The 72,089-nt window shown below is 37.3% G+C and overlaps 3 protein-coding genes across 7 annotated transcripts in view; 1 reads left to right on the forward strand and 2 right to left on the reverse strand.

The window, feature by feature from the left end:
- IQUB (IQ motif and ubiquitin domain containing) overlaps nt 1-18,362 on the reverse strand; it is a 54,181-nt gene extending 35,819 nt beyond the window's left edge. For 2 of the 4 annotated variants that reach the window (XM_046670104.1, XM_046670101.1), the window contains exons 1-7: nt 18,289-18,320; nt 16,660-16,740; nt 13,483-13,916; nt 11,057-11,191; nt 7,527-7,688; nt 7,268-7,440; nt 6,902-7,057 (exon numbers count right to left, since the gene is read on the reverse strand). In XM_046670104.1, the coding sequence (XP_046526060.1) occupies nt 6,902-7,057; nt 7,268-7,440; nt 7,527-7,688; nt 11,057-11,191; nt 13,483-13,912 (1,056 nt within the window). In that variant the 5' untranslated portion in view covers nt 13,913-13,916; nt 16,660-16,740; nt 18,289-18,320. Of the gene's footprint in view, nt 1-6,901; nt 7,058-7,267; nt 7,441-7,526; nt 7,689-11,056; nt 11,192-13,482; nt 13,917-16,659; nt 16,741-18,117; nt 18,125-18,288 lie in introns of those variants that run through there. The other 2 variants (XM_046670102.1, XM_046670103.1) reach the window with 2 other exon arrangements.
- A 5,843-nt stretch (nt 18,363-24,205) lies between these two features.
- Nucleotides 24,206-39,360, reverse strand: NDUFA5 (NADH:ubiquinone oxidoreductase subunit A5). The gene is made up of 5 exons (XM_046670656.1): nt 39,251-39,360; nt 38,908-38,952; nt 34,692-34,808; nt 27,950-28,015; nt 24,206-25,148 (listed from the first exon to the last, which is right to left on the reverse strand). Exons 1-5 carry the CDS (start codon nt 39,269-39,271, stop codon nt 25,047-25,049), a joined length of 351 nt encoding a protein of 116 aa, XP_046526612.1. The 5' UTR covers nt 39,272-39,360; the 3' UTR covers nt 24,206-25,046.
- A 26,452-nt stretch (nt 39,361-65,812) lies between these two features.
- Nucleotides 65,813-72,089, forward strand: part of ASB15 (ankyrin repeat and SOCS box containing 15) — a 30,957-nt gene continuing 24,680 nt past the window's right edge. For both annotated transcript variants that reach the window (XM_046670785.1, XM_046670786.1), the window contains exons 1-2: nt 65,813-65,921; nt 70,839-70,911. The gene's annotated coding sequence lies outside the window, so the exon portion shown is untranslated. The remainder of the gene's footprint in view (nt 65,922-70,838; nt 70,912-72,089) is intronic.

The raw sequence follows: 72,089 nt of genomic DNA on the forward strand, positions 1-72,089 counted from the left end.
TCCAGATAAAGTCCTAAACACATAAAAACTATAAAAAAAAGTTATATTTATGACTGCGGGGTATATAGCCTTCTATAACAATGTGTAAAATGCAAAAATCAAAAAGTGGAATGTTAATAAATTTGACTACAATGAAAGATACCATAAACAAGGTGAAAGTATAAAAGATAGGTTGAGAGAAAATATCAAAATATATGCAACATCTATTAGATAAAAAATTTAAAAAATAATAAGTACTACTGTTGAAGTCAGAGTGGAATGGAATCTTATAAATGGTTTATGGGTGTATAATTCAGTATAATTTTTCTGAAAAATACTTTTGTAATATCTTAAGACTTAAAAAAGTCATCATTTTTGTCCTAGTAATTTAATTTCTAATATCTTCTCTAAATATTTTATTTATTGTATTCTTCTTCCTCGAAGAATTTTTTAAGTGCACACAACTTATATTCTAATAAGATTTTGATAAAAACATGGCTATAGGTCCAACAAAAGAGGGTGGTTAAATTATGGTCTTACACTGTGGAATAATATACAGCCATTAAAATATTTCTAATAAACAAGAAATGGTAGATAAATGCTTGAGATATAATGTTAAGTATCCAAAAAATTTCTTTAAAGTTCTATGTACGATTATCTCTCAACAGAAAGTAAGAAAAAGAAAAAACCGAGTGAGGAACTTTCTACAAAATATTTTTTATGATCAATGCCGTTTGGAAAAATAGAAGTAAAATATCATATTGACTATATTTAGGGTTAGTTATTAAAGAAGTTTTTGTTTAAAATTTATGCTGTATTGGACAATTCTGAGTTGCCAGTAAGAATTTAATAAAGGAATTTTAGTATTTTTAATATTAGTCAAACTTTGGCCCTAATAATTAGATGTTCTCTCTCCTGAGTCTCAAAAAGAAATGAAAGAGCGATGAGCATTCTCTTCTGATTTATCGGCCTTCAGCACTGGGTGGACAATCAGAGATGGGGGAACCTACCTCAAATTCTCATAGTGCTACTCAAACTGTGGTCCACGATTCTACGGCTGGCCCACAGACTGCTGCTGACCTTGTTACCAGGATACTACTGTCCTCAAGAACCCTGCACCAGAATATAAATCAAACACACTGTTTAATTTCGCTAAGTTTTTTTCTCACAGCAAGACATTTTCAGAGAAAAAAGCATTGCATTGACTTACATTCTGGCACAAATGTCTTACCTAGTCATGTAATTGTACTTGAGCTACACTAGCGTAAAATGTTTGAGTCCTGGACCCCATCAAAGGCTGCTTCTGTTCAAATGATGCCCTGAGCTAGGGACCCAGCAAGGCTGAGTCACAATCCAGGAGGACCACTAACACCAAATCTGAAGCAGGCAGGAAGACTCAGCGGTGGAGAATGGGGATAGCTAGTCAGTACTACTTTCTTCACAAAACCTAATAAGTCAACTTCTTTTCCACTTTCAAATGCCTAATATTAAAAGTATGCAATTCAATTGATCAATTCAGAGCACTAAGAAGAAACTAACTATTCTTTAAACTTATTAACCTAGTCCAGAAACTACTGGATAAAGAATTCAAGATACATAATTTGATACACAGTGTGCTCTCCATTGTGTCTTATACATGTGGAAAATGACTGAAAGGAAATATGCCAATATGATAATGTATGAGAGTACTACGTTTTTTTCTTGGTGAGGAAGATTTGTCCTGAACTAACATCTGTTGCCAATCTTGCTCCATTTTGCATGTGGGCTGCCAACTCAACATGGCTGACGAGTGGTATAGGTCTATGCCCTGGATCCGAACCTGCGTACCCAGGCAGCCAAAGAGGGACATGTGGAATTTTAACCACTATGCCACAGGGCCAGCCCCTAGAGTATTACTTCTTATCAAAATTCTGTTTCAACTTCATCCTTAATAAAAGCCAGGCAAATTGTCCTGGTTGGTCTCCCTCCTTGCAGTTAATGGGTCCTGTAGAAGGGGGTGTAACTTCTTTGCTTCCTCACGGAGGTAGGTTCCTCAATACACATTCAGGTCAAACTCAGTGCCCTTGAGAGTGAACTTGCAAGTGGCGAAAAGTATGGTAGTTCTTATGCTAGTGATCTGGTGACACATGAGCTGGGGCATGGAAGGAAGCCTCTGTGTTCTCAGGCCTCCCAGCTCTCCCAATGGCACTGCCAGGGAGCGCTCACTCCAGCCTCCCTTCACCAGAACCCTAAAGCTGGCAGCAGCTGCAGTGTCTAACACTCTTCAAAGACCACACAGCAAATGGACAAGGCAGACCTCAAATTAAGAGCACCCACCTTGCCTATAGGTGGCCTACAGGCCCAATTCTATGCAAGTTCAGACGTCAGCCAAGCTCCTTTAGGAAAATATACAAGAAGATAACAGTGATTGGACCATATATATAAATAATTACAGATTGCAAATATTTCAGGAACTTGTGTTTGTGCGTGCACATGTGTGTGCGCATATGCATTTCTGATAAGGATCCAAGAGGGGGTTAATATTTTAAAATATACTTAAAGCATATTTTATGTATATTTAAAATATATTTTCTTTCAATCATGAAAATTCTGTCATGTAAAATAAGTCACTAAAGATTCTAGATGGGCCTGGGGGCAGGTCTTACAGAATGGAGGAATGAAGGACTCAGCAAATGCTCTCTCCAAAAAGAAATGATAAAACTGGACAAAATTATTTTAAAAAAATAATCATTTCAGGACTCTGGAAATTGACCAAGGCATACATCAAATAAAGAAGTGTTTATTGATGAAAAATTACTAAACCTCAAGTAGGAACAGAGGAAGCCTGTGACATTTCAACTTACAGCTGCTCTCATCTTCTCTTTCCCCCAGGTTCACCTATATCCACTTTCAGGGGGCTGAAGTGATTTGGAGCAAAGCAAGGAAAAAGTCCATACCCCTGAGCAATGTCACAAACAGTAGTAATCTCAATGACAAAAAGAGAAGGTCAGCAGCTCAGATAGCCTGAGGTTGTGTTCTGGAGCAAGGAACAGACTGGCAGACTAGCCAGAAATTAATCAGGAAGATCAGGAAAATGAGATAGCCACAGTGGTAAGACAACTTGTGAAATATCCCTGGTAGTTTGAAAGCTGAGCACATGTACAAGGATGTATACATACTCAACAGAGAGTGGAGAAGGCCCTGCCTATCTATATGTCCCAGGCTGAATGTGAGGCCTTGTACAGAAGAAATGAAAGAAAAAAGTCCAGCAGAAAGTAAAAATCAGGACAAACATAAACTGAACTTGCATGAAATTCTAATGTATCTTCCAGTCCACACATGAGTCGGTTGGCAAAGAGTGGAAGCTTTACTAGCTCAAAGAATTTTGACCTCTGAACCATTAAGCTATGCTAAACTAGGGGCAATGCTTAGGAGGCCAGACTTACAGAAGAAAACAACAACAACAAATGAGCAGAGACATCGGTGGCTGCATACTGTGATATATGCAGACTCTAAAGCAGGGTTTCTCAGCAACAGCACTATTGATATTTTGAACCAGATAATTCTTTGTCGTGGTGGGGGTGCAGGTTCGTATGCATTATAGCACGTTTGGAAGCATCTCCATCCTCTACCCACTAGATGACAGTAGCACACCCCTCCTCAAGTCAAAATGTCTCCAGACAATGCAAATGTTCCCTGGGGGGCAAAATCACTCCCAGTTGAGAACCACTACTCTAATTAATTAATCCAGGCAAGTCACTAAACAAATAAACAAACATAAAACAGATATAACACTGATCCTTGGAGTGAACAGGGACAGAATAAAGAGTTGTTACAAGGGACAGGATAAAGAGATGATACAATATATTACCTAAGATATCCAGTTTTCAACAACAACAAATTATAAGCCATGCGAAGAAAGAAGACAGTATGACCAATTTAGGATAAAAATAAACAGTCAATAGAAACTGCCTCTGAGGGGTCTCAGATGTTGGACTTACTCAATGAAGACTTCAAAGAAGCTTTTATAAACATGTTCAAAGAACTAAAGGAAACAGTGCGTAAGAGTTAAAAGAAAGTAAGATGACAAGGATTCATCTAATAGAGAATATCAATAAAGAGAAATTATTAAAAAAAGAAAGAAATGGAAATTTGGGGGTTTAATAGTACGAAAACTGGAATGAAAATTCACTAGACAGGCTCAGCAGCAGATCTGAACTGGCAAAAGAAAGAATAATGAACATGATGATAGATCATAAGAAATTATCCATTCTGAAGAAGAGAAAAAAGGAAGGTAAATGAACAGAAACTCAGAGACCTTCAGGACACCATCAAGCAAACAAACATATCGCAAGAAATATTAAACAGAGTTCTTCAGATTGAAAGCAAATGACACGAGATGTTAATTTTAATCCAAATGAAGAAATAGACAGCACCAGAAAAGGTAATTATTTAGGTAAATATAAAAGACTGTATAAATATATTTTCCTCTTTCTATGCTTATTTAAAAGAAAATTGCGTAAAACAATAATTATAAAAGGAATTGTAGGGTTTAGAACATACAAAGAAAGTAGAAATTTGTATGACAGTGATAGCACAAAAGAGAAGGGATGAAATTGGAGTTCTATTGGAGCAAGGTTTCAATATTCACTTAGTATTAATTCCACTTAGTATTAGTGGATTCCACTTAGTATTAATGTGAAGTATATTGTTATAAATTGAGAAGTATATTGTAATCCCCAGATTACACTTAGAGCAACCACTTAAGAAATAACTAAAAAATAATTTTAAAAAACAATAAAGCAATAATAAAAAAGACAACCCAATTAAAAATGTGCAAAGGATCTGAATATACATTTCTCCTAAGACAATATATACAAGTTGCTGATAAGCACATGAAAAGATATTCAATGTCTTTAGCCATCAGGGTATGCAAATAAAGACCACAATGACATACCACTTCACACTCATTAGGATGACTATAATCAAAAAGGCAGACAATAACAAGTGTTGATGAGGATGTGCAAAAACGAGAATCCTCATACTCTGATGGTGGGACATAAAATAGTACAGCTGCTTTGGAAAACAGTCTGGCAGTTCCCCAAAAAGGTTAAACATAGACTTATTATATGATCCAGCTATTACACTCCTGGGCACATACCCGAGAGAAATGAAAACATATGTCCACACAAAAATTTGTACACACATGTTTCCATCAGCCTTATTCTTAATAGCCAATGAGTGGAAATAGCCCAAATGTCCACCAACCAACAAATGGACAAACAAAATGTGGTATATACATTGGCCTATATACAATAAGTATATATAATTGGGTATATACAATGGAATATTATTCTTCAATAAAAGGAATGAAGTACTGATATATGTTACAACATGGATGAGCCTTGAAAACAATATGATAAGTAAGAGAAGCCAGTCACAAAAGACTACATATTGTATGATTCCATCTATATGAAATATCTAGAATAGGCAAATCAATAGATGCAGAAAGTAGATTAGTAGTTGCCTAGGCAGGAAGGATTGGAGGGGAAAGGGAGTGATTGCTATTGGGTGCAAGATTTCTTTCTGGGATTATGAGAATGTGTTCTCCCACAAAATTGATTGTGGTAATGGTTACATGACTGTTTATATAGTAAAAATCATTGAATTGTACACTTTAAGAAAAAAGTATACATTGTACTGAAAACACAGGTTTTAAATTGAAAAAACAACAAAATAATTCAAATGGTACACTAGAAAATATCTAACATAAAAAAATGTAGTAAAGGAAGAACAGAGGGACAAGAGAGACAATATATAGAAAGCAAATAGCAAAATGGCTGATATAATTCAACGTTATAAATAATTATATTAAACATAAATGTATTAAACATTACAATCAAAAGGCAAAGATTCTCAGACTGGATCAAAAGATAAGATCCATCTACAAGATGCCATCTACAAGAGCTATACTCCAGATTCAAAGATTCCAATAGGTTGAAAATAAAAGGTTGAAAAAAGACTATGCAAACAACAACATAAAAGAGTTGGAATGGCTATGTTAACATCAGAGAAAATAGACTTTAACATCCTTTTGGTTTTAATTAGTTTGGAAAGCTCCCTAGATGACTAAACTGTCACAAGGATTAAGGGCACAGATTGAGGTAGTGGGGCCAAGGGACAGAGAGGACAAAGCTAATAATGGCCAAAGGTAACATACAAAGCCCCTGGGATTTCCTAAGGGAAAGGGAAGGATTGGGAGCATTTAGGATTCTGGTTCCTTATACTGGGGGGAGATTGGAGACAAAGACTGCTTATACTACCAATGAAACAAGACTCACACTGACAAAGATTCTCTCCTTGACCAAACTCTAATCAGGCTCCTCTGAGGTGTTTTTTCATTAGGCCTCGACTTTTGGGCTTCTGTGTTCATCTCTGTATTATCCAATTTTAGCAAGAATCCTGCTAAGTCAGTTGAACCAGAATCCCAACACTTGATATCTGATCACCCTCGATATTTGATCGAGTTCCTCATCTTTCACTATCCCCCCGATGATGCCTAGTCACTCTGGCCTGCCTTCAGCAAAAATCCTGTTAGGTTGTTTTAACCAGAACCGCCGTTACTCCTGATGTTTTCTGAGTAATTTTCCATCTACTGATCCTCACCCTGCTCCTTGGCTATTAACTCCCACTCTTCCTTGTTGTGTTCCGAGTTGAGCCCAATCCCTCTCCGTTACTATAAGACTCCCTTGTAGCAGCTCGTTTTGAATAAAGTCCGCCTTACCACCTTTAACAAGTGTTATGAACAATTGTTTCTTTCACAACACTCATATGAATTCTTTTACAACCTAGTACGGCTTAAGGAAACATGCACAGACACACATAGAACAATTGGCTCATATATTTAATTTTTAGTATTCACCCATAATAAAAGTTATCTTACCGCCTTTAATCTTTGAGCATGGTATTCTTCTGCTGAAAAATACTTTCCTGGTGTCACCAGTTTATCAGTCATATTTGATACATACACACCAATTTTAGTCATCTGTGTAGATGTGGTATTTGCAGTTTGTTGGAGCTTTTTTCTCTGAAAAACTGTCTAAAATAAGAAACAAAAATCTAAATAAATGTCCAATATAGACACATATAAGTGAGTAAAGAGTGTATTTTCCTACATATTTAAGTTAATTTTCTTAAGCTAATTAATTTAATTGTCATATAATTCCTTGGAAGATTAATTGTACAGAAGTATATAGTACAACATTTGTTGATTCTGTGGCTGCAAAAAGCTACACAGAAAAATTATTACCTGAGTATCCCTACAAAATACACTGTGTTTTCCAGCAATCTTTCTAGGTACAGTTTGTGTTCCAGCATTGTGATATTCTATTCCTGTTATTTTATGCCTGAATCCACCAAGAAATGGTTTGTGAAAGTCAGATTTTATAATCTCAACGGCTACCTCTTGAAACTTATCAACGCCTGAGAAGATAAAACCAAGATTGAATTAAAGCTCAACTACAAAGGGACTCTAAAATACTTTATCTGAAAGACATCAAATAACCAACCTGTTTGTACTGTGACAGTTATGATTTGAGAGACATCATGTAATCCATCTATTCTTTTGATTGGATATTGATCTGGATGTGTAGAAAAGATTTCCACTTGTACAATATCCTGTGCCTTAACTCCATATTGTAGTAGAGTCTCATTATTTTTAAGAATCATTCCTAAAAGTGAGATGAAATTATAAGTGTTATGACAAAGAAATGAATATATGTACTCATTTTAAGGGGATGGAAAACATTAAAGGTACCTATATGAACACATATTGTTTAATTACCAAATAGAGTATGATGGTGTCCACCTCTAGCTGTTTTGTTAGTACAGAAAACTCCACAGTGGGAAAAGTTGAGGTGGTACTCCTGAGCAAGAATTCAGCATTATAAGCAAAGGAAAGGTACAATTCTCAACTCACTAGAAATACAAATATGTGTTAACCATGCAACTCTACAAACATTTAAAAATAAAAAATCATCTTCTATAATATGAGCAAAATCATATTCTAAACATTGACTCTCTAGAAAATAACAATGTGTTATATGTAAGAACAAGGCATATCCATATCAAGGAAACTGATTATTTAATACCCAACTTCTGTCCAGTGCAGAAAAGTATAAACTCAGAATTCCAAAGAATCTCTCCCTTTTTGTTTCTATACTCAAAAATTCATATAAATTAATTCATGCCAAGACAGAGTTTAGCCTCAGTTTTGTGCTGGAAAAAGTGTACATCACTTTATTTTTATGTTGTATTGATTCAACTTCAACCCTCCCTCTCATTGGTATATTCTATAAATTGACTGTAATTTTCTCTATTTTAAGGTGGACAAAAATATGTATAATGTTATTCAGTGCTGTTTTGTGTCACAGAAACTTTATTGATAGAATCTGTATCAATCTCCGAATCTATGGTGTTCCTAAATTACAATCAGAAATCTCAACATAGCAAAGCTTTTGTTATACTCATTCTTGGAAATGTATCAGATACCATTAGTCTATTTTAGCTATGTCGAAGAAAGCACATTCAAAGATCTTTGCGTTTCAATTTTTCTTCTCTTTCTTTTTTATTTTTTTTTGAGAAGGATTGGCCCTGAGCTAACATCTGTTGCCAATCCTCTCTTTCTGCTTGATGAAGATTGTCACTGAGCTAACATCTGTGCCAATCTTCCTCTATTTTATGTGGTATGCTGCCACAGCATGGCTTGACCAGTGGTGCTAGGTCCGTGCTCAGGATCTGAACCTGTGAACCCCAGTTTGCCAAATTGGAGCACATGAATTTAATGCCAGAACCTATAAATGTTACCTTATATGGCAAAAGTTTGACTGTGGATTTTATTAAATTAAGGATTTTGAGATGGAGAGATTATCTGGGCGGGCCCTAAATGTATTCACAAGTACCCTTACAACAGGAAGGAAGAGGGAGATTTGATTACAGAGGAGAAGATGATATAACAGAAGCAGAGATCTGAAGATGCAGTGTTGCTGGCTTTGAAGTTGGAGGAAGGGACTATGAGTCAATGAATGCAAGGAATGCAACTCTAGAAGCTGGAAAAGACAAGGAAGGAGATTCTCCCCAGAACTTCTAGGGATAGAATAGCCCTGCTTAACCCTTGACTTTATCTGAGTGAAACTGATTTAGGATTTCTGGCCTCCAGAACTGTAAGAGAAACAATGTGTTGATTTACACTAAGTTTATGGTTAATTGTTACATCAGCCATATGAACCTAATACAGATTCCCAGAGCCCTCACCATTCCTCTACTTGTTTCTATAGTAGGCTTAGTCCCACCAAACTTCGACTCTAGTTCTAGTACTAGAAGAAAGCACCTACCTTAAAGGGTATTGACATAGAATCAAGCTCTTTGATTATTCCTACTGACATAAGTCTGTTACCCAGTAGTGATGCCTGGTACTTACACATAAAGAAAGGTCATGAAGTGCAAAGAACAGAGAGATTCTTGGGTACCAGCTACTCCAGTCTCAAAGAGATCTCTCTTCTCTGGTTTTGAATTTCACCTTATAGTTAATGCCAAGCAGTTTCAAATTCCCTTTTTTGACTCATACCTATATTTAAGTTCAGATTCTGTCACTTATTACCTGTGAATTTGCACAAGTTCCCCAAAGTTTGGTTTCCTTCTCTCAAAAAAAAGTTAATAATAGTAATACCTACCTCAAAGGCTTGTTGTGTGGATTGTGATAATGTAGGCAGAACATTCTGTAGAATGAGTAGCACATAGTAAGTGCTCAATAAATTAACTGTGCTCATCATCATCATCATCATTACCAATAATTATTTAAAGTTTAGCTTTGTTTCCTCAATGAAGCTTTTTAAATTAGTTGTTTGAATACATGAGCATCTTACTATTAGAGCACATTCACTACAATAGCTTTCTAAAAATAATTTTGAAATTAAACTGGTTGTTTTTCTCTGATTTGGCAAGGAGGAGGAACTTGATAGGTATGGCTTACTCCTTTTTAACACTTACGATTTTCCCACAAAAAATGTTCTTATTTCCCTGGAAACTTTTTGTATCATCTTTGTAAGTTAATACCAAAACTTCTTATACTAAAATATTAGGATCTGTGCAGACATATTCTATAGAAACATTCATTTAGCTGTGTTATTCCAGTTAACTCTATCACAGTTACAGACTACATCCTCCATGACACACGGCTAATATAAAGAGGGCTGCACAATATTGCCCACAAAAGATAAATAAACTTGACTATCATGGGGATGTGAATTGACCTTAATACATAGAACACTGATAGATGAACCACCTTCAGTCCTCTTCGTATTCTATAGATGCTCATACATCATCTATTTTTTCAATCTCATTTCCTCCCATTTCCCATATATATAATCTATTTCCAGCCACTCTAAACTTCTTACCTCTTCCCAAAAGTCCCAGGTTTTCTCACCTCATTGGCGCTTAGCACAAGTATTATGACTTTTATTAAACGAAGCTTTCTAGAATCTCCCAGTTTCCTTTCTCCCTGTTCTCACAGCTTTTTGTACATATCTCCATTACAACATTTACACATTACGTGGTACAGTTCCACATAATGTAGGAATGTGTGCATGCATCTTCTTCCTTACTAGTCTGTAAATAACTTGAGAACAGGGATTTTTTTCATGTTTGGTTTTTTTTTTTCCTCTGAGGAAGTTTTGCCCTAAGCTAACATCCACTGCGAGTATTCCTCTTTTTGTATGTGAGTTGCCACCACAGCATGGCCACTGAGAGACGAGTGGTGCAGGTCCGTGCCCAGGACCCAAACCAAGGCCACCAAAGTGGAATGCACTGAACTTAACCATTAGGCCACTGGGGACAGCCCTGTTTCATGTTTTTTTATATCTTCAGTTCTTAGTAATGTATTCAGAACAAAGGATGTCCTCAATAAAAATGTGTTCAATGGACACATGTAAAACTACAATATAATGTTCAAATAGTAAATATCAAGATATTTAGTTTAACAAATCAAAAATCTTGATTATTTACATGTCACAACCAAAGAAGTCTCGATACCTGAGCTTACCTGAACACTGTATCTGCAGTACATCAGGTGGGACACTTAATAGGGATGAAAAATGATCTTTGAGGTATTTAAAAATGGTGTCAATTTTAAAAGGCATTATAATCTCCTGGCACACAGGAAGAAGTACAACTTTTACTGTAGATAAAAAGAGAAAAGAAAGGATCATAGTCAAAAGCAAGGGTCAGCAACCCAGTCCACAAGCAGATAGAGAATTATAGGACAACTTTTAATCACACAGAATACAGGTTGCTTCTGCCATGTTCCCCTACTGCACCTCCATGACAAGAGTTACTTTCATTTTCTATGAGAAGTGACCAACATTCAACTGCAACCTTTCACTTTGAAAATCAGTTCAGAATCTCAAGAATTAGCATCAACAGTCAACACTTGCTCCCCAAACTCCAGCTCAAAGTTCAGATCTCTCTTCCATTCCCTGCTCTGAGGATCAGTGCATGTTCGGGTTTACTCTTCACTCAGAATATTACAAGAATTAGGAAATAAAACTAGACTGCTCTTAAATATTCCCAATATCTGGTATATATTACTCAGATATAAACATAGGAAACATCTCAGAAAACCAAGCATTTTTGTGTGGTGAGTATTGGAAAGGGAGACCCTGAGACCTAGAGGGTGTCCCTGAACCTAGATATGTGCATGCTTTGATTACATATTGACATCACGCATCAGTAAATCAGTGCGTATCCATAAAGTTAAGAAAAACTAATAGAGAAATTTTCAAAGAAAATTTTCTTTGAGCCTGCAACTACAAAAGATACCTAATACTAAGTCCATGCTTCTTCCTATAATTGATTCATGTCTATAGTTGCCAAAATGCAAAACAGAAAATCACTGTTTATTACAAATATCATGAATAACTACCTAAAAATCTACTTTTCACAAAAATGGACATGATGTGGCTCACTCTCCACTATACAAAATAGGAAATCAAGACCCTTAAAACATTAAAAATAAAGAAAAACTGTTATTATAAAATGATTATTTGTTCACAAATTATATGAAGGAAATGTAGGATTTAAAAACTAATTATTAGGGGGTAAACTTTTTTCTTTTACAGCTACAGATTTTAAATTTTAATGGAGAAACTATACAAAGTAAGATGGATGTAGAGTGCACACTATAGGCCAAAAAAGTTTTGTATATTTCTACATGCCTGACATGACAGTTTTCATAAAGCTAAACGAGACATTTATCAATAATCCCATGATGAAATTTAACTAGGCACTGTTGATGCTAAGGTTCTTTGAGCTTATTAAAACATGTTTTCACAGTTCTCTGTCAACAAAGAGAACACTTTCACAGATGTTAAATTATCGAAGGCTACTTCAATTATTTTATGGATTCAAAATTCTATAATCAATACATTGTAAAATTTTCATAGGAGTGACTTCCTGAGCTTTGGGAAGGCGAGGTGCATTAAGGAATTTCTGAGCCTCAGGAAGTATAGGACCAAGACAACTATTTTTAATCACCATGTGTTTCTTATAAGCTACAGTAACAGGGAATCACAGAAATATCAAAAAATAGAGCCCAAATTTACAGTGAAATAGAACGATAACAGCTTCAGTTGGGTATAACTTGGCTTGATTATTTCTTTTCCTTCCTCCTTTTCATTCTTTACTTGTGTGGACACACCACACCAGGATAAACTACCCCGCTGGATTCAAAAGCTACAGTTTATGAGCCAAACTAAGCTGCTATTATTGTTAAATGGTGGCTCGTCTTCTGTACTCTACAGATGGAAAATCTCTCAAAACTGATGGACAAGGGGGAGAGGGAGCAGTCTGTTAACCACGCAAGTAGAATGGCTCTCTGTGTAACCACCTTATTGCTGCTCCCCCTCTGTTTTGTTACCAACAATGAAGTGATAACCCCTACATGCCGTCAACATTACGTCTTTAAAATTACCCAATAATGAAAGACAACAATGATCTTTCTGAAGCTAAATATAAGGTTACCACTAAGCAGAAATACGGAAATATGTAAAAGCAACAAGATATATGGAATGAGCACTGGATATGAAACTTGAAAATCTGGAGTCAAGTTCCCATTCCACTCTTGCTATGTACAATGAATTCCAAAGTGGCACGCAAAAGAATTACAATTATACTCAAGAATTTGTCCACCATTTTCCAAGGTCCCTAAACATTTTAAAAGCTACTTTATTTGGGAAAAACAGATAAATATCAATTTAAAATTTAACGATATTCATTTATTTAGGGAGAGTAGATATTGCAAAATAGAGACGCTTCATAATTAAGACATTCAAGTGGTGTCACTACAGAAGTTTGGGGGATAAGGGAAAGTAATAACGAATGTAAAATAAATCTTCAAATAAAAGCAAACAAGAAAAAGTACCCATTCTTCAAAACGAGGAAAAGAAATATCCTATCTTCCCTAGGTAATACCTGTTGCAAAAGAATCTTTCGCAGATTCTTTCAGAGATTCCTTTATAGCCTTTATTTTATCCAGAAATGTCAGGGAACCATCATTTATATATTGTTCGGCTGACTGCACTGCAGTATCAGAATGAGTTAGATAGGGCTCTTCATGATGACCCGGAGAAGACAAAACATATTCGGGTGACATAACCTCTTCCGAGGCCTGTGCATCAGCGATTGGTTCCAGGCTTAAGGCCCTCTGGTCAGTCTCCTCCTCAACATGTGGTCCATGGCTCCCACCAGACTGTTCTAATTCAGAGTCATTGTCTTCAGTTTGCTCTGACTCTGGAAGCTCTTCTGAGGAATCTGGAATATTGATAGACTCAAAAGCATCTTTACTTTCTTCTGACGCATCAACAACATTCTGAGCATTAAATTCTTCCTCCTGATCAGACATTTTCCTGAATTGAAAAAAATAAACACATTTACTACAAACAAAAATTTCTACACCAAATATCAAATTCATTACTGGTTACAGTTATCCTCATAATATACTACAATGTTGCTCATTATTTTTTTTAAATATTATCTTAGTAATGGCATCATGTAAAACATTGGTGAGTTTTTAATAAAAACACCACAGAAAGTAAAAATGTGTACCAAAAAGAGAACCCCAAAACACAACAAACTTGAGAAATCTTCTGTGAAAAATATTTTAAAATATATTGTCATCTTCTCCTTATTCAATGAACAATGCCTTGTGAAAGAAGGGCTTTTTGAATAACTTTTTTTCTAAATACAAAACTAACATTTATGCTTCTAGCATTACAACTGAGTAGAAGCTCCAAGGAAGTTTCTAGCTCTACAGCAACTATCTCCTGGATAGGACACACTCTTTGTAGTAGCTTTGCTCTCACAAATTGTGGCAGAGGTCTCCAGTGACCTCTGCCCCACAAAGCAAACAGATCAACAAACAAATGTGGGCTGATCTTGGAGCTGACCATGGCCTGAGCTACAGCAACTAAGAGCCTTGGCTTGGGAGCCAGCATGATAGCATCCAGGAGCATGGGCCAGGGCAGTCCAGAGCCAAGCTGCAGAGGCAGGAGCTGGATCAGAGCACTGAGGACCCAGGAGAGCAGGGAGCCCACCTATAGAAGCTGGCAGCCAGGAAGCAGAGATTGAGGAAGTGGCCTCAATGTTGATTTCTGCGGCAACAGCAGGGGGAAGATTAAAACTTGGAACAGTAGTGAGGTGGGAAAGATGTGTTTGGGACTTCCACTCTAAGTACAAATCCTTATGGAGAAAAAAAATTAACCTTAGTGAGTGAAGTTCTCTGGCTACTAGAAGACAAATTTCAAAAAAAAAGAGAAATATCTGGAATAAAAATATATACTTGTTGAATTCAATGAATACAGCATTAGAGTTGAAGAGAGAATTAGTAAACTGGAGGATAAATAAAAATATTTTATATAGAATGCTGCAAAGAGATAAGGATATGAAAAATATGAGAGATTAAGAGCCATGGAAAAGAGAAAGTCTAGCATATTTTTTGCTAAGCATATATGTCTGCTGTGAGCTAAGAATGGTTTTGTACTGTTAAAATAAAAAACAACAAAGAATATGCAACAGAGATTGTATGTAGCCTGTGAAGCCCTTTTCAGAAAAAATCTGCCAGTCTCTGATTTAGCATAAGTCAAACTGGAATCCCAGAAGAAAACAGAAAGATGGAAGAGAGGAAATATTTTAAAAGGTAATGGCTGAGAAGTTTTCAAAACTGATGAAAAACATGGAGCCAGAGATCCAGGAAGCACAACATAAATACACACCTAATGGATAAATAAAAAATAATTCATAGCCATATACATAGTAATTAAATTACAGAATAACAAAAACAAAGTCTGGAAAGCAAACAGTGACAAAGGACACATCACCTGTTTTGAATCATATTGATTTGCTGACATTAATACAAAGGAAAGAAAAGTAAAATTACTGCAGATTTCTTATCAGAAAAATAGCAGCCAAGGCAATAATGGACTAATTAAAAGAAGGCAACTATCAACCTAGAATTGTGCACCCAGCAAAATTATCTTTCAAGAAAGAAAACAGAAACATTTACAAATAAGTTACCACCAAGATAGCTGCTCTACAGGATACACTTGAAAAGGGAGGAAAATGGGCCCACTGGAAGACTACAGTGCATGAAGGAAAGGCGAACAAATCACAAACATATGGGTAAACCCAAACAAACAGTGTCAACACAAAATAATAGTAGAAAATTGAAATATTAGACAATAAGAACATGTAACTGGGAAGGGAAAGCTGAGAATAAATTGTTCTCAAATCCTTAGACTGTTTACAAAATTGAGGGATATGATATTCTTAACCCTAGACTTTGTTAAATATGCATAGTTAAATTTCAAGTACAACCAATAAAAGAACTGAAATAAAGTTTTAAAATTCCAAAACGATAAAGAGGAAAAAAAAGTAAAATGAGAAAAAACTGAACAAAAGCAATTTTTAAAAAGTTCGTGAAACCTCTTTAGGCTCTCATCTACAAAAAAATCTTCCTTTTTTTTTTTTTTTTTTTTTCCTTTTTTAATCCCATAAAAGAGCTTAATGGCCTGATTAGAAAAAGACTGTCCTAAAGCAGCCCTAACTCCTAGCAACATACTCATCTGCCCTTTTTGGAGAGTCTGAGGTAATGTTTTTGTTTCTATCTTGTAGGTCCCTGTCCACTCACAATGGCCAGGACGGCATCTTCTAAAACAGCGACAGTAACAAAATCAAGAACTTCTGCTATTCAAAAAACACAACTGGAAGGATAAAAAGACAAACCATAGACTGGGAGATAACTTCTTTGCAAAACTCATATTTGACAAAAGACCTGTATCCGGAATATAGAGAACTCTCAAAACTCAATAATAAGGAAAAAATGAGTAAAGGATTTAAATAGACATGTCACCAAAGAATATATACAGAAGGCAAACAAGCAGGGCCAGGGCTAGATGGAGGCAAAGGTGGCCCCTGTACTGCTCTACGCTTGGACTTGTGCCTGAGAATAAATGCCTCCTGAAATTCTGGACCTGGTTGCCTCAACTGCCTCATTCTAGTCCTGGCCCTGAAAACAAGCATGTGAAAAGATGCTCAATATCATTAGTCATTAGAGAATGCACCTTTAAATCACAATGAAACTCCACTACATACCTATCAGGATAGCGAATAAAATTTTTTTCGCCCAACAATATCAGGTGCTGGTGAGTACGAAGACAGTGGAGCACTTATACCCTGATGGTGGAAATGAAAATTGGTACAGCATTTGGGATAATTGTTTTCTTATAAAATTAAACATACACTTATGATATGACCCAACAATCTGTGTCCTTTACCCAAGTGGCATGAAAAACTACATTCATACAAAACCTGTACACAGAAGTTTATAAAGACTCTATTCTTAATCACTAAAGACTGGAAACAACACAAATGTTCCTTAGTTGAGGGATGGACACACATACTATTTTTACATTCATAAAATGGAGTATTACTCACCAATAAAAAGGAATAAACTATTGATACACACAACACCCGACGAATGTCAAATGAATTACGCTAAGTGAAGAAGCCAATTCTAAAGGCTACATACTGCATGATTCAATTAAGTGAAAAACCAAAGCTGCTGGTTCACAACCTTTCGAGTTCCCCGGGTGAAATCCGAAACAGCACCCTTACATGGAGGGCAAGGAGAGACCGAAGAAAGAGGCAAACCACTCCAGACTAGTAGGTGGCAGGTGTAATAAGCTAGGGGACTTATTATGAGGCTTGTCTTCCGTAGCTGCAAGACAGTAGATCTCCACACCGCCTGCCAGAATCTTGAGTTTATATAGAGGCCTTAACTGGGTGCACTATACAGTTCAGATGGTCTCAATAACACAGTACTCTCTCAAGGCTCTGTCCTTGAAACCGCTTCCAGTACAGGAACGGGGAGCAGAAGGCACCCATATTCCAAGGACAAGGGAGGCGGTAAGAGCCTCCCATTGCCCCATCCAGTTCGTGGGTCAAACAGCAGTCACATCCTTCGCATGACCTCCTCCAACAAAAGCACACACCAGTATGTACAATGTTACAGGTACAACTACATATTTGTACACGCACAGAATACCTCCAGAAAGTAACTTTTTCTTTTTATGTCCTATCTATCCAAACGTAAGTTTTAATCTTAAAAAATTGTTTAAGAAGAAAAAAGCAGTCTCTATTATGATCGCATACAAAATAGTCCCCTTTTCACTTACAATGCATAATTTCATTGATAAATCTAGAATGTTTTAGATATCTAGTGTAAGTAGTAAGGCAGGGATCCAGTTTTGCCTTCTACCAAATAGACTTGCTAAGTTTTTTAAGAGGCACAGCAAAGACCATCGGTGGAGGGAAGGAGTGAGAATACCAGCGAGGAAGGTCTGAAAGTCCTCTATTTACTAAAGACTGAAAATGGTGGTCACCAGGGATGGCTAAAAGTTTGCTAATGCCAGATCTGGGTTACACACAGAGATGGTCTTGCTTCTATTATCGTGATAAGCACCGGGAGTGGGAGGTCCTCGAGGTACAATTCCTAGCTTGATACTGCGGCTTCCAAATCCCACATCAGAGATAAGGAGCCAAAAAACGAACCAAGACAGATGCGATGCTTTGCACGGTTTTTAAAAGTGGAACATCCCCGAGCGGCCGAGCAGTCCCCAGAGCGCAGGGGGATCAGCGCCCCGCACATAGCCCTCGGAGTCTAGCGCCGTAGTCACCGGCTCAAGGCCGGTCTAAGGATCGGGCCAAAACCTGTCCTCCTACCTGACCAAGAAACGCAGCGACTGGGGTGGAAGCGGTTTCTCAGGCTCCTAGGAAGCAGCGTCCCTACTCGCCGGATTCTGTGTTGCCAGCCATATCCTAGCAACGGCCCTACGCCACCTCCACCTGCCAGGGCATTGCTGTCGCGAGAAGAGGCGGTGCGCGAGTCGGGAAGGAACGCGGCTGAGGGGAGGGGTGAGGGGACGAGACGAAGAAATTAGGCAGACGAGGGCGGGGCGAGGGGCGAGGGGCGAGGGGCGAGGGGCGAGGGGCGAGGGGCGGGGCAGATTGTACCTGCTTATTACCTAGATCTGTAAGCAAATCGGTCGCTAACCGCTTTCCAAGATCCCTTTTATAGTTGTAAGAGGGTACGGTTCTCCGAACCAGTGACAGCAATTTGTGCTTGTAGATATAAAAACTCAGGATTAGAGAAAATGTAAACATGAAGTAAGAGTGAAGACCTTGACAAAGGAGAACACAGTTGTGTAACAGTAGGTGCCTACTTGATTTTGTTAAATTTAGAACTTGGCTCTTGGCTTCCTGGCAGCCAAAGAGAAAAGGGAGACAGGAACTGTTTAATAACTTCTCTTTTAAATCAGCAGAAGCAAAGCTTTTGTTAATCACTGAATTATAAAGGTTTTTTTTTTCTATCACTAGAAATTCTTTAAATTGAGAAGATTTTTAAAGCAGCATATATTGGGGGAGAGAATCAATTATGTTCCTGTTGTAAATGTAGTGGCAAACTTCATGTAGCTTCATAGTAATAACTAACATTTATTATTATTTGTTAATGAGCACTTACATTTCTAACTTAATCCTTACAATGATTTTATTAAGGAAGAACGGTAGCCCCATTTTACTAGTGAGGAATAGAGGCTCAAAGAGGTTTAGTGGGGTAGCCAGGATTAAACCCAAGCAGTCTGAATCCAGGTCCTCGATTTTGAAACCACTATTCTATGCTACTGTTTAATTTAAAACCCTTTGATTTTTAAAAGTGATGTAAGATTAATAAAATTAAAACTTTTGTTATATATAATATGGGTCCATTCCTCCTTCATAATGTCCAATGTCTTCATTCCTTTATATCTTTCTGCTGAAACCGCATTTCCATCTCCCCAATAACTTCCTAATGTCCAACGCCATTCTTTCAGTCTTCATTCCACTTTAAAAGATATTTCTTACTAGAAATATAAAATGTTTAATCTTCTCAGATAAAATTGGCGTTAATAATGGTTTTAAATAAAAGCAAATGTATTTAAGTCACTTCATGAATCCACATATTCGCGAAGTGCAGAGAAAAGGCCGGGGGGGCGGTGGGGGGGGGAGGTGGGGGAGGCGGGTGGCCGGTGAGGGAATACAGATAGCCACTAGGGTTAGTCTTTCATGGGGAAGCCGGGCGATTGGAGGTGTGCAGGCACGTTCTTCCCAACGCTCCCCACTCCCATCCCCCAAATCATAAGGTATCTTAACTTTTACTAGTAATGAGAATTCCATTGGTTTTAAACACTCACCTTTCTGGGTTTCCTCTTTAAAATTTATCATTCACTGTTCTCTATGGTAAGGACAGTATGAAAAAGCTAGGTTTAGGTATGGAGGCAGGAGATAGAGGGAAGAAAACCTGGCGGTAGAGAACTTCAAGTACTTCACAGTGTTAAATGTGACTTGACACCCACTATACGTTCATATCTATTTATAGTTCGCTGTGGAGATGATATTGTACAACTTAATCTTACAATGTGAGCCTAACTTAACTGGTAGGCTTCCCAGGTAGTCTATGCAGGTTGGAAAGGTTAACAACACATCAAAATCTCTCTCTCTCTCACTCACACACCTACACACACAAATATATAGCTGTTTGGTTCTACAAAATAAATATAAATTCAAGCTGAAAACAACCAATAGGAAAAAGACTCTCAATTCTGAAAGTGAAAAAGTAATTTTAAAATAGCATTTTCCATTTTATTTTTCACAATAAATCTATGCATTTTCTCAGCATTTATTGACCCAAATAACTTATCTTTCTCATGAAACATCTACCTTTATTTATCTCAGCATTTATTTATACAATAAACATTTCTTTTAATGTGCTTTTATTTTTACAAACATGCCACCTAGTGGCTATCTGAAATCAAGCATTTCAAAATATTTCCCATTGTTACTTCAGGCTAAAACATATTTTGTTATAAATGAATTAGAAAAAAAGTCAGAAGAATAATGTAGAAAACCAAAGAGTTGACAGTTATGTTTTGGAAATTATCTAGATGGATTAAATTTGATTCATAATACCTCTGTGAGTTTGTTAAGAGACTAGAAATACAGATCCATATTCTTTTTTCTGAAACCTTAAGGGACAGATATGTTTGAAATTCCGGTTTTTTTCAGATTTTTGAAAGGCAATATGGACATATACTGTATATTCTGTAACCTTCAGTGGATGTAGAGAAGTAGTCCAGAATCAAATACATTAATACTTCTGTGGCAAAATATATCCATATTCACATGTGGGATAAAGACCACAAATAGCCTTATGTCAATTCAGGTCAGATTATGCTTCCAAATGAGTTATGAAAAAACTTTCTGTTTGCAAACACTTTTGGAGTTTGGAATTTAGATAGGGAATTACGGACCTGATTTACCCTGAGAAATAGACTCAACTATCTTGTTATATAAAAAACAGAGTAAAATGAAATATTACAAAATAGTAATATTTTATCTTTAGAAATGCATAAAAGGCTCACTTGAAAAAAAAAAGTTAAAGATCATGAGAAATCCCAAAAAAGAATCTCTGCAATGCTTTTCATTTAGAGTCATATACAGAAAGAAGCTAATCTGCTATAAATTACATTTAAGCACCCTCCAAATATTAGCTGCTAATATAAACCTAAAGATCATTTTGCAAATTCATTATTAGCAATGCAGGGCAGCTAAATTTGTGAGGTCCATAGCATACTTAAGAATACTTTTTACCCTTGGCTTTCTGTTTCCTTTTGGTTCCGATGTGTGATTTGCCAGGTTCCCTGTCCCCGGCCGCTATGTCTATGGAAGCATGTGTTGAGATGGCGCCATCCTCAGTCTGGACCCCTTGTGTTACTCTTTTGAGCACTGCCAACCCTCAATAGACATGTAATATGAATAAGAAACAAACTTCTGTTGCGTTAAGAATTTGGGATTTAGGGGTAGTCTATGCTAATTCACTACTTTCCATCACTAACTAGAGTTTTGGCTTATTACCTCTGAAGACTTCTAAATAAATCTCTAGTCTCTGTCAATAACACAAATCTTGTATCACACTCCCACTTTGACTTCTTGTGAATTCTATTTAAAATAAACCTCTTCATCCTCCTCTAAACCAGACTCCTATCTTCTCATTTACTTTTTTCCCAAAAAGTTAGTATTACTATTATTGTAGCATAGTCTGCAATTCCATTGCGTATTGAGTTTTAAAGGAAATTCTGCTCTCAGAAGCAAACTACTCATGGTACATTCAGCCGACTTGGTACCTTACCCTAGACCCCTGAAGACACCTGCATAGGTTTCTTCAGCTTCTGTTTATATAACCATAGAGGCTGGGAGGAAAAAGAAAACGTTGTTAGCATATATGTGGGAATCTTCTTATACAGAACATTGACTTTTCTTCCTTTGAGAGAGAAAACGTGAGGGCAGCATCTTCCTCCTGGTGATTAAAAGGCCTGATACAGATAACTGGGGAAGTGGCACACCAGCTCTGAAGTCTGCTCTGCAGTTGGAGAACATGTTAAGCAAGGTCCTGCAAGACCTCAAGATCATGGCTTCTAAGAACAGTGAAAGGGATCTCTTAGACTTCACAGGAGAGCTCCTGGATAAACAGAACATAGACTACCTGGATTACCATCTTGGCTGTCAGAAGGAATTAGAAGAGCTGGCCCAACAGGAAGGCATGTTTGCAAAGCCTGCTGAAGCATCAGGTAAAGAGACTTAACTTCTGAAGGCAACACAGCAAGTCCTCCCATTGTAGTGATCCCAAAGCCAGCCACTTAAGAATCCTGATCTTCTCCATTTGACAGAAAACTGCTTTCCTTTTTATCTAGTATCTTAATCCTCATTGCTGTGTGCACAAACAAATCTGCTTGGCATCATAACAACAAAAAAAGTTGAATTAGCTTCACTTTTCTAACTGCACTTTAGGATTAGAAAAGGAAATAAGACAAAGATACGGACCTTCCATCCCCCAATTCTGAGGGAAAGGTGGGGGTGGAATAATGGAGAATGAAAGGACACAATGAGACCTGAGGCTTGGTGGAACAAGATGGCTGCCACTGCGGGCATCATATTCTTTCTATTCAGATGAGACTACTTCTTCTGCCCAGGACAGTCAGGGTTTATACCTATTATCCTTATGAAATTATTACTACTTCCTTTCACTCTCAGAATCATTATAAGTTGAATGAAAAATTATATGGCTACTAGACATAAGCCATTTTCATCCCAAAGGAAAGAATACCCATATATTTGAATATTCTGCACTCAGTCCACAGATAGAAGGGGGGCATCAACTTTGTTGCCATTTTCTTCTTTGTTTGCAAAGCTCAAACTGATTAGCTTCTTTTGCTTTTGAAGTGTCTGGAATAGGTGATTAACCTGAATGAAACATATGAAGAGCCCAGGCAGAACTGAAATGAGCCCTTCTGTAAATTACTCAAATTAGTCTAGAAGCCACTCAGCAACACTGAAGAATCATCTGCAAAGTGATCAGGGAAGCTTAATCTGGAAATTTATAGGAAGCAACTGAACAACATTTGAAGAAGTAAAAACAATCAGCTGTATGGTTGTAGGGGCAGCTGGAAGAGCAGTTAGTAAACGTAAAAAGAATGATGGACCACACCACAATGCTTTCACACAGCTACCCCATTAACATTACCTGTCTGTGATCCATATGAGGATTTTTGCACAAAATGAAATCCAATTTACTACTTCTGTTCACATTTGTTCTTTGTAAGTAGTTTGACACAAAAAGTCAAGAAAGCAGGATCTAGCTTCTTTTGGTGCAGCCCATACAGTGTAGGCAGGAGTGATAGCACCCCAAGTATATTCAGAAAGAATAAAATTAGAGGCATGAGCTCTGAGGCAAGACTGTCTAGGTTCAAAATGTAGCTCCACATCTTACTGCCTATGTGGTCTTTGGTGTGTTATCACATCCTCACTTTGCCTCAGTTTCCCCAGCGTCAACATGCTGCACAATTTCAGAGGAACACTAATATCATTGGATTCTGGTTTCCTTATCTGGAAAATGAAATAATTTGCAGGATCTCACTCTTAAGAGTTGCAGTGCACATTTAATGAATGAAATTGGTCAGGTACTTAGAACAGTGACTGACAAATACTAACAACCGTTAGCTATTATCATTATTACCATGACTACTACTATTCTACAACTAGTATTTCTAATACAAACATCAATAAGGTCCCCTTTAATTAACAGCCACATGACTTCTTTTGGTGAAATATGTAAGACGCCGAAGAATCTGGGAGAAAGTGGGGCTGAAAGTATGACAAAGGCACATCAAGACATCTTTCTGTTTCTATGTGCCCAAAGGACCTGAAAACATGGTTAGTTAGAAAAATAGCTTGAAAGCATCTATGCAAACATGCTTTAGGATCATATATTTTGACCTCAATAAATTTAATGTATTATATATTAAAGCAAATGTTTAGAACTGAACTGGCAATGATAAATCATAAATTCAACTTCTTTTATAGAGAAGGAAACGGGCCATTCTGAGAGATTGACAACTTGTCTCCAATTAGTCTCTGAGTCTGTGATGGCACTAGAACCATGAGAATGAGAACCCCTAGACTTCTGACTCTCCCTCTAATGCTTTTCCCATTTCCCCCATAGAAGCTTTCTCTTTCAGTTTGACTGCTAAAAAGTAACTCAATCCACTTCAATTTAACATTTATTTAGCATTCAATTTACAGCTCTATAGGGGGAGAAATATATTGGAAAAGGAAAAATACAGCATTTTTTCTTATTCTGAAAATTCTGATTCTGCTTGGTTACAAGAGATAGCAAAACACACACACACATGCTCCCATACACAACACACAACACCAAAAGTGCTATCTTTGAAGATGAGAAGTATCAAACATGAATATTTAGAAATGATAGGCGGGCCAGCCCCATGGCCTAGTGGTTAAGTTCAGCCTGCTCCACTTCGGCGGCCTGGATTCAGTTGCTGGGCGTGGACCTACACCACTCATTGGTGGCCATGCTGTGGCAGCGACCCACATACAACATAGAGGAATACTGGCACAGATGTTAGCTCAGGGTGAGTGAATTCTAATTTGATGGTTTTTACTATTTCACTTCAAACAGTAACCTATAAATTTGTATAAACAAGAATAATAATTAAGTACCTTTTCTGCTTTTTTCAGAATAAAAAATTAAATTATGTGCTGAAGATACTACTAAAAATACTTCACCTTATGGCCTCTGTGCTGAAAATCAATAGCATTTTTTTCCGACTAACTTTCAAATCTTCCCACAACCTCTCTGTTTAAAAAAATATCATCTTTGAAATAATTGGAATGAATGCTTTATAAATCAAAGTGATTCGCAAGGCCCTATTACCATATTCATCAATTTGAACATGTCTCTTAAATATGTTCTGTATGAATTTTCTTGATGATATAAGATGTCAATAATATTGAAACATTCTTAATAGAATGGAACATTTAATTAATTACATCAGTTTCCCATCATCATACAAGGCATTTATTACGGGTTATATTGGCCATTTCCACTGGTTAGCAGGAGGCTCTTCCACTAAAGGCTCCCATGGTTTCCACTGGATCATTTTTCTCGCCAGGCTTAGTTCATTTTCAGCCTGTTAATAAAATTTTTTAAAAAGATCATTTGATTATATTGTTTAATAGATATTTATCATAGCTAAAAAGTGAAATATAACTATTACAGCTACTACTTTCATATTAATAGCTGATAATAGGCTGTTCCACTATCAAATGCTGAACATTATTAAATTACCTTAATTCTCATAGCTACACAATCATCATGAGTAAGAAAGGATGGCTTTTGATTTCTTCTATTTGATTAAAATTTGCTACTAGAGTGTTCAAAAGTTTAGGTGATGAATTTTCAATCATAATTGTCTGTTTCACCATTAGACTATAAATTCATGCCTCTTAATCTATGCCAATGACTTTCAAATTTTATTTTATCATGGCCCTTAGTAAAAAGAATACATTTTACTAAAGGATTCACAGTACACATATATAAGCAAAACAAAGCTAAAAATATCATTATCTTTACTAGCTGTAAAACACTCTATTTTCTATTCTACTTTTTAAAAAATGCTAGTCACAACCGATCTAACTGATTTCATGACCCATAATCACTTGAGACCTATAAATTTGTAAAACAGTGATCTACAGAATGTAAGAGAATACAATGGTGCACAAAAAATATTTACTATTGAATTACTTTCCTTAATCAGATTATGTAATCTTTAATTTTTCCTTTCAAACACAATTTATAACATATTTAGCAAATATATTTTAGGTATCTTTTTATTTCACACTTTTTCTACAACAAAAGGACCTATGACAACTCTGGCTAACTTAGAAGAACACTGTTGAACACTTAGCAGGACATCAGAGAAAAAATTCAAACAGATTAAGTGCTTAGACTCTATCAGAGCCTATAATTCTATAGTTAAAAGGCAATGTCTCATTTATGTCAGTGGCCCAGAACAGCCAATCTATGTTGAGCAGCAACAGTCTAAAATGTATACAATGAGTTAAAGAGTAGATTAATGGAAATCTAGGGGCAGAGGTATTTACTAATGCTGAAATGAGAAAACAGTATAAATACTGATTAAAAATATCCCTTAGAATGGTTGTTTCCCTGACTACCCTTTGGCCTGGGTCTCTTGAACACTCATGCTTTCGCTATGCCCCCAAGGTACTGTACAGTGTTGAAAGGGTGCCGGGACCTGAACATCATTGAAGTCAGCCCTATTTCAAGGAGCTGGACCCAGCTACACATGGCTCCTGTTGCCAACACCCTCCCTCTTCTCTGGCTTCTAACACTATCCTTTCCTCATTCTTCTCATATTATCCCTCCAGAAATGGGCTGTTCAATATGGCTGTCACTACCTACATGTGACTACTGAGTGAGCGCTTGAAATGAAGCTAGTTCAAATTCAGATGTGCTGCAAGTATAAAATACAGACCATATTTTAAAGACTTAGTATAAAAAAAGAATGTGAAATATCTAAATTTTTTTACATTGATATGTCTCAGTGATAATATTTTAGATATACTGTATTAAATAAAACATTACTAAAATTAATTTAACCTTAATATTGCCCATGAAAATGTGGAGAACTGCACAACTAGCTTAAAAATACTTAACGTACCCTAAGACTATAATTGTATGATAGATAACGGTATCAACTAAACTAAAGTCATGATCAAAGTGAAATCAGGGAGAAAAGAAAGAGGAACAAGAAGTTTGCAGCAAGTTCCCATAACACTACATCAACCCAGCAAATGAATAGAAAAGCCAGAAAAACAGGCCCTTGAATGACTGAAACAGTTCACATTCATAGAAAGCTGTTGGAATACCCTCTTCCTCTTTTAATAGAGGCATCTAACAATTCTTTTGAATTTGTAACATCATGTCTGTTGGTGACATACCTCCCTAATCTCCAATATTACCCAATATCTCCTTTTATTTGTCCATTGATAAAAGACAACAAACTTAAGAATGGTGACATTTTTAAATACAAAAAACTGTAAAAATTAAATGAAACAGAATTGAGTATTTATCAGACCCCTATGAAGGGAAGACATTCTAAATCTATAATGGGGGGGGGGATCTCAGGGGAAGGGTGCTTTCTACATATGAGAGAAAACATTCAATTGAAGACAAAAGACAAAGGACAGATTAAAAAGAAATGTACAGACAACATGGGCAAAAGTTGAAGGTTAATCTCTCTCTTATTTTAAAAAGGACTCACAGAAATATATAAGAAAAACACTAAAAACAAATGATAGAGTGAAATATTAATGATATAATTTATAAAACAGGAAATACAAAAACATTTTAAAAGTTTAATCTTACTAGTAATTGGGGAAAAAATACACAACTAGTTTTAAAAAAGGCATCATTTCCCCTGATTTAATTAAAAATCGCAGCATTCTTACCAGCATAGATGTGTTAATCCAATGGTCAAAAATAAAAATAAAAGTCTATTTTAATTTTATGAGTCAAAAGACCTGTATTTTTCCATACAAAAATATACTACACCTTTAAAACTTAAAAGCATTTGCATCTAAAAAGATGAAATTATTCAAATAACAGTAATATTGTGTTACTAATTTAAACTAAGGTAAGTTAACAAGAACTGATTAATTCAAAGAGTTATCAAACTCCAAACTTCCAACAGAAGTCTCATAAATTCAAGTTACAATCAATGATAAATATTTAACTTTCACACCCATGTTAGAAGTATTTCCTATATGTGATTAGTCTTATATTTGATGGGTTGATATAAATAAAGAAATTCCATTTTCCTCTCTTTCTAGAATGTCAGTTTTGTGCCTCTATACATTGTGCCTCTGAACACTTAAACCCAAATATCTAAACATTCAGCTTTTTCTTTACCTGAAGAATCACCTCTTCTATTTGGCCACCTTGAAGTTGGTCTTCTAATTTTTTAACATCTGGTTCCTATAATTTAAGGAAATAAAGAAAGAAATATTTATATGAAGGAGCATAATATCTGAACGTTTCAATCACATATTTTAAAAACTCATATAAAAAAGCACTTAATATAACAAACATAATTTTTCTTCTATCATACCCTTACTAATTTTCACCAAATATTTGGTGGAAACTCATTTCATCTCTCTACTATTTTATTGCTTTTCTATCTTTTTTTTTTTGGAGGAAGATTAGCCCTCAGCTAACTACTGCCAGTCCTCCTCTTTTTGCTGAGGAAGCCTGGCTCTGAGCTAACATCCGTGCCCATCTTCCTCTAGTTTATACGTGGGACGCCTACCACAGCATGGCTGCCAAGCAGTGCCATGTCCGCACCCGGGATCCGAACCAGCGAACCCCGGGCCGCCGAGAAGCGGAACGTGCGAACTTAACCGCTGCGCCACCGGGCCGGCCCCTATTGCTTTTCTATCTTGATATTAAAAAGCGTTAAATGCTTACTGACATGCTTATTAAGGGTAAGAAATATAATGCATAATTCAGTCTTTCTAAAATACAGGTTTTAAAATATCACTTTATTTTCTTAGTATTTCCTGTATTTCCTCTGAGAGCATTAGCATTAAAAATAAATCCTAACCTATGACCCAGAATTCCACTCCTAGGTATATACCAAACAGAAATGCATAATACATTGAGCAAATGACATGTTCAAGAATGCTCACAGCACAAATTATAGTCCCAAACTAGAAACAATCCAAATGACTATATACAATAGAATGAATTATAGTATTTGGATATAGTAGAATACTATATAGCAACGAGAATGAACAAACTACAACCTACATTGAATAACACAGATGATTTTCTCAAACATAATATTAAGCAAAAGAAATCAGACACAAAAGAATACATACAATGATTCCATTTATAAAAAGTTCAAAGCAGGCAAAATGATTCTGTGGTGTTACAGGTCAGAGACTAGTTATCCTCAAGAAGGTAGTAACTCGGGGGGGAACAAGTGATGATTTTGGCATTCTGGAAATGTCTTCTTGTTTGATTTGATGTTAAAATGGGTGTAATTACTTTGTGAAAATTCGTCAAGCTTTACACTTATGACTTCTGCACATTTCTTTATATACATAATTCTTCAATAAAAGGGGTTTTATAAAAAGAAACCCAGGGCCTGCCCAGTGGTGTAGTGGTTAAGCTTGTGTGCTCCACTTCGGCGGCCCAGGGTTCACAGGTTCAGACCCTGGGCATGGACCTACACACTGCTCATCAAGCCATGCTGTGGCTTCATCCCACATACAAAATAGAGGAAGACTGCCACAGATGTTAGCTCAGTGACAATCTTCCTCAAGCAAAAAGAGAAAGATTGGCAACATGTATCAGCTCAGGGCCAATCTTCCTCACCCAAAAAAGAAAAAAAGAAACGCTAATATAGCACTTAAAACATTCAAAGACCTGTATTTATGTTCTAGTAAACTGAGCTTTTTGAGAGCCAGAAACCATGTCCTATACATACACATGCATATGTAAATAAAGTGTAAATTGAGTGGTTTTTTTGGCCCGTAAATGGAATGAAAAGAGGAAAGAAAACACCAAAGATACTGGGGCTGGCCCCGTGCCAAGTGGTTAAGTTGGTATGCTCTGCTTCGGCAGCCCAGGGTTTCGCCAGTTTGGATCCTGGGTGCAAACATGGCACCACTCATCAGGCCATGCTTAAGTGCCGTCCCACATAGCACATAGAGGCACTCACAACTAGAATATACACCTAGGTACTGGGGAGTTTTGGGGAGAAGAGGAAAAAAGAGAAGACTGGCAACAGATGTTAGCTAAGGTGCCAATCTTAAAAAAAAAAAAAAAAGATATTTTCTATAGCTACTGGCATGTTCCTGCCTCAGGGCATCTGCTAGCTGATCCAGCATATCTGTATGGCTTGTTCCTTCACTTCCATCCAAGTCTTCACTCATATATTATCTTCTCAATGAGGACCAGTCTGAGGACCACACAATTTATACTGTCGTAGGTTGAATAATGTCCCACAAGATGTACATGAACTAATCCCTAGAACCTATGAACGTTACCTTATAAGGCAAATACGTTGCAGACATGATTAAGTTAAGAATCTTGAGAAGGGGAGATTATCCTAGATTATCCAAGTGGGCCCTAAATACAATTACAGCTGTCCTTATAAGACAGAGGCAGAGGGAAATCACACATACAAGACAAAGTAATGTGACCACAGAGGCAGAGACTGGAGTGATGTGGTCACAAGCCAAGGAATGCCAAAAGCCATCAGAGCTGGGAGAGGCAAGGAACAGATTCTACTCTAGAGCCTCCAAAGGGCTCGCAGCCCTGCTGACACCTTGATTTGGGCCCCTGATACTGGTTTAGACTTCTGGCTTCCAGGAATGTAAGAGAATAAATTTCTATTATTTTAAGCCACCAAGTTTGCGATAATTTGTCACAGCAGCTACAGGAAACTAATACAAATTGTAACATCCCTCATCACCCTGGTACACATCATTTCTCCTTTTTATTTTCCTTCACTGCACTTACTATCTTCTCACATACAGGCATACCTCAGAGATACTGAGGATTCCATTCCAGACCACCACAATAAAGTGAATATTGCAGTAAAGCGAGTTACCCAAATTTTTTGGCTTCCCAGTACATATAAAAGTTACCGTACTGTAGTCTATTAAGTGCAATAACATTATGTATAAAAAAACAAGGTACATACTTTAATTTAAAAATATACTATTGCTAAAAAATGTTACTCATCATCTGAGCCTTCAGCGAGTCACAATCTTTTTGCTGGTGAGGGTCTCACCTCTGTGTTGATGGCTGTGGACTGATTAGGGTGGAGGCTGCTGAACGTCAGGGTGGCTCTGGCAAGTTCTTAAAAGAAGACAACAATGAAGTTTGCCACATCGATTGACTCTCCATTTCACAATTTCTCTGTAGCATGCAATGCTGTTTGATAGCATTTTACCCACAGTAGAACTTCTTTCAAAATTGGAGTCAGTCCTCTCAAACCCTGCCGCTGCTCTATCAATTAAGTTTATGTAATTTTCTAAATCCTTTGTCATTTCAACAATCTTTATAGTATCTTTACCAGGAGTAGATTCCATCTCAAGAAACCACTCTCTTTGCTCATCCATAAGAAGCAACGTTAAAGTTTTATCATGAGATTGCAGCTCTCTCACATCTTCAAGTTCCACTTTTAACTCTAGTTCTCTTGCTATTTCCACATCTACAGTTACTTCCTCCACTGAAGGCTTGAAGCCCTCAAAGTCACTCATGAGGGTTGGGATCAACTTCTTCCAAACTCCTGTTAATGTTGATATTTTGATCTCTTCACGTGAATCATGTATGTTCTTAATGGCATCTAGAATGGTGAATCCTTTTCATACAGTTTTCAATTTACTTTGCCCAGATTCATCAGAGGAATCACTATCTCTGGCAGTACAGACTTAAAAAATGAATTTCTTAAATAAGGCTTGAAAGTCAAAATTAATCCTTGATCCATATGCTGCAGAATGGATGTTGGGTTAGCAGGCATGAAAACAACATTAATCTTCTTGTACATCTCCATCAGGGCCCTTGGATGACCAGGTACATTGACAGTGAGCAGGAATAGTTCGAAAGGAATCTTTCTTCTGAGCAGTAGATCGCAACAGTGGGTTTAAAATATTTAGTAAATATTTTACTAATCACGTTGTAAACAGATGTGCTGTTACCTAGGCTTTGTTGTTACATTTCTAGAGCACAGGCAGAGTAGCTTTAGCATAATTCTTAAGGGCCCCAGGATTTTCAGAATGATAAATGAGCACTGGCTTCAACTTAAACTCACCAGCTGCACTGGCCCCTAACAAGAATCAGCCTGTCCCTTGAAGCTTTGAAGCCAGGCACTGACTTCTCCTCTTTAGCTAGGAAAGTCCTAGATGACATCTTCTTCCAATAGAAGGCAGTTTTGTCTACACTGAATATCTGCTATTTAGTGTGGCCACCTTCATTAACTATCTTTGCTACATCTTCCGGATAACTTGCTGCAGCTTCTACATTAGCAGTTGCTGCTTTACTTTGCACTTTTGTTATGAAGACAGTTTCTTTCTTTAAACCTCAGGAACCAAGCTCTGATAGCTTCAAACTCTTCTTTTGCAGCTTCCTCCTCTCTCAGCCTTCACAGAATTGAAGAGGATTAGGCTTTGGCTTAAGAGAATGTTGTGGTTGGTTTGATCTTCCATCCAGATCATTAAAACTTTCTCCATATCAGCAATAAGGCTGTTTCGCTTTCTAAGCATTTGTTGTGTTCACAAGTAGCACTTTTACCTTTCTTTAAGAACTTTTCCTTTGTATTCACAACTTGGCTAACAGTTTGGGACAAGAGGCCCAGCTTTTGGGCTATCTCGGCTTTCAACATGCCTTCCTCACTAAGCTTAATCATTTCTAGCTTTTGATTTAAAGTGAGAGATGTCCGACTCTTCCTTTCAGTTGAACACATGGAGGCCATTGTAGGATTATTAATTGGTCTAATTTTAATATTGTTGCATCTCAGGGAACAGAGAGGCCTGAGGAGGAGACGGGGGAATGGCCGGTCGGTGGACCAGTCAGAACACATACAAGATTTATCAATTAAGTTTACCATTTTATGTGGGTGTGGTCTGTGGCACTCCAAAACAATTACAACAGTAACATCAAAGATCACTGATCACAGATCATCAAAACAAATATAATAATAATGAAAAAGTTTGACATACTGCAAGAATTACCAAAACATGACACAAAGACATGAAGTGAGCAAAAACTGTTGGAAAAAAACAAAATCATGCAGATAAAGGTAACTATGTGAGTTTCACACAACCAGCCCTGCGTAAATCCTTAAACTCAACCTTTCAGAAACACTCAACAGGAAATTATAGTAAGGTTTTTAAAAGAGAAGATACCATGATCAGATTTATGTATTTAAAAAAATCACTCTATTGGCAGTGTGGGATATATAATGAAGTATGATGGAATTATACACAGACCAATTACTTCTAAGGCAATTGAAACAGCCCAGGTCAGAGAAAAGGATTTTAGAACTAATAAATGAAAGTAATGGCAGTGAACTATTCTTTGGTTGATATTGGCTAGTAGAGAAAAGACAGAAATAGGGCAAAAGTAAAGGAAATTATAAGGATACAGTTTTCTTTTTCTTTTAAGATAGGAACAAGCTAAATACATTTTTGAGGCTATCTGAAGTTGATAATAAAATGGGAGGCTAAAAAGAGAAAACAGAAAAGCAATGATTAAAGGGGAACGAGCTTACAGAGAAGGAAAGCAGAGAAAGAATCAAAGACTGAGTTGTAGAGATTCACCTATGAAATGAAAAAGGGTAATTCCTTATTCTGCGATGAGAAAAAAATGCACGAGCCCATTTTCCTTGAGGAAAACATGAAATCAAAAAAAAAAAAGTTTACTTCCCCCTCAGAGACTTTAATCTGTAAATTATTTCCAGAAGTGCCAAGCTAAGAATAAAAATTTCAAATCAAACTGCACTGTTTTGCTGTACACCTAAGGAAAAGATAAGAATTCTCTTTGAACTATAGCATTTGGTAATCTAATAAGAAAAATATGTTAGGACCACTTATTGCATGTATGTAAATTATATTTGGAGTTTATGAACATTCCAAATTTATAATTTTTTTTAAATTACATTTAAATTTAAATTACATTTATCCAAATGTAATTTTGGGTAACTACAAAAGTCCACGAAATAACTGGTGGTGTGAGAATTTAACAAGTCAATATAGTTTGGTATAAAAAAATAAGACACAGTCTGCTGTGTGCCTGTCCAGGGCCTTTGATTCAGAAGTTGTAAAACGCTTGTCTTAGCCTGCTTGGGCCGTCATAACAAAATACCACAGACTGGGCGGCTTCAACAGCAAAAATTTATGTTCTCACAGTTCTGGAGACTGGACATCCAAGATCAAGGTCTGACAGGATCGCTTTCTGGTCTTTCAGATAGCCACCTTCTCAATGTGTCCTCATAGGGCAGAGAGAGCATGAGCTCTCTGGTGTCTCTTAAAGGACAGCAATCCTACTGGATCAGGGCACCCTTCTTGTGACCTCATTAACCTTAATTACTTCTTCAGAGGTTCCAGCCACACCGGGGGGTTAGGGCTTCAACATACAAATTCTGGGGGGACACAAACTTTCAGTCCATAACGATGCTCAATAACTTGGTCCTCTTCTCTTTGCAACAAAGCACCTATTACAATAGTGATTTCTGACAGTTTTCTTTAAATACAACACACATTTTTTTGTTTGGTTTGCTTTCTTTCTTCTCTACTCTGAAATTAGAGAAAGATGAAGATTGATGTATCCATAGACAAGTAAAACATCAATAAAGAACTTGATAGGGAAGTAAAAGAAAGCTACACTAAACTTACGGAAGGGACTTCATCTGATTCTTTCACTCCATTATTTAATAATGCCTCGCACATAGAAAGCACTCAGCAAACATGAGTTTGCTTGCTGAATGAAAGTGAGAAAGATGGAAGAAAAGCTTGGAAGGAAGAAGAGAAAGAAGAGAGAAAAGTATGTAGAATAGGCAAAAAAACAAGCAACTGAATTTTTTTGGTTAATGTTGCGTTGGAGACCATAAATCCAAGAAAACGAAATCAAGTCATCTACTTACCGCTTTAACTATCCCCAACTTCTCATTCGTAATCTGTTCTGTATACTTTCTATATGCTGCATTTTTAGGGATTTGCTCAAGAACATCAAGAATCTTCGTGTACAATATTCTTAGCCTCTGAAAAGACAAATTTTACAAATTTCCAGTTTAAAATATTACCAAAGGTTTTATGGAACACTTTAAATAAAGTCTCAGATTTAAAAGAAAAAAAGACTTACATCTGTTTTTTTAAAAGCATTTAACTCTTCCTTGCTGCAATTTCTCTGTGTCTACGCCCTACTTATGCCCTTTACAACTCAGGAAAAGCCTGAGTATAAACATGGAAATTTTTCATATGTTGTGCGTATGACAAAAGTTATATGCAAGTCAAAGATATGATAACAAGTAAAAATAAAACTGCACATTAACCTATGCCTAACAATCTGTTTTGGAAACCAAATCATTTACTAACAATATTTCTCAAATTCTGATTTTCTTTTTCAATTTGTCTCGTGAATTTCTATAGAAATAAAATATATAAGCACAGATTATCAGTATGCTCAAATTTAACTGAATATAGTCCTAATACTTCAGTGCTTATGCTTATGACTGAGTTGGTACCATGTGAATGAAGGCTTCACCAAAGGTCAATAGAAAAAGAAGAGAACCAAGCCACTGCATAACACAGACTGAAGCACATTGAACTTAAAGTTCAGTACAGCAGTGAGTAGTGAAGTCACATGGTCAGAAGTTACGGCAAATCCTAACTCACAACTGTTTAGTAAGTATAATCATAAATATACATATGTGATGAAGAATTTTTTATTATTTCTCTGTATTTAATTTTAAATTTGTTTTAATTGTATAAAATCCATAGGCACTAATACCTAGTTTCATTCATATATATACTCACAATATATATGAATAACCAAACCAACTTTGAGGGCCTCTAAGTATCATTTTTCTCAAAAAGCAGTCTGGATATTTAGACCTTATTTATATCTTTGAATATGATGTTCCATAATAGAGGGTATTTTACTATACTAATGTAGAGCTCGTCAGATAACATATAATACAAATTGTGTGGGATTTTATTGCCTTATTTCTTAATTTTAGCAAAGTGTAAGACAATAGAAAGGCCTGGTAAGAGATCTGGATTCTAAAATAAGGATGTTACTAATATCTGCTTCATAGAGTGTTGTATAGCTTAGAACAGTACCTGGCACACGTTAAGGTTCAATAAATGTTAGCATTATTATTCTATAGGAGAAGGAGAGTCACTTCAGTAGATAAGAGAAAGGTTTCTTAAAAAAGCAGCAACGGGGGCCGGCCCATGGCTGAGTGGTTAAGTTCACACACTCTGCTTTGGCTGCCCAGGGTTTTGCGGGTTCAGCTCCGGGGCACGGACCTAGCACCAGTAGTCAGAACACGCTGAGGCAGCGTCTCACATAGCAGTGCCAGAAGGACCTATAACCAGAATATACAACTATATACTGGGGGTCTTTGGGGAGAAAGGAAAAAAAAAAAAAAAAAAGATTGGCAACAGATGTTAGCTCAGGTGCCAATCTTTAAAAGAAAGCAGCATCTGAGACAGACCTGGAGGGATAGTAGTACTCGGACATTTAAAGATGTTGTAAAAAGCAATTTTACAGATAGAATACATACAAGGGACTAAATGGCAGAAAATACAGGGAACATAAAGTAATCAGTAGATAGTTGTATTTTCCTTGCACTGTGCTGTCCAATACAGTAGCCAGTAAACAAATATGGCTACTGAGCACCTTAAATGTGGCTAGTCTGAACTGAGATGCATTATAAGTGTAAATACACACTGAATTTAGAAAATTTAGTATGAAAAGACTATAAAATATTAATTTTTTTATATTGATTAGATATTAAAATGGTAATATTTTGGATATGTTAGGTAAAAATAAATATATTATTAACTTTTCCCTTTTTCTTTATCAGAAAGTGACTCCTGGAAAATTTTAGATTATAAACATAGCTTACATTTGCTACTCATATTATATTTTTATTGGACAGCACATGGCTAGAATATAGGACAGAGAGGAAATATTTAGGAGATAAGGTTGGAGAAAAAAATGAGTCAGACTGTAAGTGGTTTTGCATGCCAAGTTAAAGCATTTGGGCTTTATTCTGTGGGCAATTAAAAGATTTAGGGGAACTGCATGATCAGATCTGTGGTTCAGGAAAATTAACCTGGTAGCAGTGAATTAAAATGATTTGGTGAAGGAGAAACAGGCAGAAAGGCCAGTAACAAGGTTGTTGCAAATCTCTAAACAAGAGCAAGAGTCTAAATAACAGTAGGAAAAGGATAGAGGTCAGACTGGAGAGCTGTTGGAGAAAAGGATCAACAGAACTCGTCACTGGAACAAACATGAAGATACAGGGATAACAAAAGTATCAACTAAGATGTCCAAATTCCCAACCTGGGGAGTAGAAAGACTTTGATACCATCAAGAAAAACAGAATTCACAGTGGATGAAACAGATTTTATAAAGGGAAAACCATGAGTTCAGTTTTAGACAATGAGTCAAAAGTCATTACGAACTCATAATGAGTACAAGACATTCACTCAACAAACATTATTCACCGAGCACATACTATGTGTAATCATAGCTCTAGCAGTGAAAAAAGAATTAAAAAATCCCTGCCTTCAGGGAAACCTACATTCTAGTAGAGAGAGACAACAAACAAGATAACTCAGTAGCATACAAGTCTGTTGATAGGGATCTGGAAGGCCACTGTATGGACTCTTTCATTTAGAGTGAAATGGAAAGCCACTGGAGGGTTTTAAGGAAAGGAGGGACATGACTTTACTCACATTTTAGCAGGATGTATCTAGTTTGGTTGAAAAAAGACCAAACTGAGGCAGTGACAAGCACGGAGAGGCAGTTAGGAAGCAAACACAATTATCCATAGCAGTGAGGATGGTAGCTGAGAACATGGTGGTAGCAGAGGAAGCCATGAGAAGTTAGAATCTGGATATAATTTATAAGCAGAACCCAGAGGGTTTACGGAAGTACCAATGTGGGGTGTGAGAGAAAGGAAGGAATTAAAGGTGATTTCAAGGTTTCTGACCTGAGTGACTAGAAGAATGGAACTGCCATTCCGAGATGAGCAAGCCTGAAGACAAGAGCTGGTTTTAGGGAGAAGATCAGGAAGCCAATTTTGGATTATGTTAAGTTTGGGTTGTCTATCTGACATCCAAGTGGAGATGTCCATTAAGCAATTAAATATATAAGACTTTCATAAACGGAGAGATCAGTGCTTGATACGGAAATCCTAGAGCTATCAGTATACAGGCGGTATTTAAAACCATTAGACTGGGTCCAGACACCAAGAGAGAGCAAATATAAAGAAAGAAAAGGTCCAAGAACTGAGTCCTAGAACTTCAAAATTGGGAAGTGGAGATATGAGGAATACTCAGAAAAGGAGAAGGCAAAAATAGTAGGGGGAAAAAACCCATAAGACTGAGGGGTCATGTAGCACAGTAAAGAAGGTGTTTGATGGAGCCAGTGCCAAATGTGTCAAATGCTGCTATTGGGTCAATTAAGAAGAGAAACGTGAGCTGACCATTGGATGCGGCAGCATGGTGACCTTGAAAAGAAAAGAGCAGTTCTGGCCAAGTCTGACTGCAATGCCTTCAAAGGGAAATAAGAGAATGAGGAGACAGTTAAGAACAGGTAACTCTTTTGAGTTATCTATAAAGCAAAGGAGAGAAATGGTGTGAAGGAAGAGAAGGATTGAGGAAGATTCTGGGGGGCTTCTTTAGATGGAAGCATGTCTGAATAGAAAACACCAAAGAGAAGGGGAAAGTGATGACAGAAGGAGGCAATTGCTAGAGCGGTATCTTCGGTATGGAGCTAAGGTTCCTCGGCAGAAAAGGAGAGGCGAGGGTAAAAGGTGGAAAATAAAGATGGGTTTGGGAGGGCACTCACAAAGGTACAAGTGAAGCCACGAGGATGCCATAGAAAAAGTCCACAAGAAAACTGGTTTAAGAAAGAGATCACGGCCAAAATAAAAAAAAAAAAAAAAAAAAAAAAAAGTGGCACCAGATCAACGAAGCAAACACTACTCTTGTCTCGAGAGCTCACGCTGAGTTGTAATTTTGGGCTTGAAATAATCATATCCGCTTAACCTTTCAACAGACAAGGTCGTAGGGTTCTGTTCTTCCTTGGGAACTCAAGAATAAAGAAAGAAAAGGGGTACATACCTCGTGAGGACTCTCACAGACAGCCAATCCCACAAGGCCAGTGGTCTGTCGAAAAACAAAACACGATCCAGGCTGTTGTTGACAATTCCGAGCGTCCCCACGCTACGGAAACGCAAACCCACCCCTCCCCCGGCTAAACCTGGCCTAAACCCAGCTACCGGTCCCCCAGTGCCGCTCCATCGGAGCTTTTTTTTGCCTCTCCGAGCGGAGCCACTAAACTGGTCACCCCTAAAAGCAGAGCAAAACGAGTTCCCAGCAAGAACCGCGCCAGCTGCGTCCACCACCCGCAGGCTGACTCTACCCTCCTAGTCTAAATTCCATCGGTGACCTCCAGTACCCTCACCTTCTTCAGCAAGCCCGCCATGACAGCGCCGATGAGCCGAGACCGCGCAGCCCTCTGGGAAACTCGCCCAGGCCCGCTCAATCCACCACCGAGGCCGCCGCTCCGTCACCTTGGAAACAGCTTGGCTCCGCCCCCTCAGGATCGCCGCCGGGACGAAGGCTCTGGCCCGCCCTTTCCTGGGAGGAAAATAGGCGTATGCGCAATGAGCACACAAGCTTTTAAGCCGGCGCGCGGGAAAAGGGTTGTGTTAGGTGTTTTACGTCTCGGTTCCTGTCCCTACCACGTTGACGGCTTGCACAAAGGTTGAAGGAAACACTCCAAGCTGTCAAAAAACCCCGACATAGTCGCTCTAGGAACCTGCTCTCTTCCTCAGCCTGCCTTCCGCAGTGTATTGTGTAGCGAAATAAGGGTGGTCATGGAATTATCGTATCATCTAAATCATCTCTTCGCTGCAAAGGCTAATTCTTAGCACAAGGATATCAGTATTCTCGGTCTTACGTGCCAAAGAAGTAATCGGTGAATGCCCATTTCTCATTATAACCCTTTTCCTTTCACTCGCTCGCATCCTCCATTTTCTCAGGTAAAGTGGCGCCAGACCATACCACTTTTCCTTACTTACCGCTACAAACATTCATTGAGCACCCACTATGTGTTAGTTACTGAGACATAATTTGTAAGACAGGATCTCACATCCTGGAATTCACAGAACAATGACGAAGACATGCATTAATAAGTAATTTGGTAAATGTTCTAAAAGATGTTTGCGCCAAATGCAGTGAGAAGAAAAAATAACGAAAAATTGTGGGTGACTGGAGTTAAGGCGTTCGCTAAAAAGTCAATTGGAAGTAAAGCACAACTAACTGAGAGAACGCATGTACCAAGGAATATGTATATATATGATAGCAAAAAGCATAACAAGCAGTAAAACAACTTACAGAATGGGAGAAGATATTTGCAACTACATATAAAAGATAAGTTGTGCCTAGAATGTATGAAGAACTTCTATAAATCAGTAAGAAAATAACTAATAACCAGAACAGGTCTCCCTGCTTCCATCCTTGCCTGCTTCCAGGGAATATATTAAATGAGTTAATATATGCAAAGCGCCTGGCTCAGTGAATGGGACAGCACTACACAAGTGATTGTTATTAATTTTTTATTTTGCTATTATTATTCTCAAGCCCATAGCTACAATTATCCTTTTAGACAGTACTCTGCTCAAAATTCTCCCGTGATTTTTCACTTAAGGTGTAAAAGCCAAAGTCCTTACCCCTGCCTACAAGGCCCTGCAGGAGATTGACCCTCTGCTTCTCACTTCTCAGACCTAACCTCCTATTCCCCTCTTCCTGCTCAGGTAGCTGCTCTTCTAACCTTTTTCTTCTTGGAAAATCCTTCCAGCAGATGGGCACATGGCTCACTCTTTCACCTCTTTCAAGTCTTCGTGCAAGACATGTACCTTCTCAATGTGGCCTGTCCTGGCCATGAGATTTAAAATTGCAAATCACCACAAAGACACTCCTTACCCTCTTCTCTGCTTCAGTTTTCTTCATAGCCCATATCACCCTCTGATATGCTATCTAGTTATCTTACTTACATTGTTTTTGTGTATCATACTTTCTAGAATATAAGCCATAGGTAGATGGAAATGTTTTCCTTCCTACCACATCTCAAGTGCCTAAAATAGTACTTGGTAAATAATAGGTGGTCAAAAAATACATTTTCAGTGAATACAATAGAAAAATAGGCAAAAAAATGAATAGGCAATTGACAGAAAAGGAAACAGGAATGTCAATAAACATGAAAAGGACTCAACCTCCCTAATAATCAAGGAAATGCAAAATAATTATAATTTTACTGCCATCTTATGGACAACAATTAAGGACTGACAATACCAAGTGTTAGCAAGGATGTGGAGCCACAGGAACTCTCATATATTGCTGGTGGAACTGAATTGGTATATTCACTTTGGGGAATAATTTAAAAATAGTTAGTTGAAGATATGCAAAACCTATAACTGAGTGTTATATGTTGAATTGTGCCTCCCCCCCAAATTCATATGTTGAAGTCCTAATCCCCACTACCTCAGAATGTGACCTTATGTGGAAATAGGGTCATTGCAGATGTAATTGGTTGACAAAAGGTCGTTAGAGTGGGTCCTTATCCAATAAGATTGGTGTCTTTATTAAAAGGGGACATGTGGATACAGAGATATACACACAGGGAGAATGCCATGCAAAGATGAAGGCAGAGATCAGGACGATGCTTCTACAAGCCAAGAAACACCAAAGACTGCCAGAAAAGCACCGGAAGTTAAGGAAGAGGCATGTAACAGATTCTCTCTCTTAGCTCTTAGAAGAAACCAAGCCTGCTGACACCTTGATCTTGGACTTCTAGCCTCCAGACAGGTGAGCTAACACTTTTTGCTATTTAAGCCACTCGGTTTGTGGTATTTTGTTCCAGCAACTCTACAGACTAACACTGAGTAATAGATTAAATATGATTAACATATGTTCCTCTCTTCCATTAGGATAGCTGTCGCTAGAAACATGAGCCCTGGGGCTGTAATCTTTCCAGTTCAGATTACCTAAGAAATTAGGCTTTACCATAACTTCCACTATAATCTTCAACTTGTAGTATTTAAATCAACCACAGTTGCAATTCAGGACAGAGGAAATATATATTAACAAATATGCATGTATTAATGGCATTTTAAAGATACACACTCACATGTGCATGGATGTACACACATACATAAATATAAAGAAACCATTGATTTGGAACAAACTATTTGATGCACCCATTTGCTCCTGCAAAAGCAAAATATATATTTGGACACACTAGATTAGATTCAGGAAACCACATTAGGATTGGGAAGAAATGTCCTTATTTTTTTATTTAATTTTAATTTTAATTATTTTGTAAGGAAGATTCTCCCTGAACTAACATCTGTTGCCAATCCTCCTCTTTTTTAAAATTTTTTTATCTGAGGAAGATTAGCTCTGAGCTAACATCTGTGCCAGTCTTCCTCTATTTTGTATATGGGATGCTTCCACAGCATGGCTGATGAGTGGAGTAGGTCCACACCTGGGATCTGAACCCACGAATCCAGGCCACCAAAGTGGAGCATAAGGAACTTTAACCACTCGGCCACAGGGTGGCCCCAAGAAATGTCCCTATTTTTCAAACCACGTAATGCTGAAATAGTCACTGGAACTTAGATGAATGGTAGTTTATGAGGTCACAGTCTTTGTTGCTTGTCCCTCCAGAGTCTAAGAATTTTCATCATTGTGGGGTATGTTCTAGAATATAGAATCATGCAATTATAAAAGATGCATGTGTTTTCATTTGTTGTTGTAACTGTGGGTTCAGACTTCTGCCCTACCATATTTGCTAAAGACACATGGCTAGACAGACCTAGCTGATCTTGGCTAAGGTACGACATAGCTAACCAGTTCTATGAGGTGGGAAAATGTGTAAGTTTTCTGAACCAATCCTTCTGCAGCGGTGCGGGGCTATGTATGGAGGGGGCTTGACAGTGGTGTCCTATGGCTGGTGACAGTAGAATTAGCTACAAATGGGAATCAACCTTGGTATCTGTGGTATTGGAGGGGATTTGGGAATGTCTTAATGTGACCAGGAAGGGCATCAAATGCACTATATTCTCAGTTGGGAGAGAATTCCCAGAGGTGTAAATGTTCAAATCCTCCTCAGGAAGGAGATAGCTGTTGGGAAGTTCTGTAAATAAAGTTAGCAGGCTAGGTGACTGAGAGCTGAAATTTGGATCTTGTGTTTTACACTTTGCTCGGCAGGACCACTAGCCTATTCAATAAGGGAGGTCTTGTTTCTTCAAAATTAAGTAACTGGAAGAGTTAGGACCTCCTACATTGCTTCTTAATGACACAGGCTCTTTTGTAAAGGGCTGGATCTTACCAAAGTCAGACAGTAAAATGTTTCCCTGGAATGTCCAGCACAGGAGCTATGCTGAGGGAGGTATTACCTGAGGGAGGCATGAGACCAAACAGTTGAAAAGGGAGAAAGCATCTCAATTTTCAGGGCATGAAGGCTCATTCCTGACAATCTAAAGAGGATGAGTACTGCCTTGGCCAGATTCCCCTTAGTTTCCACGATCAGGGAGCAGAGGTGAAAATAATCTCCACTCAGGGAGTATTCTTTCCTCTCCTGAACTTGGCAACAAAGAAAATCATTTTGCTCAAGTTAGCTCTTAGAACAGACTGACAGACTAAAATTCTGATAGTTTGGATATTATCCATCTCTTGTGCTTCCATTCAGATCAGGCATGTTCAAAACAATTTGGATTTATTTCGGTCTTCTCCTCTATCTATGTTATGGATACTTCTAAAAAGTGTCCACAGCCAGACAATGTGTGTTTCCAATACAGTGGTTTGTAGAACCTTATTCTAAATTGGGCTATAACTCAGATAAAAGCCATTACCTAGTTTTATCTCAGTGATTATCAGCTTCCATATATGTTAATTATCTAATGTGTGAAAATGGGGATATCCAACACTCCCACCCAGATTTAGATTAAGTTTAACATTGAGGTTAAACGTGGGTATTTCTATTTAAAAATAGACAAAGCCTATGGGAGGATTGAATAATAAAGATTTCAAGCCACCTCCCCCCACCAACAGGGGCATGTCTATCTCCACTTCTATGTACTGAATGTTTCTGCTCCCCTTTAAAAGCAAGAAAGAAAAGAAGTGCTGAAAGATAGGAAGGTGTTTAAGGGAGTGAAAATTATTTTATGAGATTAACGTAAGCACTTTTTAACATAAATGGTAATACAAATGTACTAATGGTAATAAAACAATAGTTCTTTTAAAAATGAATAACTTAGAATTTGGAAAGAAAACAATGAAGTTAGGTACAAGAAAAAAGTTGAAAATGGTGAAAAGATATCATAAATGTAGATATTGTATTTTTAAGTAGTCTATTGGTGTAACATGACAAATCAAGTGAAATAACATAGACTAGATAAAATGGGGGGGTGACAATGAAGTAGACAATGGACTTCAGAAATGTGAGATTAAACATATGGCCATTTTAAAAAACTGAATAAACAGCAGAACAACTAAAATAATCATTCGTTAAATTAATGTATATTGGTTGCTTACTTTGTATCAGAAACTGCAATAGTTACTAGGGATCTTTCAGTGAACCAAATTAACATGTCTCATTTATCAAGGAGCTTTGTTCTGGACACACGGTAAACAAATAAACCAATAAAAAAATACCAATTAAAAAATTACCAATGTGATCATTATCAAAAGGGAGTGAACAGTGTGCTATGATAGATGGGCACCTAGTTAAGAGTGCAGGAAAACCTTTCTGAGAGGGTGACATTTGTTCTGAGACATGAAGGAAGAGAAGGATCCCATCATACAAAAACTAGCTGAGGAGTCTTCCAGGCAGAGGGAAGAGTAAGGGCATAAAAGTTTGAGGAGGGCAAGTGCTGTGATGGTGAATAGTAAGGTGACAGGGACCAAGTTGAAAAAACTGTGCAATGGTAATGGTTTGAATATGGCATGATATAGTCTGATTTACACTTTTTTTTTTAAAGATCTTATTTTATTTCCTTTTTTCTCCCTAAAGCCCCCAGTACATAGTTGTATATTCTTCGTTGTGGGTCCTTCTAGTTATGGTATGTGGGACGCCGCCTCAGCGTGGCTTTGATGAGCAGTGCCATGTCCGCGCCCAGGACTGGAACCAAGGAAACACTGGGCCGCCTTCAGCCGAGCGCACGAACTTAACCACTCGGCCACGGGGCCAGCCCCACAGTGGTTTTTTTTGTTTTTGAGGAAGATTAGCCCTCAGCTAACTACTGCCAGTCCTCCTCTTTTTGCTGAGGAAGCCTGGCTCTGAGCTAGCATCCGTGCCCATCTTCCTCTACTTTATATGTGGGACGCCTGCCACAGCATGGCTGCCAAGCGGTGCCATGTCCGCACTCGGAATCCGAACCAGCGAACCCCGGGCTGCCAAGAAGCGGAACGTGCGAACTTAACCGCTGCGCCACCGGGCCGGCCCCTGATTTACACTGTTTAAAGACTGCCCCCGTTGATATTGGGAGAATGGATTGGGGCAGGGAACGAGCAGAAGAGAGAAATGGTTGGGAGACCATTGCAGAAATTTGGGCAAGAATGATAACTGGCTTGAACTAGATTGTTGGCAGTGGAAGTGGGCAGATTCATTGTATAATTTGAAAATAAAACTGACAAGATCTACAGTTAGATTGGATGTGAGAGGTGGAGGAAAGAATGACTCCTAGATTTCTGGCTTTAGCAACTAGGTAGGTAAAAAATTCATTCAGAAGAATTTTTTTTTTTAAAAAATGAGGGGCTGGCCCGGTGCCTCAGCAGTTAAGTTCACACGTTCAGCTTTGGTGGCCCGGGGCTCGCCAGTTGGGATCCTGGGTGCAGACATGGCACCGCTTGGCAAGCCATGCTGTGGTAGGCATTCCACATATAAAGTAGAGGAAGGTGGGCATGGATGTTAGCTCAGGGCCAGTCTTCCTCAGGAAAAAGAGGAGGATTGGCAGCAGTTAGCTCAGGGCTAATCGTCCTCAAAAATAAAAAAGTTTCAAAAGTTTGAAGTTTAAAGAAATATTAGGAAAATTATGAGCTAGACAAATAAAATAGCAAAACCAAAAATTGATATTTTTTAAAAGACTATTGGAAGTCATGGAACCCAATATTTAACACCCTCACACAAAGTGAAACAGAGATCTTTGGGTTAAAGCAGGTACCAGTACCCATAGATAGCCCATTTGTTATCTTCCCAAGGAAGCAGTTCGCTCCATCAAGATGCATAGGAGGCTCAGGTCTTGGGTAAGTTAGGAACCAAAAACATTTGACCAGACGGGACCTTTTAAAATAATTATAAAGCAAAAGACTGCCAGGTTGTTCCAGCTGCTTTTTTCTCCCACTTTCAAGTGCAGCAAAGCCCACTTACTCTGAAGTTTCCCACAGAGGAAAGCAAACTTGGAAAAAGTCATGCTTTCCTTGAAGCACTAGACAAGAGTCTCAGAGAGTAATAAAAGAGAGTAATGAAAGAATAAATTTAAAAAGATGCTTATACTAGGGACTGACAGAAGGGGAAAAGCATGTGAACAACTAGAGTAATGACAAAAGACAGGGCCCTCCAAAAATTCTGGTTAAAACTATAGAAGTTGTTATAAAGATATCCCAGTAGAATTTTTAAAATGTCTTTTAATTTATAAATTTCAAAACTTTCTTTAAATATTCTATTAGGGTCCTACATATAAATCCACATGCTTTGAAAAGCTGAGTAAATATTTAATCATGGAAGCTTTTTATCTAAATTTCATGGTCAACATAGTTTTAATTCCCAGGAGCACCTTCATTTACAATATGTAATATTATACAATATGTAATATGTAATAGATAATGAAGTAAGAAATAGCCTCAGGGATCTTATTATACACTCAGGCTGCTTGCCCTTTCTCCATTACAACATAATCCTGTACTACAGAGATATTATAAAATATCCAAAATTGCCTCTTTGTTTTCCATAGAAAGTCAGTTAAGATGACTTCATAAAGCATGCAGTCAGTTCTCCATGAGGTGGTGACAAAGAGACACATTTAATGGCACTCTTGGCACCCTATACCATTGAGGAGATGAAGAACTTTATTTCTTTTAGATGTTCTGGCAAATTCATTTGGTAAGAAACATAATAAACAGTACAAGATAAAGGAGTTTGGTCTAAAGTATCTCAGATACATGTAGACATCAGGAAAAAAATCCAGTCCAGGAATGCCTAGGGCCCCAAAAGGGCCAACCTGCCATTTAAAAAGTCATTACTACCAGTAGTAAACAGCAGGATGAGGAGACCTTGATTGTGTGGCCTTGTATGATTAAAATGCCATTGCATGCATTTTTAACAATTGGAGGATGCATGAGACTGACTTAAGGGGCAGTAGAAGAAAGAAGGAAGGGGAGAGTCAGTATGTTGCTGTCAACACCTGTAGGAAGGAAAAGGAACAAGGAAGAGAACAGGCTAAGGAAAGGTGGATACGGTTTAAAAAAATCCAGCTGAACAAGTGGAACAGCACACCCACAGTAGCTCAGGGCCCTTAAATAAGGTGGAAAGGGGAAGCTAAATGGAATTCATATAATATCCGAAAAGCACGGTGTAGCTGTGATGGTTGTAGGGACAATGGGGGTAAGACTTGAGAAAACTAAGAGGCAAACACATCAACATAGTTGATTTCTCTGGTAAATTACAAGAAAGAGGATGCAGAAGAGAACTAGAGTGTGATGGAAAGGTCCTTACTGTGGGTAACTTAGACAATTCAAAATTAGAAGCAAGTAATTATTGCTATTATTATGCAGTTGTCTAAGAAAAAGTGCATTATGATGGGGTATGATTAAATCCTTGTCAACCATGCTGAAAGCTTACAACTATTGCCATAGTTCTTAAGTGGTGGGTGGTAGCACTATTTTTCAGACCACCTCACCATCCTCACAATTCCCCAGTTGTCCATTCCACAGAGGGCTGCAGGGTGGTACGACACTCGTGTCAGCAGTCACGTGATGCCTCCTTGACCAGCCTTTATTTCTGAGATATTCTAGGTATAAGCAAGGAAAGCCAAATATAGTAAGAAACTAACTTCCAACGTCCCTGCATACTCCAGCAGGTCTCCCTGCTCACCTCTACCCCTAGGCTTGAACCAACCCACCTTGAGCAAACTGGCCCTAAAAAGTCTTTCAGTTAACCAGCTATTAGTTATGCAAGGGACACACTGCAAGAGAGATACCAAGCAATTTCTCCCTCCTTATTCTTAATTTGAAAGTGTCAAGTAGGTTTATATATCTTCACTTCTTCAGCCTTGTCCATTTCCCATTTCCATGGAAATTCATGTATTCCTTCTTCTAATATATATACCCCATTCATATGGCCTTTTCTTTAAAGTCATTATGAAATGAAAAGAACTCTAAGCAGGAATATAGCGCTGCACTTTATCAGCTTTATGGCTTCAACTTAGCTGGATCTTGGCCAATATCTCCATCTGTGAAGCTCACGATGGTTGGACTAGGTCATCATTTCCTGACAGGTGGTTCAAGAACCCCTAGCTGTTCAAGACTGTGCTCCAGGGCATTCAGGTCAATATAAGTTGTAATGCGATTTGTTTCCATTTATATATTTAAGTAATAAATAAAAATTGTTTTTAATTTCCCATTAAAATGAAAATATTTGAGAGCCTCCAATAGCATGGCAGGTGAATACACACCTTGGTTAGTGGAGGTCAAATAAGATTGGGAGCAATTTATCGTATGTGTACATAGAAAGTCTCAACAGTTTTGAGTGTTATTCTGGATTAAGTTGTTTTTAATTTTGGTCAGGATATTGACATTTATATGGTATATTGACATTTATACAGTCAAGATAGGGAACACCTCCCTTACCATAAGAATCTCTCGTATTGCCCTTTAAAGGGTCTCCCACTTCCTCTCATTCACTCTACTTTTAACCCCTGGCAACCACTAATCTGTTCTCCATTTTGAGAATGTTCTATAAATGAAATCATACAGCACATAACCATTTCAGACTTACTTTTTTCACTCAGCATAATTCTCTGGAGATTCATCCAGATTGTTGGAGGTATCAGTAGTTCGTTCCTTTTTATCGCTAAGTAGTATTCCATGGTATGGATGTACCACAGTTTGTTTAACCATTCAACTATTGAAGGACATTTGAGTTGTTTCTAGGTTTTGACTATTACAACAAAGCTACTATGAATATTAACATTTTCAGATTTTTGAGTGAACATAAGTTTTCATTTCTCTGGTATAAATGCCCAGGCATGCAGTTGATAGATCATATGGTAGCTTCATATTTAAGTTTTTGTATGGTAGTTTCACGTTTAGGTTTTTAAGAAACTATCAAACTGTTTTCCAGAATGGCTGTATCATTTTACATTCCTACCAGCAATGCATGAATGATCCACTTTTCCATATCCTTGCCAACATTTAGTATTGTCACTATTTTTTTTAAATTTTAGTCATTCTAATAGGTGTGTAGTGATGTCTCATTGTGGTTTTCCTTTCCCTAATGGCTTACTGATGTTGAACATCTTTTTGTGTTTATTTGCCATTTATATAGCTCTTCTCACCACACACACACACAAAAAGGTAACTATATGAGGTAATGGGTGACGGATATGTTAATTAACTTGATTATGATAATCATTTCATAATATATACATGTATCAAATTATTACCTTGTACACTTTAAATATATACAATTTTGTCAATTATACCTCAGTAAAACAAGCAAACAAAAAAACATTACCAGCACTCCGCCAACTTTAGCATTGCCCATTTCTCATTTCTCTGATTTCCTTTGCACTTAGCGCCACACAGCTTAAAAATAGTTTAATTTCTGCTTCCTCATTGCTAATTTTGAGAGCAGAAAACATGACTTTTACTTCTTGTACTTTCCCACAGCACTTTCTACAGAGCTAGTCATAAAGTAGATGTACCTGACAATTACACCTAAGTCAACTGATAGATTGTTAAAGCTTTCAGAGAATCACCAGAAATTATGAGACAGAAGAAACTTGGATCTGAGAACTATAAACTTTTTTTTTACCACCAGTATTTTTTCACCTTCAGTATTTCAGACTTCAAGATCACCAAAGGAAAAGATTCAAGAAGGCACTGAGGAAGCCTTCAGAAGATTGTGCATAAGCTACTCTCTATTCTTCACATGCATATTTTCATCTTTGGACCTAATGGCCTGAGGCTTTACTATTTAATTTTTTTTTAGCAATCTCTAGTTACTCTAGAAATTCATTCTTATAACTATTCAGTTCATTCCTTAACCCACCGTACTTTATTCAAAAGATCTTGTATCGATATTTTTTCTTGAAAAATGGATTTATTTCTTATCCAGTAACAAGCAGTTCATAACATATTTAAGTACTTCCAGTCTCATTTTCCTCCATAGTACCCTTTTTATGCTATTTTATTTTTCTATTTCAGTTTTGAAGACTTTGTTGGATTTACATCCCACTCTATTGACTTCCAGCTCCCTTGGGCTCTATTTAAGAAACATAAGGGAGAAAAATATGAAAAAAAGGTAAGAATCTTTGATTATGAATATGTCAAATTGATCCTTTTTCTTAACTAATGAGTTGGGCTCGTTTATATTTAATGATATAACAGAAATATTTGCTCTGGTTTTTGTAGTTTTTAAAAACATCTTTTCACATACAGTCTGTTTTTATTTTATGTAGTTCTTCAGATATTTAGGAAGGCTTCTGTTTTTTAATTTAGTGGTTAACTTTGTACTTATAATATTACATAACTCTCTTGGTTTCCAATTTTCCTAGACAGTACCTGTTAGTTTCCTACTAGGAAAAAAATTGATAAAATTATCATCTTCCTTCTTCCTCTCCCCCTCTGCTGCATTTCCTCTCCCACCCAATTTCAGTAAAAAAAAAATTACCTTTCTTAGTGTTTACTGTCATATGTTAAGCATTTTTATACTTCCATTATTTGGTAGGTCAGATTAACTTTTTGTTGTTGTGTTCCCAGCTACAGCAGATGAGGCAATCAATACCACTTCTCTTCTTTTCCTTCTGTCCCAAATTTATGTTACTTGTATCATGTCTATGTTGTATGGGCATATAACATCAACATTCTGTTATGTAACCCAAATTCCTATTTCTTTTATTATCAGCTCTACAGTAAATATTTTTCAATGTTCTCTGCTAATTCATTTGTCATAGTTACTTCGGCTATTATTGTTTGGCTGAAGTAATCCTCTAGCAGTTTCTTTAAGAAGGGCTCATGGGAACAATATATCTTTAGTCTTACAGCTTCATCCTTGAAAGACAGCTTGACTAGATATAAAATTATTGGCTCATATTTTCTCTCCTTGAGTTTCCTATAGGTGTTGCTTTGGAGAAATATGTCAGATTGCTATTCCCCTTATAAATAATTTGATTTTTTTTTTTACCCTGGCAGCACACTTTTCTTTCTTTATCTTTAAAATCCAGTGGCATTACTAGGCTATGTCTCTATATTGACTTTATGGGTCATTTTCCCCTGGAACACAGTGTGTCCTGTAGCTATTTAGATTTAAATATTCTTTTATTTTAGGAAATTTTTCTTTGTTTATGTCTTTCAATTCTTGCTAGCTTCTATTTTTTTAACTTTCTTTTTTAGGGTCTCAAACTATGCGTTGATTGGACTTTATTTGACTGTTTTATATATAGATAAAGATATATAGACATATAGATACATACTCTACTATCCTTTTTAATGCCTTCTTTATTTTCATTCCATTTTCTTTTCTCTTCTCATTTTTATCCCTGATGTTTCACACTGTGTCCTCTTTGGGGTTTATTCTCCGTTGAGAAGTCCTTTGAATTTGATCCTCATTTCTGTGACACTTTTTTTTCTCTTCTACTTCTTTCCTGAATTCTGCCAGCTGTTATTTCATCTCCTCCTATTCCACCTTCATCTCTTCACTTAATTCTCACATTGCTACCCTGTAGTCTTCCTTCATAGATGAAGTTGTGTAGTGGTGGTTGTTTTTTTAATTGATAAAATATATGACCATAATTTTCATCTGCTCAATGGCAGCATTTTCCAGATGAGTATAATTTATCTGTTGAAAAGTTTTGCTATTCTTTTCTATTTCTTTAATTGTACTTTTATATGCATGCTATAAGACTTCCATGTTTGTTAGTCATTTTTCAAATAAGTTGGATTTTCCTGGGCCTGCTACGTCCAAGAGATGACAGAGACTGCTTTCTGCAGCTACACCTCATCTATGGGATTCTTTGTGTAGCTCCCTTCCTCTGTGTCTCTGAACCAAATCAGATCCAAGCAGGTTTGTGCCAATACCTTGCTCTCTTTAGTTCCTGCATAGATTGCTACAATCAAAGGTAATAGCTTTTGCCGTAGAACTCACTCTGATGTGAGTTCTTCACCATTAGAAAGTGTATCTTTGCAGGTGTTTTTAAGATCTGCTGTCATCAGGCCTTCTCACCACTTTGTACTTCTTTTTATATCCTCCTGTAAAGATTTCTTTCTAATCTGTGTGCTTTTAGCAGCCCTTACATTTTTTGTGGAGTCTACTGACTATATTAGTCTAGTTTTGCTGAAAATGGAGTTTTGCTGAAATGGAGTTTGGTTTTTGACACTCTCCTTGTGGTTTTCATGCAATTTTCCAGAAAGAGAAAGAGAAAAATACAAACTTATATACCCATGTCCAAACTCAAAAAAATTCCTATTATTTATTTTGATATGAAAACTATTCTTTTATTAATACCCTATAAGATTGCAGTTGGGCAGTTGTAAAAATAACTATTGCATAACTAGCTCATATTAATTCAACAACTGAAGTCTCTGTCTTTTTCATATAATTAGCTATTAAGACAGGTCTTTACTTCATTGACCTATATGACTAATATTTTGAATTTAAATGTCAGGCTTAAATATATCCTTGATAAATTCCATTGTTGGATATTCCCTGTTTTTCTGGCATATTGAGATGACTATGTATTTTGATTAAAAAAAAATTAGCACTTGTGTTCTGTGTTATTTGTGGGGATGTTTTTCACTATTATTTTGATACTGAGAAAAACTGTCACTATTCCAGAACCAAGCTCTATGTTTTATTTTAAATATTTCTATAAATGGTCTGGTTTCCTCTCCTTAACAGTTATTAGAAAACTTAGGACCCAATTTTCGGTTCACTTAAGATGGGTGAACCCATCACAATGGTATCCACTTTTATTTTGGCTCTACTTTTTTATTCAGATCCATTTTAATTCATGCAATTTTGTCATTTTAATCATGATCGTAAGTCAACTTTAATTCTTTCTGCAATAATTCTCTCCTTCCCAGGTTTTGAAAAGCCCAAAATTCAACGCTCATAACAGTTGATTTAAAATGTTAATAGACATGGTGAACTTCTTGAACGAGACAGTCAAATTGACAACAACCCTTTACTAAGATTTTGGGGGGTATGCTTATTCACTCTTAAAACCACTAACTCTTCGTCAGCCACGTTTCTTTATCTTATCCCCAACGTTGCTGGGTGAGTTTCTGTCAAGGGCATTGTAGAAATCACAATCTCTATTTACTGCACTAGTGTTCTTTATGAAAAAAAAATACCAAGCATAGTATCTTGCACATGGAAATTACTTTTAAAATATTGAATGAATAAAAGAATATATGAATAGTAAAATAAGGCTCAACTGGTAAAAGTTATTCACAACCATACTGGATAATCTGTTCCTGTCCTAGCTACTCACAAACTACCTGCTTATATTTTGCATCAGTTAAAAGAAACATGACAACATTTCCCCATCCAAAGACCCCTTATGCCTCTTTCATTCTTCGTCTTGCTCACACTTTTACCAGCAGTATTTCTGTGATCAGAACTGTATGTTTTTCAGTCTCTAGGAGGTAACTTGCCTTGACTTAGATGCCTGTCATTTTAATATTTGCCATTCACCTAAACTGTGAACATCCCCTCTTTCCTGCTTATACTTCTCTTTAAAGAACTTTCTTTAAAAAGTTCTGTCTAAATTTTTAGTACTTATTCATTCACTCACTCATTCATTCCATTCTGCAAGCTCAGTGAATTTGAAGCTTTAGCTTTCCTAACATTATGATCACCAGTTGTTATATTTATCCTATTATAGGGACCTTTGCCATCCTTAGTATGTGCCCTGTTAATATCTGAGCTCGTGAGAGAGGTTGCTGTGACCCATTTCATTCAATGCCTCACCCTTTTCTTTCTCAGTGAAATCTGTGTGTACGTAGTTAAAATTTTACGTCCTGTAGTCTATCCTCCCTCTTGCAGAGATTCAGACAACTGAATCATTGCCATCTGTAAACTTCATGAAATCTTATTTCTCCTATTTCCTTTTTGAAATATCCAGTTTTGTTTTTCTTAATTAATACAAATCTATGAAAACACAACTTATATGCAAGATATTTTGTATGCAAAGGTAAGAATCAAGTAACAATTAATAGTAAATGTTATCTAATATATAAAAATGTGGGTCATATTTATTTTACCAATTATATTTTAATACATTGATTCCATAGTAACAGCATGTTTTCCTCGATAATTTCAAAGCTAAAATGGGAAAAAATCTTAGATAAAAATATCTTCTTAGGATTGCAGAAATAAGGATCTTAAATTTTTTTTAAATGAATATCCATTGTTAAATTTCTACAGTGCTAGGTACTCACTTCAGAGGTTATAATAGTTATGTTCTTTGAATTGTTTTTTTATTACCAATTCATTTCTACACAAAATAAATTCTCTATAAATATTCTCAGAAATATCCCGAATGGCTTTTCTTTTTTTTTCCCTTCTACTTAATTTCTGCCTGACTTTAGCCTGAGGGCTTAATAGATAATCACAGCCAAAATGAAAGTTACAAATTAACTCAGAACTAGTTTGCAACCTGCCTGGTACCAAGAGATTTACAAATCTATAACTCTTTCAGCTCCTGGGAGCTGAGTTAATTATGGCAAATCACACTAATTAAATTATTCACTAGGTCTTTATTAAAAGCAAATCTATTATGTTATAGAATGCATCGTGGATTTGCCTTAAGACTCCCAGCTTGTCTTTCCTTGTATTACGAAATTCCTATTTAGACGTTTAGTTTAAATGAGAACATTAAATATGGTGCAGCTGCAGGTTTCTCTTACTATTATTTAGGTTCCCAGGCCTTCAATTCAGTTCACATTTATTGAACACCTGCATTATGCAAATCCCACGCATTACACCCCATGTCCTCAGAGGTTACAAACAAAAACCTAATGTAGGAAATGTACATGAATAATCATAAGGCAAACAAAAAATATGTAATCAGAAAATAAAGGAGAAAATGAGATACTTTGACAGGATGGGAAAAACTTGGTAGACATGGAGAAGGCAGACTTAAGCTGGGTCTTAAAGGAGCAGAAGGACTTCTGTAGGCAGAAATGGGGAGTGGCAACAAAGGGCATTTGAGACAGGTGACAGCTTGAATAAGACACAGAGGGAAGAATGTGTATAGGCTGTTCAGAGAGCAAACAAGTGGAGCCGGGGCTAGCCCGGTGGCGCAGCGGTTAAGTTCGCACGTTCTGCTTCTCGTTGGCCCAGGGTTCGCGGGTTCAGATCCTGGGTGCGGATATGGCACCGCTTGGCACCCCACGCTGTGGTAGGTGTCCCACATATAAAGTAAAGGAAGATGGGCACAGATGTTAGCTCAGGGCCAGGATTCCTCAGCAAAAAGAGGAGGACTGGCAGTAGTTAGCTCAGGGCTAATCTTCCTCAAAAAAAAAAACAAAAAAAAAAAAAACAAGTGGACCTAACGTAGCAGGGTAAGTCTTGAGGTGCAGTTCTCTAATGCAGTGCTTGATGAGGTTTTGGTTTGGCTACTTGTTGAGTTGCTTGAATTATTGAGTTGAACAGCCATCACAATCAAACTTGCCAGGTACAGAGCCAGCTCTGAGCCTGCCTCTGCTTTGGGCCATTTGAGCAGGGGCTACTCTGTATCGAGAAGACACCACACAGCAACTCTAGCTCTCTCGCGCCTGTGCACACACACACCCACACACCCACATTCACACTTCTGGGAGGCCTCTAGCATAATGGTCATGGCTGTCTGGATTAAAATCCTAGCTCTCGCCCTTCACTAGCTGCACAACCTTGGGCAATTTACTTAACCACATAAGCCTTACTTCCTCGTTGAGAAATGACCTTGATAAAGTAACACCTACTGTGCAAGAATGTTGTGAGGATTAAATGTGAATTAATGCATATACAGGACAAGGACTGCATTATACAGCACTTGTGTGCAATTTAGAAAATTTCCGCCCTCTCTCCAGGGGGATACAACCCTTCACCAGGGCGCTCATCTCAGTGAGTGGAGAGGAAGATGGGTGTCAGTCCTCTCAGCCCTTTACCTAAGCATCCCTGTGTGCAGCACAACCCACACAACTGTACATAGAAGCCCTGAGGAAGGAATTTAGCATAATGCTTGGTTATAACAAGAACTCAATAAATACTGGCCATCATTATTCTTATTAGGTGGCAAACTGCTCTAAAATACACTATTGAGGCCCAGTCAGAGGCCATCTGGTTAAATTTGTTATGACAAACAACTGATGCATTCACAGTGCACACCTAAGAGTTCCAAATACAGAATTGAAAGGCAAACCACTGGGCGTTCATTCCCGTTAAACTCTCCTCCCCCCAGATGGTGCTTCTTTCACAGAGGCACAGCTTTAGCATGTTTTGGTGGAACTGACCTCCTTTTAGAAATAGCCTTTATTTACCACTAACTCAATCCACAGCCAGGTGGTATTTGTCTCCCACAGCCTTCCTTTAGTTCTTTGTAGCGGAGGAAGTGGTACTTCTCTCTCAGAGCGTGAGTGTTGCAGAATATGTTTAAACACTGCTTGAGGAAATTCTTCTCACTAGATAGTAGAAGGCTGTAGAAGGTCTGTTAGCCACTATGGAGAAACTCCATTAACTTCCTAACGCTTGGAATTCAAAACCACAACATCATCAATAATGAATTTACCAAATACCAGCATTGCTTTACTATTTGCCCACCTTTGGCATTGTTAGAGGGGGAGAGTGGAGGCAGGACATGATCATTCAACCTTGTAGTTAGAAAAAAGTTATTCTCCAGACACCTAGTCTCCATGCCAGAGGAAGAATCCTGCCCAACTTGTCTTAAGAGTATATTTTCATTATTCCTACCTCCATCTTTTTTTATTTTTTTGGTTCTAAAGAACTTGCAAACTTTGCTGCACAAAAGATAGCTCTCTGAGAAGTCTTTTAGTGGAATTCGTGTACATCAAATTATAAGGATAACTTGCTATTTAAGCAATTATTTAATAAATTACTTTGTAAAATGAAAATTTTCTTTTATTGCTATTTAAATCCAGTTGTGAATATACCATATATGTTTGCATATTTTCTCCCTTTTTGTCACTTCCAAGTCTGACAAGTTTTGAGCAGAAAATATCAGGCCTTGTGGGTATTTTTAAAAAGGTTTCCACAAACCATTTAAAACAATATGAATGAATTTTTTAAGTAAAGCAAATGGAATAACGACTGTAGAGCCTCTTGACTGCCCTAGCCGTGCATTCTGGTGAGTGCTGGGGCAGCAGTTGCGCTCCTGTGCTCCGTATTCATTTGTGAACAGAGCACCTCCTATTAATTTGGCACAAAACCTACATCTCAATTTTAGTGATAAAATATCTGCGAAATTGGGAGAAAGAAGAGAAATTGATAAATCAGATCATGATGTTTTTCTGCCTAACATGCTCCTGTGGCTTCCTCTTGCCTCCTGCAGTGGTTCTCAGACTCAGAACACTTGAGGGACAAACTCATTCCACAGCATTTGAAGGTTATGTCTTTGTGGAAGGGTGGGTGGGAGAGGATGGCAGGTGGGTTATATTAGACTCTCCATAGGGAGGGTGTGTTCAAAATGTTCAGACTATACATGTGACCTTTAGACAGTCTGCTGATTACTACCACTCACTCTAATTCACCCCAGAAGAAAGTCCTTTCTTACTTCCACTGCCCAAGAGGAAGAGATAAAATAAAACCTTGACTTCCCTAGGTCAGTATATAGTGTCCTTCATGTTCTGACTCCTGTTCATTTACTACAGGCTCCTCAGTGCATTCTGTGACCAGCTATAGTAAGTGTTCATAATTCGCCTCACATATGCCATTTTCCCTCAGACCTATGTGCATTTTCTCTGCCTGGAATGCCTGTCCTTTTTTAGGTTATCCAAAAAAATCCTTTTCATCTTTCGATTCTCAGCTCAAGCCTTTATCTTCTCTGTGATACATTCTTCGTTCCCTCCTGGAAGCTAAGCATAGCCTTCTTTTGGTCATCTCTTCATCTCCTCCATCAATTGAGAGTAAGAACGGCCTTGTTTAATATTATCATTTTACCTGGCACATAGTAACTAATAAATCCATGCCTAGCAAATAAATGAATGTAGTACTATTCGAAGGGGAATAGATCTCATCTAGGTCACTCAGAAATGATAATGTAGGACAGTGAAATAAACCAGGGTAAATCCTATTTAAGGATTAATCTATTAGACTCTGTTTTAAAATCTACTTCACATAGAAGGCAAAGAAATGGCAGCATCGCAAACACAATATTTTAGGAGAATCTGAAACTTTACGAGTAAGGATTGTTCAGGCCATAGAACCTAAAATGATAGCATTATAGATTCTTAAAACTTAAAGGGAAATCAGAGCTTGTCTAATTCCAGGCCTAATTTTAATATTTCAGCTTAGAAAGGGAGGATCCAAAGAGGTGAGAGACTGACCCACTTGCAAGCCTCTCGGCACTGTCCTTTCTGATGAGTGTAGGTCATCTGAGGAAGTATCGTGGGGAAGTGGGCTCTAAGCTGAATCGAGGACCACAAAGTGCGGCTCAATTCTAAGCAGCTCCAAGTCCTCTTCGATATTGATCATCATGTCGCAGTCCTGCCCTCCACCTTAACCATTTGCCCCTCTGTGTCCATGATTTTCTGAGGAATTATAAGAGAACAATTTTAAATTCTACTTAAATTTGAAATATGGCATTCTTTTGATTCAAAAGCAGTTGTTATTGTTAAAAAAAAAAAAGAAAGAAAGAAAGAAAGAAGAAAACAAACCTAAAGGTTGCTAAATCCAACGGTCGGTTCTCAGTCCTCATCTTATTGGACTGAGTGGCAGAATTTGATAGAGTGGGTCACTCCCACCTGCTGCACATATTTTCTTCCCTTCACTTGCATTCTGTCTTGTAGCTTTGGTTAGCCCGGGGCTCATCCCTCGAATATCTTTATTTTTATATCTACACACACTCGTTTAGTGAGCTCATCTAGCCTTGTAGCTTTAACTATCACTAATTTATTTCTCCAGCTCAGACTTCCCCCCCTAAACTTGGACTCACATTCACCTGCCTACTTAACCTTTCCTCTTAGACTTTAACAGGTATTTCAACCTTTACATGATCCAAGCTGAGCTCCTATTCCTCTACTCTAAACCTGCTCCTTCTGGAACCTTTCCCAGAGGTTAACAACAACTCTATCCTTCCAGTTGCATAGGCTTCATTCTGGTCTCCCCTTTTTCAAATCCAACATCAAATCCAAGACAACTACTGTAGATTTTACCTTCAAACAGAGAAAAATCCCTGCATGTCAGATGGTGATGTGTCATATTCATTGCTATAGCCTAAGTACCCAGAACAGTATGTCTGGAACAGTGCTTAGAAAATATTTATTGAATAAGCGAATGATTTTGAGATAAGTAAAAATGAGAATATGTTTTAAAATTTTATTTGCTTTAAAATCAAAAGTTAGATAAGTCAAAGAGGGAAATTAACAATTAGGAATGAAAGAAATAGATTTTTGCATGACAGCGAATTCATTATTTTAGATCACTCTGTAAATATGGTTCCTGAGCTTGGCAACACAGTAGAATCACCTGCAGAGTTTTGAGTGTCCCAATGCCCAGGAATTAAATCAGAATATCTGGGGAGGGGCCCAGGCATCAGTGTTTCTTCAAGCTCTCCAGGTGATACCAATGGGAGCCAAGCCTGAGAACCACTGCTCTGTAGAAATCACTCTTAGAGTTAGTGTTTCCACACTAATTATTTGCTCTAAATGTTTCATAGTAGAATCTCTTTTTGTCCCACTAACAAGCTAGTCTAATATTTCTCATAAGGTTTTCAACCACTCAGCATGCTGGTACTGTGTACAAAAGGTAGAGAATGCAAGAAAATCAACCTAAAACCATTAGAACAAATAAGTGTTCTGAAAGGCAGCTGAATTAAAGTGAATATGCAAAGACGGTTAATTTTGTATATGCCAATTATCACCAATTCAAGTATACTGAGGAAAAACAGTTCTATTCACAAAGAGAATTACAAATACTGAGGGAAAAGTACTTAAGAAATATTCAAGGCTTAAAGAATTATACTTTATATATGTTCAAAAGAAAAGTTTTGAATAAATTGAGACATACCATATTCCTGGGTGGGGATATTGAATATTTAAGACATATCAATTCTTCCCAAAGGAATCTAGTCTTAGGGTATTCCCTGTCACAATTCCATTTTGACTAGATGAGTCTAAAAGTCATCTGAAAGAGATCATGTGTGAAATAACAAAAATATTTACCAAAAAAAATTATGAGGGAGGAATTGTCCTGCTAAATATCACATCGTTCTATGAAGCTGTAATAATAAAATAGTATGGTACTAGTGAAGGAACGGACGGATATATGAATGTGTTAGCATTTCCCTGACTGCATTTTTTAGTTGTGGGATTTAATTATATTTACAAAAAACTCAACTCATCTTGCATTTGAATTGTGTACCAATTCCCCCTCTTAGAGATTCACTTTTACATATTAAACATTCTGAAAAACAAACTGTTTAACCTTGTTAAATGGTTACGGAAACAAATTTATTCAAACAGGAAAGGAAACTCCTTCTCTCTATTCCCTGAATACTATTTTAGGAAGCACTAGGATTGAATCCCGAACTGACCCATTCCTGGTGGGGATTCATACGCGATACAACTGCTACTAACTATTGTTACGCTTATTCTTCATAAAATGTCCCACAATTTATTTTATTTAACATTCACTTCACTAATTTAAATGTAAATTCCTCAAGGATAGGGACCGGGTAGGTCGTTGGTGGCTAGGGCAGTACCTGAAATGGTACGTGCTCAATAAATATTTGTCAAATATCACGTTTGTGAGAATCTCACATTCATTTGCTTGTCTGGGTCCTACCATTTTTGACTTTGTAAGATGTTCTATAGCCTGTGATTGGGTTCATTATTGTATACCATTCAGAGCCCCCTTGAAAGTAAGACTGGATGGTCCAGAGCTCCAGGACTGGATTACTACCCAGACATTCCAAGCTGTACAAAAACACCTTAACAAAACCTCAAACTCAACTTGATTTTAATATTTTTGATATTATGGCACATGTGAAGGAAATGTGAAAAGTTTGCCTTATGTGTGTGATAATTACATAATACATCCTCAAATCAGGCCACAACTAAGCCAAATATTTAGGAGAAAAATCATTTGGAAAGTCCAGAGTATTTTGTCTCAGTACTGACACTGTTTACTGGAGGTAAATCTAACTCCAGCAGAAATAACCACATTTTTCTAGTTTCCTGAAAGAATCACTAAGCTTACCTTTTATATTGAAATTGTTTTAACATACACAAAATGCTTGGTCAAATTTGAAATGTAAAAATAAAGATCTGAATACATGAGGGGCAAGAGCAGGATCTTTTAATGGCAGAAAAGTTAGATTTACATTGAAAGTTTTGAATTTTAGCATGGTAAGTTTTCTCATCAAATTCATATAATTTTCCCATAACAATTAATGTTAAAATTATCTTTTACAAAATCAAATATTAATTGATGGAATGTCATGCATTAACAACTTAGAAACTTGAAACATAACAGGTACACATGAAAAGATCAATTCTTTTCAGAAAGAACAGAATACAATTCTGAATTTTCAATAATTCAAATTTTGCTTTGGTTTCCAATATTAAGTTCTATTATACAGTCTTGATTATGATTATGTTTAGTTTATATTAAATAAGGTACTAAGAATAGTGGAAGTCTTCTTGATTTAGCACTATCAATTTGGGATATGTGAGAGGTCAGAATTATAAAAGACTAGAAGAAAAAGAAAAACTGTCAAAGTGCTTTGATGATCCATTAGTGTAAAACCATTTTCTCTTTTTAAAACTCAAATGTGTGTTTGTGTGTGTGTGTCTTTGTTCTCCGATCCTCTCCTCTACAGCCTACTTAGGGTCTTATCTCTCTTATCAAATTCTGGCTTCTTTTCTATGCATTTGTTCTGTACACAATGGTAAACTTCTTAAGGACCAGAACTGTGTATCCCACCCACCTTGGCATGCACATCCTGAAGTGTTAGCACCGCATTCTGCATATGCTAAAATGTCGGCATGTATAGAATTGACAACCAAATGGGATAGTTTCTTTCATGTCCACTTTATGTCCTAGAAGTATGATACTATTAATAAATCCTGTGTCTGTATAGTGATTGCTGTTCTTTTCAAAGAACTTCCATAGTTGTGCTCTTATTTTATTCTAGAAAGACATAAAATAATGTGAGCAGTATTTTTACATAGGCAGAAACTGAGGCACAGACATTTAAATGATTTGCCTTAATTCACAAAGATATGGACAGATCTGAGACTAAAATACAGATTCCCTGCCTTCTTTTAATCCAGAGTTCTTTCTCTTAGATGCACTTGAAATGTCTCTCATGGTAGTGAAAATTGAGAGCTTTGTTCTAAAAAAGAAAGATGAACCTGCTTTCTTAAAATTCACTATGACTCAGTTTTAATTGAGTTAACCTTTAGTTAAATTAGACAGGAAATAACTGCTACCCCACATGAACAAGTTACCAGTGTGCAGCAAAGCATTTAGTGCATGTTTGACGCATGCTCTATATGGCAAGCACTTCCCCAGACACTGGTGATAAAGTGATAGATGTAGCTGAGTCCCAGTACAGAATTCTCCCCACTTTTTGCTCATCATTGGTGTAGCGTGACTGCGGCGTTACCTTCCTAAAAACGACCCTCTCATCACTTGCCTTTGTGCTGCTGCATGGAAACCAAACTACCAGTGATGTCAACAGTGCAGGTTCTTCCAGGGGCCGGTGACCTCAGAGCTCCTAATGGAGTGTGGTGCTAATACATTTGACTCACAGGTTCACTTGTTTGACTTTCAGTCTGAAAAAACAGTGGAAAGCACAGCAAAAGCAAACAAGCAATTATCAAAGTACCGGTAGCATACTACAATAAAGGATTTCTCTTCTTTTCTCACATTTTTCTACTCTGTTTTATACACAACTGAAATAAAGTGTGAATTTTTTAATCACAGCCTCCAAGGCCAAAATAATGAACAAGTGCAGAAAGGGAGGAAGGAGGAGGAGAAAATCTGAAATATATACAAGTAAAAATGAAGCCAAGTGCGATGTACATAGGTATTGCTTACTGAGCTATAAAACAAAGTAGGATGCTCCAAGGTGTTTAAACAACAACATTTTGCCCAGAAGGCGAAGATAAAGCTATAGTTCTGTTAAGGCTTTTATAAAGAACGGGCTCCATGGGAAAGAAATGTGATGAATGGCTTTGTGGGGGGTAGATGTGATTGTATGGCTAATCATAGCAAAAGCTGTGTTTTTAATTCATAGTCAAAGGCCTGCCAGCCCCACACATGTTTTCAGGAACTGAGAGTACCTGTGGGCAAGTGAGGAGTATAGTAGCAGCAGGTGCCTTAAGGCCAGGATGCCACATTGCTCCCTGGAAGTTCATGTACAACGCTACCTAAATCCCTTGTTCCCAAAATAAAAATGAGTGGCTCCAGGGACAGTCCCTCTAACACGGTGCTCTAACCAGTTTTTCCTAAGACTCCTCATATCAGTTGCTATAATTATCATCTTGAAACAGGACATGCATTTCTTGCTATATATAGATAGAAGGACATGTATTTGGATGTCAGTGTCAAAATATGTACCTTCCTCAGGACGACAGTAGTATTCAATAATCTTTCACTGCTCATCACCCCCCAAAACTCACCCTCACCAGACAAACCAGAGGTACACTGTTCAAACATCTGATTCACTTTGTCTCCATTTTCAGCAGGAAAAGCCAACTCCCAAAACAGGCAAATGTGGAAGGGATTATTAGCATTATGAACAAATAATTCTCTTAAATATTTGAACTATTCAAGGCACGCTTCATTGTGTGTGTATAGAAGATTGACTACTTGAGGAATAGACCTCATAAAAATGGTAGGTGCCATGGTCATTGTGTTATTATTATTTTCATTATTACCGTTATTATTATCTCTCCCATATTACAGATGAATAAATTGAGTCTCAGAAAATTCAAGGAGCAAATCTAAGGTGACAGTTACAGTAAGTGGTCAGGCAAGACTTGTTCATACATCTATGTCTTCTAACATGTTTTCATTTATTCATCACACAGTCTCTCTTTTATGTCCTTTCTATTATTTTAAATATTGTATGATACAAGTAGATCTATAATAACTATTATATATTGCATAAAACAGGCATAAACTGATTTGTATAAGAGCATAAATATCCCTGAAATGTGCCAAACCACATTTTAAAATATTGGGTATAGATTTACCCATAAATTGCATTGTACTGTAACCTAGCGTATGAATTTTTAATATTGTAAGTTAAAAAAAAGTATTGTGTAAAAATTAAAGAGTTTCACAATGCTGGTTGCTTTTAATAAGAATTCTTTGTTGAAAATTTCCAAATTAGATTAATAATAATAAAATACACACAATGTTCTAACCTTCAACGTTGACTGTTTCAAGATGTGGTTAATACTGGTATAAATACAAAATATTTCCCGGGGTTTACTCCAAGGATGACTGAAACACAGCCTCTTTTATCACAAGGAAGAGTTAGAACCTCTGATCTCACATTTATGGTTTTCCAAATTCTAAAATAAAACTGGTAATCCATATGTTTATTCATCAATACCAAGTACGAAGAATGGATCAGAGAGAGAAGACAATAAACAAAAGCATATAGTGCTCCCCACAGCCCAAGGAAGGGAGAATTCGGGAAAAGTTGGAGGATCAATGACAGCAAACCTAACCCAGGGCCTGTGAACCAGGAAACGAGAAACGTCGATCAAGCTTGGGCACTAGGAGGTCCCTGAGAGGCTTAGGAAGAGTTGTTTTAGTGCAGTGGTGGGGACAGGAGCCAGATGGCTTCGTGGATGCTGACACTGGCCCGAGTTAATCCAGGGATAACCATGTCTAAACAAACTCAAGACAGATTATTTTCATTAGAAAATCAGTAAGACACTAAACTTTTTTGTTTTTTTTAATAGAAAACAAACAACCCTCCCCAATTAAAATCTTGATTTTCTACTTACCTTCTATCTGCTGCTCACTTTTTGTAGACTATATATATGTTCTACAACTTGACCTAAAATTCTTGATCAGATTAGATGTCACTGACCGTCATATCCTGTCTGTGTATCAGACGGGCAGCCATGAAATGCAAATCAAATGAAAGACAGTAAATTCGTATAAGAAGAAGGTTGTATTTAATGAGATTTGACATGAGGCTAAAAGATGGAGAATGAGAAATAGTGTGTGTTAAAATTTATTACAAGTGGATTTCGATCTGTAGGTGCACAGACTTAGATTTATCTCTTAAACAGCTAATTTAAAAGTATTTTTAAATTCTATTTAAGTGGTTTTGCTCTGTTCCTTCAGCAGGAACCCTCATCGCAGGTGGAGTGGCAGATCATTTATTTTCATGAGAGCTCTTTGAACCAATCAGGACACGGATATTCTTATTACACCTCTGTGGCCTTGTGTTCCTTTTGATGAGAGTCTAGAGAAGTCATGGGTAATACTTTACTGTGTGCCAAGAACTGCTTATGTTTCAGTTGTACAAGGTCAGATCTTAATTTAACCACCAAATGAGTACTTAATTTTAGCTATGCAGAGGAACACATTGGCTCCCAGGCACTTCCTCTGGTTTAGGAAGGCAAGGCCCTGGATAAGAATGACAAGACGATCATTCCAAAAGGTGAGATTATGAAATATTTGATCTGTACCTCACCAAGTAGCTTATTGAATAGTTTAGTATTGGGAGTGTTTAAACAGATGGAAATACATATTGTGGTTGCTTCTTATTACTTCCTTACTGATTGGTCAATTGTGGCTTTGACTGTCTAGGGCCCTTTTAATTAGAGTAAAGCCAGGGTTGTTTCATTTGTTTATGGAATATTATTAACTCAATTGCGTAGTTACTAAGCATAATGAAAAATAATATCGTGAGAAAAATAGATCAAGAATGAATATGCTTATAAGAAGTCTCCCTATACATACTATGGAATCCCAGAAGGGTCTTAGCTGATCCTGGTTTCTGAGAAAAAGTTAAGTGATTTTTGTGAATAATCAAAATAAATCTCTCCAAGCTTTTTCATCACTTAGTTGGAAAAGATGAATGCTTTGTGTTCAGATGGAAGATGTCTCTTGAACTAGTCAGATGGAAAAAGGAAATCACTAGAAATGGAAATTTGTTTCTGCAGGTGGAATCATAGAATCTTGAGGTTGGGAAGTCCTTAAAATTTATCCAATACCATCACCATCTGGTTCTTGAACTAACAGATAATTTCTAAGGAACCTCCTACGCCTAAAATGATTTGATTTCTATGAAATACTGGTGATATGGCAAGAAAATCCTGACATTGCTTTGTGCTGAGACCATTAATTTATTGTGATAAATTATCACAGTTTTACACTTAAGTTGTTTTTGTGGGAATACCTTGTTTTCAAATGAAAATTTGCCTAAAATCTTTATATTTCCACTAGAGTTGTTAGATGGATTTGCTAGTTGCTTGCTTAAATTCTTTTAGAAAACATTTTCTGAGGCTTATGAATTTTTAGGTTACAAAATGAGATCTGCTTTTCATTGGTTCCATCAGAGTAGCTGGGTCATTAGTTATGGTACCATGGTTAAGCCTGTGTGGCCTTTTATGTTAGACGACTAGGTCTATATCCACATGTCCACCACTCACTAGATGTGTGGGCTTGGGCAAATTACCTAACCACTCTGTGCCTCAGTTTTCTCGTTTATAAAAAGGAGGGAAAGTATGTTGTAAAAATTAAATGGCATAATCTATTTAATTTATTTAGCTTAATGTCTGTCACAGGTATGCACTCAATCGGTGTTACTTATAATAATTATTAAATTCAATATAACGAATATTTACTGAGGACCTGCTGTATGCTTGATGGTGTACTAAACCTTGGAAGGGAGGAGAGAGATTGGTGTTGCTTCTAGGGAAAAGTCTAGAATGCATTATTTAAAGTCCGCAAATACCCTGGGGGCATGAATCCTAGTGTCTTGTGTCTAGCACCGTGTGTGGAACATAACAGACATTGAATACCTATTTTTGAATGAGTGAATAGGACGGTCTGAAAATCCTTAGGAAAAAAACGTCCCTGAGAACTGGTGAGTCAACTCTCCTCCGTTGTCTTTGTGATTAGTAGAGAAGGGGGCTGTAGTAGATACCAAGCATCTGTATTTCCACAGGGTATTCCACAGTATCTCTTGATGATTGTCTTGTTATCAAAAAGGAGACATTAATACCAGATGGTGATGCCTTTGGGAGGGTTTGTCACTGGATAAACAACTTTTCTTGAAGGGTGCTAAATAATAGATCAATGTCAACCTGAAGACGTCTGTCCTGTGCCAATTTCTGTTCAACATTTATCATTATCAGTGGAGCAGACGGACATAAAGAAGACATGCAAATAGATCTCCAAATAGAGCAATACTTGGCTGGATAGGAAGTACATTAGACCTTAACAGACTGGAATAAAGGTCAAATCTAAAAAATAAAGTAGAAGAGAAATGTAATAGGATTAAGTAGAGAATCCTGTACAGAATTGAATAGCAATAATGTGGGAAAAAATATGACTCGTAGAATTTGGGGCAACAGGGGTCCTAATCATGTTTGTAACATGTTAGCCCTAAAATTCATCTGAGCTTAGGCTAAGTCAACAGATCTATAGTGTCGAGGAAAAGGGAGGCGGTCACACCTGCTTAACGTTGTGTTGGTCTGGCTGCAGCTGTTGTGCTGCCTTCAGAGCCAATGGTTCAGAGTCCCTTTTAAAAGAGATGGATAAATGAGTGTGTTTACAGGAAAGCAATCAAGGTGGTGGAGGGAAGTGAACCCACATCACAGAAAGAACAGTTGTCCAGCCTTTGGAGGAGAAGGCTCAGTGGGGACCTCACAGCCTTCCTGGGAGATGTTTAAAGGGCTCTCATGTACAGAGGAACATTTTCTCAGTAAGGCTCTGAGGAATAGAACTGAGACTGTAGAATAGTGGTTTGAGGAGTTGTATTCAACTTAAATGTTTTTTGTAATTGTTAAAGCTGGCCAAAGATGAAGGGTGGTGTGGGAATGTTGTAAGCTCCCTGTCACTTTGGTGTTCAAGCTGAGGCTGGACAATTACTTGCTGGGCATATTGTAAATGGAATTTACAGGTGGGGCTACCTGATGGTCTTTAACTCTGATGTCTGGTGATTCTGGAGAAAAGGAAGAGAAAAAAATAATGAGAGTATCAGAGTGTCTGTTCAAGGGTGAGGAATAGAGCTAAAACTGCGAAACAAGAGCTAGAATTCTACCTTGCCCTTCCAGAGGAGTTCAATCACAGAATAGTAACAGGGGATGTTTCTTGACTACTTGCAACACGGCAGACACAGCTAATGAGGCAGTCAATCCAGGAGGGCAGGGTTTGAATGAAGGTTAAACTACTACACTCAGCCATCTCCAGCAGAAGGAAACCAATGACCTGTATATGATTTCAAAATAACATATGAGACATGCAATGGCTCATCATTGTTTGATGGAATTTCAGATGGAGGAAGATTTGACTTGAGCACCAGACAGGAACTTCCACCATGTCAAATGAAACATACCATGCCCAGGAACAAATATTGTTAAAAAGAGAGAATATATGTATGTTTGTATTTGTATACATATGGATGTATGTATATGAACAATATTTTTATTAGGATCGAGATATTCAATTTTTATTGTTATTGTCACTAATTAATATATTCAAAACATTTTTACTCACCTTACAACTCAGTTGTGTAAACCAAATGTAGCTATTGTATTGTCTGTAACTGGCCTCACATTATCAGGAGCTGCCACTCACTAATTTGTGAAAAATAGACTTTGGTCTCATGCAGACAGATACAATAACTTAGGTAATGCAGCCTTTGCATGGATGACTCAGGTAAATGGATCAGTCTTTCAGATTTCTGCTCCTCTTCATGGCAAGGAACACTCTCCACCAGATTTCATCTGCTTTGGTATAAATTTGGGCAGTTTCTGGTCCCAGTGTCACCAAGGTCCCTGGCCTTGTGGAAGGAAGTGACCTATCTCACCACCTATCAGGCTCAGCCAGTGAACCAGGTGCCAGGCCAGTTTTTTGGAAAGCTTTGTAAGCTTTGACTCCATAAAGTCAACCTTAGTCCCTTCAAAGTGGCTGGTCACATCTGACTAAATGAACATCATTCTGACATATGGCATGTTATCCATGACATTAAATAATCTTCAAGGATATGCATTTTAATAATTGTGTAGTTTTCCATGGCTCAGCTATACAATGTCTTATACAAATTCCCTTTTGTTGTGCCTTTTATATTATTTCTAATGTTTTGGCAGTTTAAATATGGCTGAGGTGAACATTTTCACATACCAATCTTTTTCCACATCTCTGATTATTTCTATGAGATAGATTCCTAGTTGGAGAATTACAGACAAAGGGTAGGGCTTTTTGAAATTCGTATTATCATACTAGCTGTGATAAGGGCACATCTATTAATAAGCTGCTTTTCACGGGCCGTGCTTGCTTTATTATTTTCTATTCTATAAGTTTATATTCCCCTAGAAATTCACATACTTGTGAATCTAAAGATCCTTCCTACACTGTGTGAGTGTCATTTTCAAAAGCTAACATGAATCTTCCTATGTCTCTGTCCTAATTGAATTTGACTTGGACGTCAATAGTAGAGAATAACAATATCTAATTTTGTGATATGAAACTAGAGATAAGCAAAATTAGTGTGACAGGTTTTATCATTAGTGTATTTACATAGAAATTAAACCTCAGTTAATGCAGCCCCAAAATTGGAAGTGAACTTGGCAAAAACATATGTATGACTGAGAGAGAAAACACAAGTTTAATCTACTCTTTTGCTAATTTTAAGAGTAGTGTATATTGATCATTCAATTATTCATTCATTCAGCAAATACTTAGTGAATTCTTATCACATACAGATATCATACTTGGTGTCTAGAGACCAATAGGTCCATTTTGTCTTCTTATGTCTTTTCTAAAATATCACGTTGCATCTCTTTGGGGCAACATAAAAGTAGTATTCATTTTCTGGACTAGGATTTTGTGTGTGTATGTGTTTTAAATTTATCAGCAGAACAAGTTGTGTTGTTAAGAAAGATGCTATTTAAGTTGATATAGTTCTCCCGTCATCCACAGGGTTTCTGTCCAATAGAAAAAGCAAATACCATAAAAAGGGAATTGCTGTAATTTATTACTTATAAGTAAAAGCTACTGTGTCTGTGGAGTGGAACCCAAATCTGACAGAGTTTTATCTGTCTTTGAAGTCTTTTGGAGATTGCTTGCTCTGTTGCTGAAATCAGCCTAATGAAGCCATTTATCTGATTTGCCACTTTGTGCTACAAGATTCTGAAAAAATAAAAGTGTGCAGGCACCAAATAAAAATCAAAGTTAAAACAATATAAATAAGCTTTATTTATATTGATTTCAATGTATCTTTAACATTACACATTACAAAGAGCAGAAAAATGAGAATGGTCATTATTTTGTATCTAATAACTATATTTTCTTAAAACAACAACAAAAAAATGAAAATGCCTGTTAACGATTGCTATTCCTCTGATAGGACAAATCCTGATGATTCGCTCTGGGACTTCCAGTAGATGAGCTCTTCACTCAAAAACTGTAGCGGTTTTCAGGTGAGAGAAAACTTCCTTGGGCTGTCAGGGTCCCCCGTTCCACACAGCAGAACCTGCACCTCCTTCAGAACCTCGGGGTTTGGATGTGGGCTGGCCTTATATAAACTATGAAGAAAACCGAATTTTACTGTTTTTCCCTTTTCGTATCCTCTCTTATCACCTCCCACTAGACTCAGTTCTAGATCCCTTGCCATCTTCCCTGTCCCATGCCACCCCTAGTAACTATTCCACGAGATCCTGGTTCTACACTTGGGGTTGGTATGGTGCTAATGGCATTTTAAAAGGGACACTGGAAGGTGGAACAATGTGCCCTAAAGGATAGAATCTCTCACTGATGTAACAGAATTACACTGATGTGACAGCTGCTGAGGGCAGTGTGATATTTATGGACACAAAGCCCCTCCTTGCACCATGGAAGCAACTGTCCACTCTGCGAACTCTTAAGGCCAGCCCTGTTTAGGACACATGGAGATGGTTTCAATTTTGTTATGCCCAAGACAGAGTGTGAGGGTGAGTGGGGTGAACAGACTTGGATATAATTGGAAGTAAGCAAACCAAACAATTCATAGAGAACAAAGTTATATTCACCCTTGTTCAGGGAAAAGGAGGGCCTTGGTCCCATGCTGTGGGAGCTCCCAGGTTTCAAGGAAAGCTCTGAGGAGCCTCGCAAACTTATCAACAGTATGGTATTAGCATGGATCATGGTAGTTTAGAGAATCCGAGGCAGAGAAGTGTCATGTACTCATGTTCACTCCTGCATGATACCTTGCAAAATCGTCCCAACCTCCTGACCACTTCAGTCAGGCGCCAACTGGCATGTTGATCCTATTTTTTAGAGAGTAATGTTTAGACTCCAAGACAAAAAGCACGAAATGAAGGCAAGCTTAGAATACCTCAGAGCACCCTAAGTAATATACAGCCTTCTTGCAGGGAGCCAAAGGTAAAGATTTAGGTGTCCCTGGAAGCTATTTTTTATTTTTGGAAGTTATTGTCATGAAGAGCTGGCTGTTAAGAGCAAGATCACAGTGTTTACTTTTAAGGGCAACAGACTGTGGATTGTTTTCCTGCAGCTTCAGAAAGACCTTAAAAATGAAGGTACTCTGCGCTCTGTCCAGATGCTCCTTATTAGTTCTGTGACACTGTGCGGGTCTTTTAACCCCTCGAAGCCTAAGATTCCA

Source organism: Equus quagga, chromosome 8 (assembly GCF_021613505.1).
Source record: "Equus quagga isolate Etosha38 chromosome 8, UCLA_HA_Equagga_1.0, whole genome shotgun sequence".
In the NCBI taxonomy this organism is placed as follows: domain Eukaryota; kingdom Metazoa; phylum Chordata; class Mammalia; order Perissodactyla; family Equidae; genus Equus; species Equus quagga.

Coding starts and splice junctions, on each gene's coding strand:
- NDUFA5 (XM_046670656.1), bottom strand. CDS start 39,271: ATGGCGGGCTTGCTGAAGAAG. Junction 34,809..38,907: donor TCTGTGAGAGTCCTCACGAG/GTATGTACCCCT, acceptor TTGTCTTTTCAG/AGGCTAAGAATATTGTACAC. Junction 28,016..34,691: donor AGTTGGGGATAGTTAAAGCG/GTAAGTAGATGA, acceptor CTTAAATTATAG/GAACCAGATGTTAAAAAATT.